The 72,089-nt window shown below is 40.1% G+C and overlaps 1 protein-coding gene across 1 annotated transcript; it reads right to left on the bottom strand.

Annotated features, from left to right (window-relative positions):
• Positions 1–35,512: 35,512 nt before the first annotated feature.
• On the bottom strand, positions 35,513–70,998 carry Lepr (leptin receptor). Its single transcript, XM_051171685.1, is given in 15 exon segments — positions 35,513–35,778; positions 35,781–36,336; positions 51,695–51,770; positions 52,630–52,735; positions 54,289–54,384; positions 55,723–55,905; positions 58,289–58,357; positions 58,360–58,504; positions 63,969–64,051; positions 64,166–64,254; positions 64,256–64,323; positions 65,685–65,833; positions 67,788–67,987; positions 70,334–70,451; positions 70,605–70,998. Coding segments are annotated over 15 exon segments (2,583 nt in total). The 5' UTR covers positions 70,984–70,998.
• Between the last annotated feature and the right edge of the window lie 1,091 nt (positions 70,999–72,089).

The following is a 72,089-nucleotide window of genomic DNA, read 5'->3' as shown; positions in this document are numbered from 1 at the left end:
TCTTAGCACTGCTTTCAATGTATCCCACAAATTTGGGTATGTTGTTTCTTCATTTTCATTGAATTTCAGAAACTCCTTGATTTCTTTCTTTATTTCTTCTCTGACCCAGGTGTCATTTAGCAGAGAGTTGATTAGTTTCCACAAACGTGTAGGCTTTTTGTTATTTCTGTTGTTGTTGAATTGCAGCCTAAGAGCATGGTGATATGATAGGATACAAGGTATTATTTCAATCCTCTTGTATCTATTGAGGCTTGCTTTGTGACCTACGATGTGATCAATTTTGGAGAAGGTTCCATGGGGTGCAGAGAAGAAGGTGTATTCTTTCTTGTTTGGGTGAAAGGTTCTATAGATATCTGTTAGATCCATTTGACCCATGGCATTGGTTAATGATGTTATTTCTCGGCTTAGTTTCTGTTTCAATGACTTATCCTTCAGTGAGAGTGGGGTGTTGAAGTCTCCCACTATTATTGTGTGGGGATCGATGTGTGGTTTAAGCTTTTTTAGGAGATCTTTTACATATGTGGGTGCCCTTGTATTGGGAGCATAGATGTTCAGAATTGTGATGTCATCTTGGTTGACTTTACCTTTGATGAGTATGAAGTGTCCTTCCTCATCCCTTTTGATTAATTTTGGTTGAAAGTCTATTTTGTTCGATACTAAAATGGCTACACCTGCTTGCTTCTTGTGACCATTTGCTTGGAATATTTTTTTCCAACCTTTTACCCTGAGGTAATGCCTTTCATTATGGGTGAGATGTGTTTCTTGGATGCAGAAGAATGTTGGATCTTGTTTATGTACCCATTCAGTTAGTCTGTGTCTTTTTATTGGAGAATTGAGGCCATTGATGTTGAGAGATATTAATGACCAGTGACTGTTAAGAGTCTTAATTTTGATGTTGTTTCCAGTCGAGCGTTTGTGTAGTTGTGTTTTTGCCATGGGATAGTTATCTATTTCCTGGGTAGTTTTGGTGGTAGCTTGACCCTTTGGGATGGAGTTTTCCTTCTAGTACCTTCTGTAAAGCTGGATTTGTGGATAGGTACTGTTTGAATTTGTTTTTGTCATGGAATATTTTGTTTTCTTCATCAATGGTTATTGATAATTTTGCTGGGTAAAGTAGTCTGGCCTGGCATCTGTGTTCTCTTAGGGTTTGCAGGATCTCTGTCCAGGCCCTTCTGGCTTTTATGGTCTCTGCTGAGAAGTCAGGTGTAATTCTGATAGGTTTACCATTAAATGTTATTTGGCCCTTTTCCCTTGCAGCTTTTAATATTTTTTCTTTGTTCTGCATGTTTTGTGTTTTGATTATTATGTGGCGGGCAGTTTTTCTTTTCTGGTCAATTCTATTTGGTGTTCTGTAGGCCTCTTGTATGTTTATAGGCATCTCTTTCTTTAGATTGGGGAAATTTTCTTCTATGATTTTGTTGAGAATAGTTTCTGGGCCCTGGAGTCTGATGTCTTCTCTTTCTTCAATGCCTATTATCCGCAAATTTCTTCTTTTCATGGTGTCCTTAATTTCTTGGATGTTTTGTGTCAGGAGTTTTCCAGATTTGGCATTTTCTTTAATGGTTGATTCAATATCTGTGATTGTATCTTCTGGCCCTCAGATTCGTTCTTCCATCTCTTGGATTCTGTTAGAAAAGCTCACCTCTGTGTTGCTCGCCTTCTTCTCTGAGGTCTCACGTTCTCGTTTTTCTTCTGTCTGTGTGTTTATCATTGAATCCATTTTCATTTTCAGATCTTGAACTGATTTTTTGATTTCTTTCATCTGATTTTTTGTATATTCCTGAGTTTCTTCCATTGCCTCTTTATAGGTCTTCAGAGCTTGAACCGTTTTAGTTATTTCTTTCATCTGGTTGTTTGCATTTTCCTGCAATTTTTCCAGTTCCACTCTATGTGCTTCTTTTATGTCTCTCACCTGTTTGTCTGCGTCTTCCTGCATTTGATTACGAATTTTATTTGTTTCCTCCATTATCATCCTCATTACTAAGGATTTGAGGTCATTTCTTGTATTTCCGTTGTATTGAGTTCTCTGGGTTGTTTTCTTTGGGATAGCTGGAAACTGGGGACGCCATGTTGTTTTGGGGTTTTTTGCGTATGCTTTTTCGCTGTTCCTTTAGACATCTTGCCGTCTTTGTTTTTGTGGGTAGCTTCCAGAGTTGAATGGAGGGTGTCTGACGATAGATTCACTTGTTTTCTTACGATTTCCCTAGGCGGAGCTCAAGCTTCACTGGTGTGGATGTTAGGAGGTTAGCCCTGTTGTTCTGGTCTCTCACAGCCAGTGATCCTCAGTCCCCCTCTGCTGTGGATCCTGCAATTGTTCTGGTCTCTGAATGAGCGTTGGGTCAGGCCAAGGTATCCACAGCCTTCTGTGTTCCCTGCCAAGTCCAGCCAGGAGCACTGGGACCGAACCACGGGCAGAACTCAGCTAGATTCTCAGAGCCTGAACCATCTGCCAAGCTCAGCTAGGGATTTTGGGCCCAAAATGCACACAGGGTCCAGCCAGAATTTTTGGGCTGGGACTACGCACCAAGCTCCACTAGGGGTCTTTTGGCCCAAAGTGCGTGCTGTGGTCAGTTATTGACTCAGGGCCCGAACTGACCACCAATCTCAGCCAGGAATTCTGGATTCAAACTGCACACTGTGTCCACCAGAGTCTTAGAGCTGGTGGAACCGAGCGCTCTGTCCCAGCCTGTGCCACAGCAGGAGAACTGCGGCTGCTCTGAGTTAGCACCAGTGGTGGAACAAGTGCTCCGCCCGGACTGTGTCACCGCAGGGGAGCTGCCGCTGAGCTGAGGTGGTGCCTAGGATGGAACCGAGCACGTCACCAAGCCTGCGCCACAGCAGGAGAACTGCAGCTGCTCTGAGTTAGCACCTGTGGTGAAACCAAGTGCTCCGCCCAGACTGGTGTCACCACAGGGGAGCTGCGCTGAGCTGAGGTGGTGCCTAGGATGGAACTGAGCACGTCACCAAGCCTGCGCCACAGCAGGAGAACTGCGGCTGCCTCTGAGTTAGCGCCAGTGGTGGAACAAGTGCTCTGCCCGGACTGTGTCACCGCAGGGGAGCTGCCGCTGAGCTGAGGTGGTGCCTAGGATGGAACCGAGCACGTCACCAAGCCTGCGCCACAGCAGGAGAACTGCGGCTGCTCTGAGTGAGCGCCAGTGGTGGAACAAGTGCTCCACCCAGACTGTGTCACCGCAGGGGAGCTGCCGCTGAGCTGAGGTGGTGCCTAGTGTGGAGCAGCATGCTCAACTAAGCCTGCGCCACAGCAGGGGAGCTATGGCCACGCTGAGTTAGTGCCTCAGTCAGAATTGTTTTGCTGGGCCGGGCCAATACCCGGGACTCTGGGGCCGAACTGTCCGCCGAGCCAGTCTGGGTCCAAAGGCTCCACGCGACCCAAAATCCTGCCCCGAGTCCCCTCTCCCGCAGCAATTCCCACCAGCCACCACACCAATCGCCTTCACCGGAAGGCTATGAGCTGCAAAACCTCAGCCGCCGCTGCTGGTGGCCGCTGGTGCTGCTGCCTCTGCCGCTGCCACTCCGATCAGAGAGAAAAACCACCACTCCTCCCGTGTGCAGGGGCACGCAGTCCTCCGCACCCTGGTCCCCTCCAAACCGTGGAGCACTCCTGCTGCCGTGATGTTCGGACCTCGGTGTTCCCTGGCTCAGAAATCTGTGCAATTCCCTGAATTGTTCACTGGAGCCTCCGAACGCGGTCCACACTGCTCGCCGCCATCTTGGATCCCTTGAAGTGTGGTGGTTTAAAAGAAAATGTCCCTATAGGATCATAGTGAATGGCACTATTAAGATGCGTAGGCTTATGTCAGGAAGTGTGTGTGTGTGTGTGTGTGTGTGTGTGTGTGTGTGTGTGTGTGTCCTCACCTGGGGGCAGGATAGGTTTCAGATGTTCAATCCTGGCCTAGTGTGGCATTAATTTCATGCTGCCTGCTGATTCAGGTGTAGACATTTTGGCTCTTTCTATAGCACCATGTCTGCCTGTGTACGTCTTGCTTCCTGCTGTAATGATAATGGACTAAAGCTTTAACCTGCAAGTAGCGTCAATGAAATGTTTTCCTTCATAAGAGCTGCTATGATCATGGTGTGTCTTCACAGAAATAGAAACCCTGTGGTAAGACAGATGAAAGAAAGAAAGAAAAAAAGAAAGAAAAGAAGAAAGAACATTACATGACTATAGCACTACTTCCTTCAATGCCATTTTGAATTTGGAAACAAGTATTTATTTGGATAAATTTTTTATAACATTTTATTATCTAACATTGACATTTATTTTCAAAGCCATGTTTGTAATGTCTTGTATTTGAATAATTTTAAGAATACATTTCAATTTTATATAAAACCATTTGGATTATTGCCCAAATAAGAATTAAAATGCTTTATGCTATCCTTATAATATGTGCCTTTAGTCCCAGCACTCAGGAGGAGAATCAGACACATTAATTTCTGTAAATCCAAGGCTTGGCTGGGCTATTTAGGAAGTTCTTGTGAAGCTAGGGATGAAGAGTGAGACCCTAGCACAATAAATAAATAAATAAATAAATAAATAAATAAATAAACAAATAAATAAAATAAAACAAACAAATACATTTTATGACATAACACACTTACCTTTCTTTATGGGAGGTATAGTTATTTATTGTTTTTGTTTGTTTTGTTTTGTTCTGGGTTTTACTTAAAAATTTGCTCTAACCCTATTAAATTGGCTTCTCAATAAATTTTATACAAAAGAGCATGATTTTATAGGCCTGTAATGTCATCACTCTGGAGGCAGAGGCAAGAGGGTCACAGCAAGTTCAAAGCCAATGCTGGCTATGTAGCAAGTCTCAAATCAGCCAGGGCTATGGGGAAAGGTTGTTTCCCAAAACAATCAATCAAAAATGTCAGTTTGAGAAGTCTCTAGTTTATATTGGTGTGCTTTTTTATATCATGTAAGAACCATCAAGTTGAATAAAAGATAATTAGAAAGTTTAGAGTTGACAGGAGCCCACTTACTCAAGATGTATATATAACCTTGTAACCAGAATAGTAAGAAAACGTAAGTGGTACTTGGGAGATTGTTGGATAGACCCAGAAGTAAGAGCTGTTTGCTGCTCTACCTGGAAAATCACAAAGAATAATTGGATAGGAATAGGGTCTCCTTGCTACCCTGAAGCATGCGTGTGCTCACTCACACACACACACACACACACACACACACACACAGTGGTGCTCTCTAAGCACCTTAGTGCAAACTGAGTGGGGAACACTGAAATGTTAGGATGTACAAACGCTTTGACCCACTGAGTATATTCAGATGGTTTTTGCCCAGTATGACTTCTTGCATACCTACGAAGATAGTTGCTATATATTAAAACTTTACCACATTCATTACACTGTTGAATCTTTTTATCTGTACAGCTTAATCTCACAAATTGTTCTAAGTGTAAAGATGAATCAGATCTTAAAGGTTTTATCCCTTAGTTTATACTCATGGTATCCCCTAAATTATAGGTTGTTCTTTTTTCTTTAAAAATACCTATGAACATTTATTACATGGCTCATATTTATAGCATGCTTTTCTTTTTATGAAGTTTTTCATATTTTTGAAGAGAACTGTAAGAACTCAGACTTTAGCTACACTGATTACATCCATAAATTTCCCTTTAGTGTGAGTCATACTACATTTGCAAAGTCAAATAGAACAAACAGAAGAATTTCCCCATTCTTAGTACTCATAGGGATTTTCTCCAGTTTGAATTTGTTGATGAATTCCCAATGAAGTTGGAAAACCAATTAACTTGTAATCTTGTATCCCACCCAACAAATCTACACTAACTGGGAAGCACTTTGCTTCTGTCAGTATCCCTTCTGCACACATGGCTTGTATACAATGTGACAAGGCATATCTTGTGAAAGGGAGAATGATGAATTAAGTGTTTCCACATTTTATTCACACAATTTGACTTTTTGTTCATCCTAAACATGTGGACTGGTGACTGAGGATTCTGCACAACAACCATGGAGCTGCTTTTGCTATTTTGTGGGTTCTTTCTTCCACCTTTCTCCACCCTTACTCCACCCTTTTCAATCTCCTGACACTAGAGAGGAGAGAAAAGGCGATAGAAAAGAAAGGGGGCAATGTTATTGTTGGACTATTTACTGCTGATTAGGGGCATCCAGTTCTTTGAGGCAGATTTGATATTTGCACTCAGGATTCTATTACTTCTTGTTGTTATTTCTTTTTGGGGCACAATAACTTAACAGACCATAACCAACAGCAAACAACTACCAACAAAGACCAACCCTGAGTCTTGGGCCTTTAGCATTTAAATGATACCCTCAGAAAACTCCCCAGAATTCCAAATGTCACCGAGTTGCAGAAACTGTCTCCCAAGGCAAAATCATATCCCTTGTAGAGCATAAGGCAAATCACAGTCAGACCCTGTTCATAATCTGAAGTAGTCCACACTCCACACCTGAGGTTTAAATGGAAACACATTCTTATATTTCTGTGCCTTTTAAAGAAACCAAAATTCCAAAATTGCCATTATGTAACCATCTTACCTCATCAAGCTTAGCAGCATTACTGCAACTATATAAGTAACATAAACTTTACTGAGCTTATTATTCATGTGCTCATTAGAAGGTTTTGGAGATGCACTTATCCCTTATTCAATGTTTGTATCTTTCGCAGTATGAGGGCTATAAGACTAAACTGATTGGTAGTTCTGCAAGGTAGCTCTAATGAGATTATGATTAAAATGGTGGTAACTATTAAGGCATTGTTTCCATGTCTTCTTTCTTCAATGAATTCCTTGCAACACAAATCAGATTCCTGACATTGGGGTACATGGTTTTGTGAGAATTTAATTAATTATAAATACACATAATGTTATGGTTATTTACACTGGTGCTTTTCTTTAAAATTTCCAGGCCATAACAGAATTTCCTTAGAGGCACAGTTGTTTCAGCTTATACATGACAATTACCTTGCTTGTCTTCTAGAACCTTGGCATTGTTCTCCAATATTGTGGTCTTCCCAATTATAGCCTAAAATATAATACCAGAACATCCTCTGTTCCTCAACCTCTCATCAACAACGAGTTCCTTTAGCTTGTTTAACCAATTGTTGGTTTCCTTTAGCCAGCAGTTCACTGTCTGCTTTATTCTCCCTACCTCCCAGCCACCAAGACTTTCTTTTCTCTCCTCCACTGATTCTGGAGCTGGTCTCCATGAAATAAACACTATGTACTAATATATAAACAATAAAACCTACTACGCACAAATATATGAACAAGAAAACCTACTATGCACAAATATATGAACATGAAATCCTACTATGCACAAATATACGAAGAATAAAACCTAGCATGTTCAAATATATAAAGAGGAAAACCTACTATGCACAAAAATATAGAGAATAAAACCTGCTAAGTCCAATACTCTTGGCTGTGTGTATATGGTTTCAGGTTAAATATTTGGTATTGGATATGCAAGTATGGAGCTCATTCCTGCCTGAGACTAATTCTCCCACTCGACGGGGAGTTCCACATTTTAATGACTTGAAGTGGGAAGAATAAGGATGTCAGCCTGAGACAATCAGTCTCCCTTGCTTCTGTGGGCCTCCCATTACATCCCATTGACTAGTCTCACAGTGGATGATTTTTGAAATCCTAAAACACCTGTCTCTATGTTCTAAGCACCGTGATTACAGGCCTCTGCCATCATGCCTTTCTTAGGTGGCTGCGACTTTATTTAGTGAGTCACTAGAATTACAAGATGAATAAGAGGAGCACTTCCACTTAAGTATATTCAGAAATTACTTATCTTTGTGAGCCTGGGTTCCACCATCTACAGATGAAGAGAAAAGAGTGTGAGCCACCATGTGGTTGCTGGCATTTGATGGAAGCCTTCTTCTATTACTAGAGTGAGACCCAGAGCCTGTGTCCTGGATGCCCTGATCAGCCAGGCTCACCCACTCATCCTTATTAAGCCAACTTACCAAACTGAGTTATCTAGCTGTGACATGCCCACCTATACAGCAGGTACCCTAGAGGCAAAGTGAGAAGATTTCTCTGATGTCCTAGGATAGTCTAGTCTTTATAGTGAGTTCCAGGCCAGCCAGAGACTTATAGTGAGTCTAAATAACAATAATAAAAACACTAGAAAAGAAGAAAATTATTAATGAAAAGTTAAAACATGCTAAACATGTTTACTCAGTGTGGTTAATGTGGAACAGTGATGAAAGTATAAAATAACTAATCCGTCTTTGAGTCCTAAAAGGAGAAATATAAATGTCTCTTTCAGATATCCTATTCTTACCAGGGAGGCAGGTTACAGGACTGACAGAATAGGGACTGGGGAGCTTTGAGGTACAGGTAGAGACTACCATGTAGGGATTGCAGGCCATGAACACTGAGATCTACATCTAGTTGCCAAAAAATAAGAGAGTGCAGGACCTGGGTAGGGCTAACCAACCATAGCTGAATGGATACAGAAAGTGCAGTAGGAGCCAGCTGGTTCTTGGTCACACCTCAACCATTGCACTCTAGCTATTCCATCCTTTGTCTGTCACACCCAAATCTCCTTAACTAATAGTTCATCCACACCCTTTGGATCTTTGTAAATGCCTGATTTCCTCAGCCATGTTTTTGATGTGTTTGAGGATCAGGATCCCGTGAGGACAACCTCGATGCCATCTAAAGTCACCGGCACTCAGGGCTCCTAACTGAATGATTTGTAGGGGTTGGGGAAGCAAAACATGATTCCATTCAGACATGTCAGTCTTAAGGCCTGCAAATTCATTTTCTCTCCTTATAGGAGACATAAATCACAGCAGGAGTACATGTGACATGTGTCCTTGTTAGCTCCGATTGTTGCATTTTAACACAATTGAGGTGAACCTGGTAGCCCTAGTCATGTGGTCAAGATTTGTATTGTCATTTTCTCTCTTATTTTTTACTCTCTCTAATTTTATGAAGACTTGTGTTTGAAAACTTCTCTAAGCACAATTCCAAGGTAGTTTTTTATGTTATCAATATTATTTTTCTCCTGGGTCATCATAGTTTGCATAAAGATGAACTTAGAATCAACAATTCACACTAGTGTGGCCTCTAAGAGTTCAGGCTACTCATCCATAGGACCTGGCTGTGATTGCTAGCACCCATGATACAGCTCACACATGTCTGTAACTTCAATCGGGGGTAAGCAGGCACTGTCTCCTGGCCTCCACTGGTACCTGATATGTGTGTGGTATGCACAGTGGCAAAGCATGTGTACCTAGATAATTATTTTTTTATCTTTTGTCAAGACAGAGTCTCTCTGTGTTAGGCTTGGCTGTCCTGGATTCACTTTGTAGGCCAGGCTGGCCTTGGACTCACAACAATCCACCTGCCTCTGCCTCCATAGTGCTGGGATTAAAGGTATACACCACCACACCCCGCCACATGTGTCTTTTAATGCACACGCGAAGAAACTTCATTTTTCCAAATGTCTCCTATCACTCGAAACTGAATAAATCCCTGGTTGACAGTTGATGAAGGATTCAATGGATTTCTATTATTCTGTGAATGGACTCTCCACATTACTTATTTTCATTGTTTTATTTTCCCCCCAACATGTGAGTTCTTTTTTTTTTAACATATTTGTTTTCATTGTCAACACAGATCATATTAGGACATTTTCCATAATTTGACATGTGCTCTTTCTTTTTGGAATTTTTTTTAACAGAATACCTCTTAAGAGCCATGGATGTCTTAGAAGTCGTTCTGTGGACCAAGCTGGCCTCCAACACAGAGAGAATGGCCTGACACTGTCTACAATGTGCTGTGATTAAAGGTATACACATCTAAGCCCAGATGAGGTGTTTTTAAAAATGGCTTATCCCAGAATCTTAGAATTAAAAAAATTAAAAAAGATTTTTCAAAGAAGGCAGTATGGTTTTGGCGAACAATGATACTGTAGAAATGAGAAAAATGTAGCAGTAAGATGGGTCTACCAGAGATCGAGCTCAGGTCATGAAGATTAGAAGTCACCAACTATACAATGATACAACTCTGACATCAATTTGTGGTTCTGAGAAAAGTGTCACGAGCAAGTGTTTTCTCCTAAGAATAAACTAACACAATAAAAGAGAAAGAGAACAGTATAGTGTTTTCATTTGTGAATAGAATTTATTATTCAAATTGTCCTGTGTTTCCTCTATGCTTGGATGAAAATGTGTTTAAAATCTGAAAAGAAGACAGTACTTTACAGAGGTTATGTTTCACTCATCTTATTTCTTACGTCTACACTCTTTACAAATAATTAAAATTATAGCGTATGAGTTCTTTCTTGATTCCTAATATCCAGATCTTATAAAAAGACTTCAAAATATTTACAGGGCTAGAGAAATGGCCAAGGAGTTAATACAAATTCACTCCTAGGACCAACATCAAGGTTTTGACAACTTCCTGAAATTCCTGCTACAAGAAGATCCAATGTTCTAATCTTCTGGGATACCAGCATTCACATGCATGTACCCACACAGAGACAACACACTTATTTCACATGATTAAAATGAAAAGAAATTGTTAAAGAAATAGATGTGTACTCATGAATGTTTTTCTCATTTCTCATTCATTCCTGTAATGAGGGTGTTGAAGCTTGTAGCAGAAAGCAGCCATGTAGGGCGAAGTCAGATAAATCAATCTTTCTCAGCTAGTGATTTCACTTGGGAAGATTTAGAAAAATCTGCCCTGCTTGAGGCAATATGTCACTTGGGGTGAGCTTGAAAGTTTAAATATCCTCAACGTTTCTAGTTTCTACTCTCATTACTGCTGTGTGTTGAGGCTGTGAACTCCGAGATTCCTCCTTTTACTGCCGTGTGTGACTCGAGTTGCCATGACACTTTCATGGTGACCCCATAAGCCTCTGGAACCACAATCCAAATTAAACACCTTTATAAGTTTCCTTAAGACAGAAAAAGCACCAATATACACACATGAAGCTTTACATCTGGATGAGTTGTTTCATGTAACTGAAGAGAATTATGAAGTCTAAATGTATTACATTATCATATAAATTGATAGTTTTTGTCAGCATGCATTTGTAGGTCCAAACAAAATGAAGAGGATATCATTGTACTTGAACAGACTGTTGACATTCGTTGTATTTTTTTCTCCACAAGAGATATTATTTTTGTTTTGTTTTCAAGACAAGGTTTCTCTGTGTAGCCTTGGCTATCCTGGACTCAGTTTGTAGACCAGGCTGGCCTCAAACTCATAACGATCTTCCTGACTTTGTCTCCGAGTGCTGGGATTAAAGGCCTCTGGTACCACACCAGGCCACAATAAATAATCTTGTGTAACTTAATGTGTGTTGGCTGAAGATTTTCCAAATCCTTTACAGTCATAGTATGCTTTCAGTATGAGTCCTTTCAGGGCCTCAAAGACTACTCTGATATGCAAAGATTTTAACAGACTGATCACACACTAAAAGCTTTATTCTTGTATGAAGATAGCATGAAGTGTGGAAATTTACCACACTGACTACATTTATAGGTTTCCTCTGTAGTATGGCTTTTTCTCATGATTTTTGAAGACTACTGCTACATGCACAGGCTTTCCCCTATTGCTCATATTTATTCACTATGTTTTATGTTTGAGGAGATCACTGTAATGTGCAAAGGCTTTATTTACTATATGGACCACATTCATAGGATTTCTCTTCAGTATGAATTCTCTCATGCATTTGAAGATGACTGGGACTTGCAAAGGCTTTACTGCATTGATCACATTCATAGGGTTTCTCTCCAGTATGTGTTCTTTTATGTATTTGTAAATAACTGAGACATGTGAAGGCTTTTCCACATTGTGTATATTCATAAGACTTCTCTCCAGTATGTGTTCTTTTATGTATTTGGAGATACTTGTGATATGCAATGGCTTTACCATATTGTGTACATTCATAGGGTTTCTCTCCACTGTGTGTTCTTTTATGTATTTGGAGACAACTGCAACTTGTAAAGGCTTTACTACATTCATTACATTCATAGGGTTTCTCTCCAGTATGAATTTCTTCATGTCTTCGAAGATGACTATAATGTACACAGGACTTCCAATGCTGATTACATTCATAGAGTTTCTTTCTAATGTGTCTTCTTTTATGTATTTGGAGAGTACACTGCTGTGAAAAGGCTTTATCACAATGATTACATTTGTAAGGTTTCTCTACAGTATGACTTCTTTCATACCTTTGATGATGACTGGGATGTGCAAATACTTTAACCCATTGAGTATATTCAGAGGGTTTCTCTCCAGTATGACTTCTTTCATGCCTGTGAAGATAGTTGGCATATATTAAAACTTTACCACATTCATTACACTGAGGAATCTTTTTATATGTGTGGATTAATCTCACAAATTGGTCTAAGTATATAGATCAATCAGATCGTCAAGGTTTTATCACTTCGTATACATCCATGGTGTTCCCCTAAGTTAGAGGTTGTTTTCACCTTTAAAAATACCTATAGGCATTTATTACATGGCTCACATTTATAGCATGCTTTTTCAAAATTTTTTATTATTAATTTATTCTTGTTACATCTCAATGGTTATCCCATCCCTTGTGTCCTCCCATTCTTGCCCCCTCCCCTTTTCCCGTTATTCCTCTCCCCTATGACTGTTCCTGAGGGGGACTACCTCCCCCTGTATATGCTCATAGGGTATCAAGTCTCTTCTCGGTAACCCTGCTGTCCTTCCTCTGAGTGCCACCAGGTCTCACCCTCCAGGGGACATGGTCAAATGTGAGGCACCAGAGTACGTGAGAAAGTCATATCCCACTCTCCACTCAAGTGTGCTTTTCTTATATGAGATTTTTCATATTTTTAAGAGAACTGGAAGAACTAAGTCCTTATCTACACTATTATGTTCACACATTTTCTATAGTGCGAGTCACACTACATTAGGAAAATGAACCAGGACAAACAAAGAATTTCTTTACTCTTAATACTCACAGGAATGTTCTGCAGTGTGAGTTTATTGATGCATTCCCAATGAAGTTGGTATACCAATTTATTGTAAATTGTATCACATCCAACTAATCTACACTAACCGGGGACTACTACATAACTTCCAATTGTCCTGCGAGAAAGAGAGAGGGTTACTTTGCTCCTTTCAATATCCCTTCTGCACACATGGCTTGTATCCATTATCACAAGGGATATATATATATATATATATATATGGAAAAATAATGAATAAAAGGTTTCCACATTTTATTCACACAATGTGACTTTTTGTTCATCATAAATGTGTAGCAACAACGATGGAGCTGGCATTTGCTATTTTGTGGGTTCATATTTCTTCCACCCTTCTCCACCCTTTTCAACCTCCTAACACTAGAGAGAAGAGAAATAGGGATAGAAAAGAAAGGCCACAACGTTATTGTTGGACGATTTACTGCTGATTAGGGTATCCAGTTCACTGTGGTAGGTTTGATATTCGCAAGCAGGATACTAATTTCTTCTTGTTGTTGTTTCTTCCTTGTGCATGACAATTTAACAAACCACAACCAACAGCAAACAACCACCAACAAAGACCCATCCTCACTCTTGGGCCATTAGCACTTAAATAATACCCTCAGAAAACTCCCCAGAATTCCAAACATGGCACAATTGCAGAAACTGTCTCCCAAGGCAAAATCATACCCCTTGTAGAACATAAGGCAAATCACAGTCAGACCCTGTGCACAATCTGAAGTAGTCCATACCTCACACCTGCGGTTTAAATGATAACACATTCTTATATTTCTGTGCCTTTTAAAGAAATCAAAATTCCAATATTGCCATTGTATACCCTTCTTTCCTCCCCAAACTGCCCCACTCACTAAGATTAGCAGCATTACTGCAACTATATGAGCAACAAAAGCTTTACTGTGCCTATTATTCATTTGTTCATTGGAAGTTTTTGGAAATGCACTTATCACTTATTTGATATTTATACCTTTTGCAGTATAGGTGGTATAAGACTAAACTGACTGGTAGTTCTACGTGTGGCTCGAATGAGGTTATCATTCAAATAGTGATAAGTATTAAGGCATTGTTTCCATGTCTTTTTTCGTCAATGAATACCTTGCAAACACAAATCAGATTCCTGACATTGAGTCACATGATTTTGTAAGAAGTTAATAATCGTCAATACACATAAGGTTGTGCTTATTTACACTATTGTTTTCCAGGATGTATTGGAATTTCCTCAGAGGCATAATTGTGTCAGTTTACACATGACAATTACCTTCCTAATCTTCTAGAATTTTGGCATTGTTCTCCAATATTGTGGTCTTCCCAATTACAGCCTAAAATACAGTACCAGAAAACGTATGGTATTCTTTAGAAATTATGGAAAATTTAAATTACTATATCCAACGAACCTCAGAACCATGCCGGGTTTATCCATCCATTATCAATTAAAATTCTATAAGAGCACCAACCACAAAGAAATTGTTGTCCTCTTATTTTAAAAGGGGAGAGAAAAGCCATACTCTTACCTACAGCAGTGAGGTTCCTCTAGGTCTCCAGCATCACATCTTTGTAGAGACTCTTCTTGGAAGGATCCAGCAAAGCCTACACTTCCTGAGTGAAGGTCACATGCACATCATCATAGGTCACTGCGTCCTAAAATATCCCATGCATGTGTAAACAGAAATCATGGTACTGATAATATTGGACATGTATGTTTTATGAAAAATATATTCATAAAGCTGGCACATTCCCTACTTATTTCCTGACACAAAAGTCCTACTGTAAACACCAAGTCATTTTAGAAGGAAAGTATTGCACTCTCTAAGTAGAATGTAGCCTTGCAAGGCAAATACCAATGAACACATAGAAAGAAACAAACAAACAAGCAGGTCAACAGTACTGAGTAAACATCAGAAAAATGGTATGAACAATTACTAAGTACAAAAAAAATGAGCAAGCTGAGTGTACTGTGTCACACTTTTAATCCCTAAATTCAGGAGACAGAAGCAGATGTATCTCACTGAGTAGAATGTGAGCCTGGTCTATGCACTGAGCACTAGGACAGACAGAGTTACATTTGAATACCCTGCCTTCATTTCAAATTTCTTTTTTTAAATATATTTTATTAATTTATTCATATTACATCTCAATTCTTATCCCATCCCTTGTGTCCTCCCATTGCTCCCTCCCTCTCATTTTCCCCTTAATCCCCACCCCTATGACTATGTATGAGAGGGACCTTTTCCCTCTGTATATGTTCATAGGGTATCATGTCTCTTCTTGGTAGCCTGCTATCCTTCCTCTGAGTGCCACCAGGCTTCCCCATCCAGGGGACATGGTCAAGTATGGGGCACCAGAGTTCTTGTGAACATCAGTCCCCACTCTCCACTCAACTGTGAAGAATGTTCTGTCCATTAGTTAGATCGTTTTAAATTTCAACCAAACAAACCATAAAGATAGAAGTTCCTCAAAAGAATTATACATTCACTCACATTCACTATTCATCTTCCAGAATCTGAGGTGCCCCAGTTTAAACTGTAACATTAATACAATGTTAGTAAAATGGAATGCAGATTTAAACAGTTACAGATGGACAGATAAAAATATCAGCCTTGCAAATGTTGATCATAAATAAAGAGTCCATGGCAGAAAAAGTGGCTCAACAGTGAAGAGCTCTTGCTGGTCCTAAAAATAAGTGGGCTCAACTGCCAGTACTTACATGGGAGATCACAAGGAACCATTACTTGATGTTCAGGGGCTCTGAGGCCATCTTCTAATTACTGTGAGGACCAGGTACACAGGAGTACACACACTTTCATGCATACAGACAAATTACTCATACTCATCCCAACATGAATTCAAAATAAACACAATAGGTAGAAAGAATGCTCAGGAGGTATTAATGTCATGAATATGTGCTTTCCCATGAAAAAACGTTAACACTTAGCAAAATTTCAAAATTCACGGTGTGGTGGAAGTTCATCACAACAGCATATGCTTGACACGTACAAAAAAATACATTGCAGCTCCATCAGCCAATGTATAGAAAGGAGGGCAGGTTGCCCCAGCATGTGAGAGCCAGAGCCAGGTGAATCTCTAACTGTGAGGCCTGCATAGTCTAAATACCTATGCTGAAGACAGCCGGAGATATACAGAGAAATTTTGTCTTCAAAAACCAAAGCAAAAATAAATATATAAAAAGCATTAGGCTATCAAAATAGCTTAGCATTGAACAACAATTGCTTCTACTGTATCTTCTATGATTTAGGGATAGAGTCTATAATGGTGAAGGCATGATAGCAGGAGAAGGAAGGTGACTGATCAGTTTCAACCACAACTCAGTAGACACAAAGAACAAGAAATGAGTTGACTCTATAAACCCTCAAATTCCATCCCCAATAGGAATTTGATCTAAAAAGGCTTTTTATGAAAAAGCTTCCATAAGCTCCCCAGAGAAAGCAACCAAGGAGAGGCAGGTGTTCAAAGACACCATGCTATATGGGAGCTTTTTTATTAAACCAACTGCATTCTGTCCCTGGTCACTATAGGCTCATGGTCATCCCCTGATGCAAATGCAGTTTGACTAACTTCAATGATCCTCAAAGTCTGCAAGAGCCCTTACAGTATTCAAATGTCCAGAGGGTTTTCTTGTTGTTTCTGCTGGGTTTTTTTTCTTTCTTTCTTTCTTTCTTTTCTTTCTTTTCTTTCTTTCTTTCTTTCTTTCTTGTTGTTGTTTGTTCGTTTTCATTTTGAGAGTCTCTTTTGTTTTGTTTTTCATTCAAGGGAGTCTCTTGTTTCCCACAACTTGTAAAATCAGAAATTAAGTTCTATCTTTCCAGCATCCAATGGCACAGAATACCCCCTTCCAATTCCAATTGAGAGGAATAAGAACATAGTGAGGGAAGATTGGATGAAAGCAAGAAACTCAGGAAGGCAAACACCAATTACTTTAGCTCCGTCTCAAATTCTGGGAACTTAATTTCCAAGGGCTTAGATGGTCCTATCCACGTAGCCTCTGATATATCCCTCAGTTTTGTTACTACCACTAACTCTATGCAGCTCTCTCTGGCAGATGTCTCATAGCTTGGTTATCTCAACATCTTGCAAACCAGGCTTCATCCTCATAGCTTCATGCCATGAACTCTCACAGTCTCCTCTTTGAGGCTCTGACTCTGTGAAAGAGATGGCTGAGGCTGTGTGAAACCATAGGCTAAAAAAATCCATGACCTTATGTTTTGCATCTTTCCTGATTCCAAAACGAGCACAACACGAGTGTTCCTGCATGGTTGGGCTTGGCTAAATGTGTCTTACTTTTAGCATTTTGTGTTGTCAATGGAACCAAAAGAAATTGGAATTTGGATGGGCTGTTATTTGTGCTTTTTTAGCCCAGGATGCTTGTATTCCAAGCTAGGAAGTCAGGCTGCCTGTCTTTTAGGTGAAGGGTTCAGAATTCACAGTAGGGTTCAGATATCTGAGTGCAATGTCCTAATGTATCCAGGTTTTCCCTGGGCTGGCAAACTCTTCTCCACTATTGGTGGGAGTGCAAACTTGTTCAACCACTCTGGAAAGGAGTATGGCGTTTTTCTCAGAAAATTGGGAATAGCTCCACCCCAAGACCCAGTTATACCACTCCTGAGCATATACCTGAAAGATGCCCCACCATGCAACAAAGACATTTGTGCAACTATGTTCATAGCAGCCTTATTCGTAATAGCCAGGACCTGGAAGCAACTGAGATGTCCCTCAATTGAAGAATGGATAAAAAGAAACTGTGGTACATCTACACAATGGAATACTATTCAGCTATTAAGAACAAGGAAATCTTGAGTTTTGCTGGCAAATGGATGGAATTAGAAATAATCATCCTAAGCGAGATAACCCAGACCCAAAACGACACGCATGTTATATACTCACTCATATGTGGATTTTAAACCAACATAGACATCCTAGGAGACACTCCACCCAGCAGGATATAGGGACATTTACAGAGACTTAAAGCTGGACACTGGACAGTCTCAAGTGTGTAGAGTGGCCCAGTCAGGCCACACAGGAAGAGGTCATATATAGTACAGGGAATATTAGATAAACTATGATCAGATGGTAGGGGAGGAGAGCTCCCTTATCTAAGGACTAGGGGAGGGAGGAAAAGGGGTTGAGAGAGGGGATGGGATCATGGGTAGATGTGGGAGGGGGTGGGATCAGGAGGGGAAGAGAGAGGGGTCCACAATTGAGATGTAAAGAACTCAAACTACAGAACAAGCAGGTAATTTATATTCCTAATCCCACTACATGGGAATAGTTCTGAGCCTGGCAGAGATATAAATGTATAGGCATAGAGAGACCTCATGTGGACCACAGAATCTCTGTGACTTACTATTAGAGGCCATTACTAGTAAGGCAAGAAGGAAGATTTGTAAATGCTTTACGTCGACCCATACAATGACCAGAAAACTAGCATTAATTGTTCTGTACATCCCGCACACCTCATACAATTATAATGTTAGAACTGCATAATACTTGTAAGAGGTTGTGTTTTGAGAACAAAATAACCAGCTGGATCGGACCTGAGAGGAATCAATCCCACCAGCACAATGGACACTGACATCCTGCATCCTCCTAGATCCAGCCCTGGATGATTCTGTACCTTTTACTCATGAGAGTAGGACAGCTTCCTGAACATTGTAGAAAACTTCTGATCCAATTAGAACCACCAATGCAATCTCCTACTAAACCTGGAATCTCTCAACATTTAAAAACTGAACAACAAATACAATCACTAGGTTGCTTAACCATTCTCTCCAATTTTGGGGGGCCCACTCCAAAGTATTATGTTCCCCAATTGAACCTGAAGAAACCTTAAGAGAACGATGCTCCATTCCCTCAAGTGGGGGGGGGGGCACGGTTGTACAGGTTGCTGTATGTTTGCCCGATCTACAAATGCTTATTCTCATCGGGAGGTGGTCAAAGTCAATATTGGTCTTATACAGAGAAAAAATTAGGGGAAACACAGGAACGTCTCTCTTTGCCTTTATCTTGCATATGTAGGCAAGGAGATGGGAGCTGTAAAGAAAGAAAGGAAGATTTAGGAACATAGAGGGAGGATAGAACAAAAGCTAGATGATGGAACCTTCTCCTTAACTCAAGGCCTTAATTGCTACTTATAATGAAGGGTACATCTAAGTCCTTGCTATAGAATTCAATATCTTGATACAAAACATGGGCATGTCAAATAACTGGCAGATTTTAACACAAGAATATATATCCTAAGTCTAACAGATAGATATGACTATATCAATATATGAGGTAAAATAGTTGAATAAGGTCTTCAAACACCTCAGAGATGCACAGAATATGGCATTTAAAGGTGTTCTCACAATCCTAAATTTCTTTGGCAACAAGACAAGTTAACTCCTGACAACAACCAGCCGACCTCAAAGAAGATGAGGAGTATCAAAGAGCCTCCTTAAGAACATGGCTTCAAAGGTGGCAAAATAACGACTGGGCAAAATGTCCTCATTCCACCACTAACAGAATCTGCCTAAAAATGGGCAATTTAGATGAAGGCAGAGTCGACGGTCACACTTTGCCAAGTCAGGGTAAGCAAGTCCTCAATAGTTCCTGCCCTGCGAACAAGTCTGGCAGAAATATTAGGCCAGAAAGCTGAAGATGAGGCTCCAACGTTATACAGTGTATTGGGGGACTGGTCAGCAGGTAAACTGTCTTAAGTCAACTTGTACATTTTGGAAACTGCTAACCCACACTGCTGATTCACTCAGGAATTTAAGTTTTATTCCTTCTCAAGTCTCTGAGGGGCATTGAAGACAAGATAATATAGTTCTATAACCAAGTTTAGCTGGGTAGGGGACAAGATCCTTTTAGATCAAGATAAAGAAGTTAAGCTACTAGAGTTGACCTAAGATAGATATTGAATATCATTCGGAGATCTAGACCCAACAACACAGGAAAAACACTTACTTCAAAGGAGACGAATGCAGATGACCAAGGCACTATGAATGTAACATATAGTACTCAGTATTCTCATGATTGTCACATGGTCCTCCCTGCTGTATGTAGTTTGTTTTACACATGTGTAATAAAATAAAAGTATATACTTAAAAAAAGAAATTTGGGGGCACATATTTGACCACATCCCAGGAAGGGGAAGGTCTGATGGCACTCAGAGGAAGGATAGCAGGCTACCAAGAAGAGACTTGATAGCCTATGAGCATATACAAGGGGAGGGGGTCCCCCTCAGTCACAGTCATAGGGGAGGGAAGTAGAGAGAAACGGGAGGGAGGGAGGAATGGGAAGATACAAGGGACGGGATAGCAATTGAGACGTAATATAAATAAATTAATAAAATATTAAAAAAGAAATTTGGGGGCCATTTATGTATACTATCATGTTATCCAAAGACAAAAACTAACAAAAAAAGATTCCATCTTTTTTTCCCTTTGCATTTTATTTTAATTTTTTATTAATTTATTCTTGTTACATCTCAGTGGTTATCCCATCCCTTGTTTCCTCCCATTCTTCCCTCCCTCCCATTTTCCCCTTATTCCCCTCCTCTTTGACTTTTCCTGAGGGGATTACCTCCCCCTGTATATGCTCATAAGGTATCAAGTCTCTTCTTGGTAACCTGCTATCCTTCTGCTGAGTGCCACCAGGTCTCCCCCTCCAGGGGACATGGTCAAATATGAGGCACCAGAATACATGTGAAAGTCATACCCTACTCTCCACTCAACTGTGGAGAATGTTCTGCACATTGGCTAGATCTGGGTAGGGGTTTAAAGTTTACCGCCTGTATTGTCCTTGGCTGGTGCCTTAGTTTGAGCAGGACCCCTGGGCCCAAATCTGCCCATCATAATGTTCTACTTGTAGGTTTCTAGGACCCTCTGTATCCTTCTACTTTGCTATTCTCCCATGCTCCTCTCATCTAGAGTCCCAATAGGATGTCCTCCCCTCTGTCCCAGTTTCCTGGTAAATGAAGGCTTTGGTGGGACATGCCCCTTGGGCTAGTATGCAGATATAAGTGAGTATATACCATTTGAGTCTTTCTTCTTCTGGGTTAAGTCACTCATATGATAATTTTTAGCTCAATCCATTTATCCACAAATTTCGGGAATTCCTTGTTTTTAATAGCTGAGTAGTACTCCATAGTGTTTTTGTACCACAGTTTCTTTATCCATTCTTCTACTGAGGGACACATAGGCTGTTTCCATGTTCTGGCTATTATGAATAAGATTCCATCTTACACCTATCTGAATGGTGAAGATCAATAACTCAAGTGACAACACATGCTAATGAGGATGTGGAGAAAAGGGAACACTCTTCCACTGCTGTTGGGAGTAGAAACTTGTACAACCACTTTGGAAATCAATCTGGTGCTTTCTCAGAAAACTGGGATAAAGAAACTGTGGTACATCTCCACAATGGAATACTACTCAGACATTAAATACAAGGAAATCTTGAAGTTTTCAGGCAAAAGAATGGAACTAGAAATGATCATCCTAAGTTAGATAACCCAGACCCAAAAAGATATGCATGCTGTACACTCACTTACAAGTGAATTTTAGCCCAATATAGATGTCCTCTGAGAGACTCCACCTAATGGGAGATAGAAATAGTTACTGAGACTGGAAGCTGGACATTAGGCAAAGTGCTGAAAGTTGCAGGTATGAGTTCGGGAATGGAAGGTCCAGGATGGAGCAGGAGCTCCACAGGAAGACCACCAAAGCCTATGGATAGAGGTATCATGCGGGGGCATGGAGGAGGGGGTAGTCTCCACAAAATGATGCTCCAGTCAAGGACAAGGCACGCAAAGAACCAAGACCCCTTTTTCAGATGTAGCCAATAAACTGTGGATTCTCCACCTGGGGCGAGGTGGGACTGCTACTGAACCTCTGACATGCACTGGGGGACCTGACATGCACTGGGGGGCCTACTACTTGGCCACTGCTCCTTGGCAAGACAGCCTAGTGGGCATCCAGTGGAAGCGGATGCAGACTACCCTAATTATAGGCTGTTCCCAGAGGTCTAGAGGAGGAGAATAAGCAGAAGAGGAAGGGGGTGGCAATGGGACGATAAGAGGGAGGGGATAACAAATGATATGAATACATTACAATAAATAAAATATATATTTTAAAATCTGAATGGGGGAGAGGGTTGCTGCAGAGACTGATACACCAACAAGGACCATGCAAGGTGAGGATCTAGACACTCAGCTCAGTTGTAGTGCATAGGCAGTACAGTCTCCTTGTGGGTCCCTCAATATGGGGAGTAGGGACTACTTCTGACATTGACTCTGGTCCCCAAATATGGATCACTTCCCCTGGGCTGTGTGGACTTTCCAAATCACATACAGATAGTACAGATGATACTTGATGAGCTGGAATCAGATGTTAAGGGAGGAGACCCTCCCCCTTTTGAGGACTAGGGGAGGAAGAGAGGGAGGGAGGGAGGGAGAGAGAGGGTATGAGGGAAGGGACTACAATCTGGATGTAAATTTTAAAAATTAAAACTGCGTAACAAGCAGGTAATTTATATTCCTAATCCCACCACATGGGAATAGCTCTGAGACAGGCTAAGTCATGAATGTCTACACATAGTCAATGCTTCTTATTTATTGGTTACAGAGTACATGTGACCTAAGACTAGATGCCATTCTTCATATGGCATGAAGGAATACTTAATTGCTAAGTGCACCTGGCACATCCCATACCCTTATAATTTTAGGATGCTGTAATGCTTGTGAGAAATTTTTTTCAGAACAAAATAACAGGACCTAGAAGCTGGATCAGACCTGACAGGATTCATTCTTCTCAGCATGCTGGATGCCGACATTGTACATCCTTCATGTCCAGCACCAAGTCCTTCAGTTGCTGTTCTGCATCAGAACAGGACACCTCCAAAGACAGCTTCAAAGAAAGTTTCTGGTCCCAATTGGTACAGCATTTCAGACTGTCACACACAGGACTGTTATTAAGCCTGGACGTTCTCAACATTTAGGAAACTGGCCCACAAATTATATTCCTACCTGTTTAACTATTTTCCCCAATTTTATTTGGGCCTCTACAAAGGTATTATTTGTCCCCAATCAGCCAGAAGAAACACCTAATTTCCATTGAGGGTCGGTGGGTAGGTTTTTTTGGTTGCTTTCCTGAGATTCAGATGTTTATTTTCATTGGGAGTTGATTATAAGTTATTATTGGCCTTATCCAGAGAGAAAAACAAGATTGGACTCAGGGATGTCTCTCTTTTCTTCTATCTTTCTTTCTTGGGTTTGCAGATAGGAGCTTAAAAGAAAGAAGGGGTGATATAAAAATATATAAGGATGCTAGGACAAAAAGTAGATTATTGAGTTGATACCTCAACTTAAGGCCTTGGCTGTGCTCACAAAGTTATATTCAATTCACTGGTATAGAAATTTGTATATTGATGCAAAATAAGTTTAATTTTGATACACTGATATAAAATTCAAATTTAAGATTATTCTTCCCACACATTATATATATATTTCTACTCTAATATGAGGTATTGTACCCATATCACTCAAGTAGAATACAAGGTTTACCTCCAATTCTTTGAAAATCCTATTGCAGGCTGTTTAGGATAAGTAAGTTAGACAAGTTAATTGTCAACTCATCACATTGTGGTCATTTCAATTACTAGTCTATTTATATCACAAGAATATGCATCCTATATGTAACACATAGGTATGATTCTATTAACCAATAAGGTAAAATACTTAGAGAATGTCCTACAGAATATGGCATTTACAGATGTTTACATTGTTTTGATGATTCTTTGATAAGACAGGTTAACTCCCGGCAACACCCAGCCTACCTCAATGAACCTCCTTATGGAGATGGCTTCAAATATGGCAAATCAACCACTGGGCAAAATGGCCTCATTTTGACCACTGACAGAATTCTGCCTAAAACTTGGCAAGCTTGGATGCAGGCAGAGGCAACAGCTAAACTCTGCCTCAGAAATGTCAGTCAGATATACTAGACCAGAAGGCCGAAGATGATGCTCCAACATTTTAGAGAGTTATGGGTGACTCCCCAGGCAGCAAACTGTCTCTGTCATTTTTTTTCTTTAATTTGGAAGCTGCTAACCTGCACTTTCTATTTACTCAAGTAATTAATTTTACTCCTTCTCGAGTCTCTGATGGGGTTGAAGACCAAATAAGTTAGTTTCACAATTAAGCTTAGCTGTTTAGGGGTTAAGGTGTTTTTAGGTCTAGATAAATGCTTTAAGTTGACAGAGATGAGATATGGTAGATATTAAGTTACATTCAGAATTTTAGACTCACGGAAATAGGAAAATGTTTTCTTCAGTGTTGCCAAATACAAACAGCCAAAACACTATGAATGTAACATGAATATATTCCTGATTGTTCAGTGGCTCTTCTTGCTATATGTAGTTTATTTTATATATGTGTAATAATATAAGTGTATATGTAAGAAAGTAACTAATAAAATAATTTTTAAATTAAATAAATAAATGGATATTAGCTAAATAATACAGAATAACCACACTATAATACATGGACCTAAGAAACTAAATAAAAAGGAGGACCCTAGGGAGAATGCTTAACTCACATTAACAAGGGAAAATGAAGGAGACATCAGAATCAGTTGAAGAGAAGAAACAGGAAGGGAGTCTAGTATAAAGGTCTTCTGAAAGACTCCACCCAGCAGGAGATCCAAGCAGATGCTGAGACACACAGCAAAACTTTGTGGTAGATCACAGGAAGTTTTATGGAAGAGTTGGAGAATAGAGGGACCAGGAGGGGATCAGGAGTTCTGAAAGGAGATGAATGGAGCCAACAAATCTGAGCAGAGGAGGAGGGTGCTGCAGAGAATAATGTACCAACTAAGGACTGTACATGGTTGGACCTAGACCCTCTGCTCAGATGTACTTGATAGGCAGCACAGTTTCCTTGTGGGTTCAATAATATGGAGAGTAGGGACTATTTCTGACATAGACACTGACCCCAACACATTGATTATTTGCCTCTGGTAGGAAGGACTTGCCAGGCCACAAGGAAGAAGATACAGATAGACGAGATTAGACTTGATAGGTTGAGGTCAGATGTTTGGGGGAGGAGGGCTCATTTTCTGAGGACTAGGATAGGGAGGGAAACAGTATGAGGGAGGAGGGTATGATCGAGAGGTGATGAGGGAGGGGATAACAATAGAGATGAAAAGTGAACAAATTAAAAACAAAAAAAAATTTAATAAATAAACTTTCAACTAAAATTAATCAAAAGAGATGAGGAAGGACCCACATACTCATCAAAGGAAAACTCAACCAAGATGACATCACAGTTCTGAATATCCATGCCCCAAACACAAGGGCACCTACAACACCCCCCAATTCCCCAAATGATAGTCAATGAAACAGAATCTAAACTGAGAAATAATGACACTAACAGATGTCATGAATCAAATGGACCTAATAGATATCTACAGAACTTTTCATCCCAAAACAAAGGTTATACCTTCTTTTCAGCACTTCATGGAACCCTCTCCAAAATTGACCATATAGTAGGCCACAAAAAAAAAAGCCTCAACAGATACAAGAAGATTGAAATAATATCTTGTAGCCTATAAGATCACATGGATTAAAGCTGGACCTCAACAACAACAGAAAAATTTTAAAAGTCTACATACACATGGAAACTGAACAACTCTCTACTTAATATTAACTGGATCAGAGAAGAATTAAAGAAATAAATTAGGGACTTCCTAAATTCATAAAAACGAAGGTACAGCATACCAAAATTCATAAGACACGATGAAAGCAGTGCTAAGAAGAAAGTTCACAGCACTAAGTGCCTTCATAAAGAGATTGGAAACATGTCATTCAAGCAACTTAATGCCACATCTGGAAGCCCTAAAAAAAAAAAAAGAAGCAGATACACTCAAGAAAAGTAGACAGCTGAAAAGTAATCAAACTCAGGGCTGAAACCAATAAATTAGAAACAAAGAGCAATTCAAACAATCTATGGATCCAAGGGCTGGTTCTTTGAAGGAAAGAAACCCAAATTGCTGGGCACATCTGTGAGGCTCACCTATAAGGGATGCTTTGTTTTCTTTCATTTTCTTTTTTTTTCTTTCTGTATTTGTTTTATTTCTTCCTTTTGAGTCCAGGGTTTCACTGTATGTAGTCTTGGATGTCCTGGAACTCGCTCTGTAAACTAGATTGTCCAGGAACTCACAGAGATCTGCCCGCCTCTGTCTCCCAAGTGTTAAGCTTAAAGGTATGTGCCACCACTACTAGGCTGGGATTATTTCTTCTTAATTAAATCCTATTAATTGGAAACTCAGATCTAATCTTGATCTTAGAGATTTGAAAACACACCTTTAATCTGGCTACACCATCTTCTGGCACCCTATATAGATGACTTGAAAGAAGAAAGCTCACCATATCTTTGTTACTCTTACTCTCACTAACAGGTTCCTTCCTTCACTGGCATTAGAGCCTACTTCCTAGTGATTCCTGCATACAGAAGATCAGCTGAGACATGCAGTCTCATTGATTGAACAACTACTGGGTTCTCGAACCTTCCATTCATAGTCAGCCATTGTTGGATTATCTGGACCATAGCCTTAATCTATTCTAATAAATCACACTTTTATATATATTCATGGAATCTCTAAAAGAACTATATGAAGAGCTGCCCCCCCCCCAAAAATAAAAAACTTAAAAGAAAAAAGAAAAGAGGAAAAGAAAAGAAAAAAATATTTGTTACATAGAAGACACAAGTTGCTTCTGTGAGGCGAGCCTCAGAATGGCTCCAAATTTAGCTGCTGCAGTCCAAGGTTAGGTCTGGACTGGTGAAGATGCTATTTGTGCCCTCCTACACAAATCAGGCTGCTTCCACACCAACAACTCCTAACCAGTGTGAAGTGTTGGCTCTGCTTCTTAACAATGAAACTTTATTATACAACCCAACTATCTTACACAAGAGGGAAAAAAGGTTAAAGAGAAACAAGAATGAACCTTCTGGTATCTGTTCCACGGGATGGGTCCCTAGGTGTCTCTGGCCTGCGTGCTGGTCCAATTGGTACGCTGATCCTTTTCCCGATCCACGTGCACTCCAGCTCGGTCTGAACCTGCTGCCTCCTCTCATCCTCTGCCTGGGTCTGTCTCTAGCACGCAAGGGCCAGTCTCCTCCCACCATAATCCCACAATAATCTGGGTGGAGTCCCCCGGTCCACTTCCTGAATTCCAGGCCCAGGATGGTTCCACCTAGTCTATCTCAAGGTTAATCTCAGGGAGTTATCTATGGTGTTTCCAAGGACCAAAGCCCACCAAGACTGCTTTTACCTGGGACAGAGCCTACAAAGGGGCAAAGCCCGCCAAGATTGCTTTCACCTGGGGCAAAGCCTGCAGTCTCCGCACAGTGAGGTGGCACCTAAAGACAGAGACCAGATAATATTTAGCCACAAGCCTTCCCGTGCTTTCGGGCTCATCCCTTTGATCAGTACTTTCCTCCTTATCCCCCATACTTTTGTTTTTATTCTGTCTTTTAAATGATTTACTTACCAAACTTCCCCCTTTTTCAACAAAATGTATCATATAAGCTCTGATAAAGCCTCTGATAAAGCTGACAATAGCTCCAGTTTTCCTGATACAGCTGCAAAAAGACCTTTCAGATGCTGTGGGGAACGCTTTAACTCCAGGCCAGAGAGAATTCTTCATATTAGTCCTCTCTTTCCTCCTGTTCCCTTTCTATGATGCTCTATAGTTCCCTGTCTTCTGCTAGCTCATGTAGAAGCAGCACTCCTGGCAGTGGGATTAGACACCATTACCCCAAATCAACTCAATACCTACTTTCTCTCACTGGCCCTCCTGCTTCTACTCATCTCCCTTGCTCCGCCTTTATGAGTGGTCTCACAGATTTTCTCTGTAACAAAACCAGCTGTTTATTGCTCCCTAATGATTACTTTTCAAAAGTACCTTCAGGAATAAATGATGGCAATCTCATGACCCATTGCAGCTGATCCAGTTTAAATGTCCTTCTAGCTAAATGACCAGATGATTCTCTCTTCAACAGACCTGGAACCAAATCTCTGACAATGACCCTCCTCAGTTCAAAACAGGTAAGAAAGAGGTGATATCCATGTTCCCCACTTTTGTTGATGCCCCATTTCCCACTTCTTTTGAGACTCCTACTCCCCATCCATCTGTGTTTATTAGGATTTAGAATGATGCAGTGACTCAGTTGTAAAATGGTATTCTTATGAAATTACACAAGACTATACTCAGCAGTTATAGGTCAGCCCAGAAAGGAATGTCTGTTGGGGTAGCTTGTCTGCCAATATAGTCAGGCTTACCTTGGGCAAACAATTTCAGGAAGGAGAGGCTGCAGGAGAGAAACACAGGCTACAGCTGTAACAATGTTCTTATTCCCAAGATATTCCCTCTACCCCTCTAAAGTGTCACAGCCAGATTTTCCCTCTGGCAGACCCTCAGTAACAAAAATGGCAGGGCAGGAAAAAGTGTTATGCCTTTGAGAAACACAAATTAAAAGCATAAGCCACAATTTACAGTCACAAATATGGCAGCAAGAGCAAAGGCTGGTAATATCCATACTGGTGGGAAGTGGTCTGTGGAGCAACAGGAACTGGTATCAATTTGCTAATGCAGGCTGATGCAACCCATAGCTGTTTGGCAGGAGGCAGTAAAATTTAGAAATTTTTATTCCCAGGTATTCTCATGGGAGGAAATGCACATAAATTTATTAAGCTGTTGGGAGCAGGAAAAAAGGAACTTTTCTTAAGTACTGCCATTTTGACTTGAGACTCCATTTTACCTAAGCTGTTCCTTTCTAAACACCAATAGTTTCTTCAAAATATACCTGTTACCAACCTGATGTGTAAGCTTCTAAGCAATAATAGTTACGCAAAACACAGTGCCTGTTCCTAACACATAAGGAACAAAAATTTGTTTGGGTGAGCAAAAACACATTCAATGTCAGTTTACAACCATGCAACATTCGAGAAAGTCCTTAATCCCCAAATTCAGATTGGTGAAAATTATAGCGGTAACTTGGCTCAGATGCTTGTGGGCTTAATGATTATAACTCTGCTTCAGCCTTACTCAGGGATGCCAGAAATGACAAGGTTCCTGAGATTCTGTGTGGTAGTCTTGGTTAATCATTGACTCAACTTATGTGGTGGGAATAATTACAGAGTTTACTGTTTCACAATTCCACTAGTTGGTTCTCTCCCCTGTTTCATGGCTCACAATAGACACAGTGTAAGAGAGATATGTGCTGTGTATTCTTTACTCAACATGCTGTATCCAAGAAGAAATATGGTCACAAATATAAAAATTAATTACAACAAACTGTTAATAACTCCTTATAAATTAAGCAAGGAGTATAAAGAGAGAAAACAAAGGACTTAAACATGAAAATGAGCATGGATATATGCTGAGCTCAAAAGAGGGTGTAATATTCGCAGGAGCTGCAGTTACAGGTAGTTATGAGCCACAAAAGTGGATGCTGGGAACCGAAGTCTGGACTGGTTGCAAAAACATCCAGTGTTCTCAACCAGAGTCATCCCCTCCAGCCCTGTCATTGTACTTTGATTTTAATTACATTGTAAATAGTAAGCAAGTACTGGATAAATTATTGCAGTTACATAGTAATTCTAATTATATCCAACTTAAAAAAATATTTACTATCTATACAATGTTCTGCCTGTATGTATGCCTGTTCACCAGTAGAGGTCACCAGATCTCATTATAGATGGTTATGAGCCACCATGTGATTGCTGGGAATTGAATTTATGACCTCTGGAAGAGCAAGCAAAGCTCTTAACCTCTGAGCCATTTCTCTAAATCAAACTCTTAAGATACATAGTAGGGCTGAGAATAGATCAGTGGTAGAGCACTTGCCTAGCATGTGAAAGGCCCTAACCTTGATCCGCTCCCCACCATGGCATTTCCATAGCAGAGGCACTGTGGAGAATGTTAGCTGCTGCTGAGACTCAAAAGAAAGAAGCCATTGCTCTTTATTGTTTTTCCCTCTATGAAAGATCCAGTAGTCACCTTTCTAATAAAAAGAAAATCTCAGAACACAGTTCAAAGTAGTAACAAAATGCAGGTTACTAGGAACCTAAATAACAATGCCTGTGTCTGAGTCACTACAATAGAGGACTATAGAGTCAAACAAAGAACTCCAAGACGTTAAGGTGGGGAATCTGTCTTAAAGATTAGGTGTGTCATCTTTCAGGTGGCAATGCTGCTGGAGCTCCTTGTCTCTGTAGCATGAAAAGGTGTTGCACCTTGGAGTTTTATGCTTCTACCAAATGAAAGACACATGCTTATAGGAATTCTAAGGGCATTCAAAGGCTGACATTATATAGAAACGTTACAGTACCTATTTACATAAACTATAAAGTTATGGATCATATAACCAGACAATTTCAGTGCACACTAGTTCTCCTTTGACTTTCACCTCTCAGAATCCTAACACTGGTTACACATAGTAGAAACATGAAGATATCTGGCTTTGTGACTTTAAAATGCTAATTTTCAGACCTTTGACATCTAACAAGAGAAGCAAGTTAACTGTATAACACAATTAAAGATACATATCTCAATGCTTAGGTTTATAACACTTATTATCATACAAATTGTCATTAAATGGAAAGATTCTCTTGCCCAGCATTGAGACACATGTTTCAAGAGTTAAAGATGTACAATATAGGAATCTCACTACAAAACTAAACATCTTCCAAATTCATTCTCAGGTCCACATTCTGAGAATATGTGTAGTATTTAGAGGAAACCCACAGAGATCTTCATAACATTAAATTTAATGTCGTGCATTTTAGGCTCCACGTATATTGAAAAAACAGACATTTTCAAAAGCAGCTTTCCAAAAATAAATATCAATAAATTTTGTATAAAAATAATTCATTCACTATAAAACCCCAAGCATAGCATCTACTTCAGGCTGCTCATACAAAGGCATGTCACAGTATTTCTCTTGTAAAACAGTTGAATTTTTAAGTTACTCCCTCAACACTGATGAGTGTAGAAGCACTTTGCTGTTTCAAACTAGAGACTCAAGAGAGTAAACTTACTGGTGGCTCTTTACATGCTTTGTAACTGAACTGTAGTACACAGTGGGCTATTTTAATTTTGTCCTTTAAATTTTGAAAACGGTTTTCACAGATGTTACTCCAGAGGTTTCATTAAAATAACTATCAGGAGAAGTCTCAGAACATGAAGAAAGATTAAATCTCTTCTGAAGATCACCGAAAACTAGAGGTCTGGCCACATCCACTGGTAGGTGACAAAGCGCTGTACTTGTGGTAGGTCTTGATTCATCTATACACTGCCTATGGTCCCTATGTGCACACTGCACACGTCTTCCTGCCTAAGATCCATTTTCCTGGCGCTCTTGGTAGCTAATATCAAGACTACTGAAGGAATATCAACATGTTTGACATTGTCAGAAAGGGATTTATTTTACTAAAAAAGGGATAAGAAGAATTGCAGGACTGTGAAGGCAAAGAGTGGAATTCCTAGCTCCATTCCCAGACTCTTCTACTGGATTCAGAACTTTATCAAAGCCTTCCAGTGTCTAACACTAGATTTAGAATAAAAGGAATATCTCTTGTCCAATACAGACCATCTATAAATGGACTATGTGGCTGTCATGGGAGCCCTACTCTCAGAGAGAGGCAGCGTGGCTTTTGGTTTTTCATCTTGGCTCTTGGGAGTTTGGTTTCTAATCTACAAAACAAAATATTGCCAGCTCTAAGAGAGAACTTATCTTCCCACTGTTTTAAATAGAAACCATGGCTCACTGGTTCTTTTTCTGTAAAATTTGAACTTAAAGAGACTGGTTGTTTTCCAGTTTAAGGCCCTTAAAAGACATATTCAAAATTTCATATTAAGCACAGATTTTTAAGGGCCAAGGTTGAAAGTTATATCTTAGTGTGTTAGAGCTCTTGCCTGACATGTGTGAGGCTTGGGTTCAACTCCAAACACTAATAACACATAAATAAAGTTCAAAAGCTATGATAAAACAAAACTCCAAAATTCACAATGAACCCCAGAATCCCTTAAAAATCAAAATCCTTAGGCAGGAAAGTGAGGTTATCCTTGGTTATCAAACACCATACATTTCCCCTGAATGTTACAAAACTTGATTGAGTAACAAACTATTTTCACAAGGTCCCAGTGACTAAAGTTTAGCAATAGTAAAACAAAATTTCAACAGTGGAATTCAGACCCAAAGGTCACTGACAATAAATATGGCCTCACTCTGTGGGTGCCCATGATGCACACTCTGTAATTCACACCCTGTTCAGAACATGGTTGGAAATGTCACATTGTCTTGCTAATGATTTCTCTATTTTTATAACCTAGGTCATGCCAGTACACTATCACTGAGCTCAGATTAATATGCTGTCCGTGTCTTCCTCTCAATCAAACCTAAATTATTTCAATGGCCATCAGACCTGTGAATTCACTGAAGCTCACAAACCAGATGAACTCTTGGCTGACTAGAATATCCATTGGTTATCTTATAAATAGTTGTGGTCCCAGGAGCCGAAGCCAATGCTGTAACAGTGGGTGTGCTCAGTGGTTAATCTTCAATTACACACTGAGTACAACAACTTAAAATTTTCCATTTCTCCTATACCGAGAGACTAATAGACTTCAATTAATAGATTCTACACAATAGACAAGTATTAAAGGTGATAGATAATTCAATTTCAACATGTAATAATTCATTAATGAAGACAAAAATATTCCAGTATCTTTGCATAGGCCACCAACTAGTGTTCTTCTACCTTCTCGTGACAAAGCAGTTGTCAGCTGATGGAGGGACCCTGAGGTGTCTTACTAACTCAGGATATAGGACATCTTCTCTTCTGAATACCAAATGAACACAAGGCCTGAAAAACATATAAATAGGATCAGGGATCTTTCCTATCACTTAGAATTGCTCACCCATAAAGCTGTAATTGGAGCAGAGGTGGCAAGGCAGGATTTACTTAGGTTAATGGTATAGTCCGCATGCCAGTCTCAGATTAGGATAGAACACTGATGGTACTTGGAGTGCATAAGCATACTGTTAAGCACTTTGATGATATGGATACTCTTGGAATTCTTCTTGCCTTTGAGCATCTGAATGTGAGTTTTCGAGCTTCTTGTTCATTAAGCTGTTTTTTTAAATTAATTTATTCTTGTTACATCTCAATGTTTATCCCATCCCTTGTATCCTCCCATTCCTCCCCCCCCATTTTCCCATTATTCCCCTCCCCTATGACTGTTCCTGAGGGGGATTACCTCCCCCTGTATATTCTCATAGGGTATCAAGTCTCTTCTTGGCTACCTGCTGTCCTTCCTCTGAGTGCCACCAGGTCTCTCCCTCCAGGGGACATGGTCAAATGTGAGGCACCAGAGTACGTGAGAAATGTCATATCACACTCTCCACTCAACTGTGGAGAATATTCTGACCGTTGGCTAGATCTGGGAAGGGGTTTAAAGTTTACCTCCTATATTGTCCTTGGCTGGTGCCTTAGTTTGAGCAGGACCCCTGGGCCCAAATCTGCCTATCATAGTCTTCTACTTGTAGATTTCTAGGACCCTCTGTATCCTTTTATTTTGCTATTCTCCCATGCATCTCTCATTTAGAGTCCCAATAGGATGCCCTCCCCTCTGTCCCAGTTTCCTGGTAAGTGAAGGCTTTTGTGGGACATACCCCTTGGGCTAGTATGCAGATATAAGTGAGTATATACCATTTGATTCTTTCTGCTTCTGGGTTAACTCACTCATTATGATCATTTCTAGCTCAATCCATTTATCCACAAATTTCGGGAATTCCTTGTTTTTAATAGCTGAGTAGTATTCCATAGTGTATATGTACCACAGTTTCTTTATCCACTCTTCTATTGAGGGACACTTAGGCTGTTTCCATGTTCTGGCTATTATGAATAAGGCTGCTATGAACATGGTTGGGCAAATTTTCTTGTTGTGTGCTGGAGCATCTTCTGGGTATATTCCAAGGAGTGGAATAGCTGGGTCTTGAGGAAGCCCTATTCCCATTTTTCTGAGATAGCACCAGATAGATTTCCAAAGTGACTGTACTAGTTTGCATTCCCACCAGCAATGAAGGAGTGTTCCTCTCTCCCCACATCCTCGCCAGCATGTGGTGTCGCTTGAGTTTTTGATCTTAGCCATTCTGATGGGTGTAAAATGGAATCTCATAGTTGTTTTGATTTGCATTTCCGTGATGACTAAGAAATGCTCATTAAGCTGTTTTTGAATCATCTTGCCATATCAAACACTGACATGAATAGTACATCTATACATCAATCTTCAAGCCCAAGGCTTGGTCTCAGTTATTCACCCATCACTGTGTTTCCTCTTACTGGGTCTTCTTTAGTCACATCAGTTGTTTTGTTTTTAAAGGAAGGCAAGGTAAGATTTTCGCAAAAACTTTATCAGTAACATTAAAAAGATGTGAGTTAAATCTGAATTCTGATTTCATCAAGCACTAAGTCTGCGACTCTTGGCAAAGACATAATCTTATCATTTTTGACAGAGGAATGGTGAGAGAGCAGGAGTGTAGAGCAGGTGCCTCATGCAGTTATTGCAGAAAGCAAGTTAAAGTATGCATCTGGTAAAATGAAGTGGTTTAGATATCCAGTGAGGGGAGAAATAGTATCCCAGCAGAGATGAGGAATGTTGATAACTCTAGAGTGGTGTGAGTGATAATGTGGCAATCTATCAGAAAAAATATCATTTCAGTGTAGTTTAGAGAGTTAAAGCTGGCATCGAATTCTCAAAGTTGCTCATGTCATCTAAGTGCTGGTGATAGAATTGTCATTCTAAGAGTAGCTTTTATCCTGTATCATAAATCCTGGCTTTGTTGCAAAGGGATTAGGTGACCTGTTCCTCTTCAAACTCATAACCACTTAGATTATGGTTAAATTCTCTACTTATATTCAACATTTAATGGGGTGATACTTCAAATAACACAGTCAGGTGCCAGAAAAATACAAACATGTCACATACTTCCAAGACACAAAAGGACACCTGTTCAGTTTAAATTCACACATGCACATGTGTGAATTTTTACAACACAAGAAAACTCAAAGTAAGACAAATACACCCTTGAAACAATTATATCTCAGGTATGTTAGTTTGAAGCCTTTCAGGTGTCAACATCATGTTGAAATGTATTCTATCCACAGAGGACAGACATTTAGAGAGACTCTACCTGATGGATTTATTTTTAGCTAGGAACAAGAGACGCCCCAGGGTGTCTTGAGAGTATAGTCAGTAAGAGCCCATATGTATCACTAGACTCATGAAGGCTTCCTCACATGGTTTGTTTGTATATTGAGAAAAGATACACACAATTAGTTTGGAAACAATCATTTTCAAAGTAGACCCTGACACTTGTCTCCAACATCCACAACAAAGGAATATATGCTCTCCTGGAACACAAAACAGGAGTCTTCTTTAATGAGATTACACCGTTAAGTCACACATCTTAGTCTCCATTATCTTATGACTCTGAATGGAACATGTTTGAAATTGGGGAATGTATGGTACACAGATCATCTTACCAGAGGTCCCTAGTGTCAAATTATTTTCTACAAAGTGTTAGCAGCTGTCCTGGAGGATTCTGATGTCACTGAACAGACAGTGGGCTGGGAATGGGCACAATGCTCCTGACTCATCAGTCAAAAACATACCATCCTCTCTTTTTTTTAGTGACTTGACCCCTAGATAAAAACAGACTTTTCACTATGATTTTCTTCGGCAAAATTTCCCTGCAGTTCCAAAAGCTCATCCAAACCTGAGAATGAAAGTTGTGGGGAAATCATTCTGGGTTGCTGATGTGATAATAGGAAAAATGCTTGGGCCTCTATCTCCCAGGTGCTGCCAGAGAAAGATGCTCTCCATGGGGAGTGTTTGCTGGAGGAACCTTTGCTGACAGAACTATGTATCAGCCCTTGCTCATCATCAGTTTCAACTGGCTTGGAGTTGCTGACCAGTGTTGCATATTTAACTGAGGGTTGTCTCTGACACTCATCCTCACAGGTCACCTGGATGCTCTGAGCCCCAGAGAATTTAGCACTGTTACACTGGTAACCAAGGCAAATAGAACCCCTTTCAGGGTCTGGAGTGCTCAAAAGAAGGGAGGCCATAGTTTCTGGTACCATCTCATCTTTATTTTTCCAAGCTGTATCGACACTGATTTCTTCTGAAATGGGTTCAGGCTCCAGAAGAAGAGGACCAAATATCCCTGATTCTGCATGCTTGGTAAAAAGATGCTCAAATGTTACAGGCTAAAGAAAATACACATTTAAATGCTCAGTAAGTTACATATTCATTCTGTCATACTTGTAGAGAGGCAAGCATATAAGGTTAAAACCAACGTACAGCAGTTAACCACAAAGGACACAGTTAGGGCTGAAAATTTGAAATATCAAAAAGCAGAAAGGAGAGTCAATCTTAGTTTTTCAAAATCATACAAGAAAATCTGGGGCTTGAGTTCTTCAAATGCTATGAACATAAACACAGACTTTTTTTTCATGAGTAATAATGAATTTGATACTTAATCATGGTCATAGACTACACAAGTAACTGAGCCATGCCTGCACATGCTTAGCTCTTGGGGGAGCTTGGTTACTGTGACTGGAAAATACATGCTTCTGAAAAGTCACTCTATTTTCTAGTAAATTATGTTTCTACAAAATAAAACTTTAATCTCCAAGCATTAAAACAATGGTTGCAATGCACCAGAACAAGCAAAACAAGTTTTTCAAAGAAAGTGGTAACCACTCCTTTAAACCACATGATAAGGTGCGAAGGTAGAGTGACGGTGGCTGACTTGACACAAGATAAATGCGTTTGGTCATAGTGAGAACATGCTGGAAGCTATCTGAAATACGAAGTGATGGTCCCGACTTGCTGAATATAATGATGGTAAGAGCGGCATCAACAGACTTGGAAACACTTATTCTTATACATAATTTCATGTAAAGAAACACCCTACAGAACACATGGAATGAAGACAAAACATGCAAGACAAAATGTTCAACCTGTTGGTGTTTTTTTATATATAAGAACAAAGGTTACATCATAATGAAATTCTGCCAAACAGCTACAAATCAAAAATCTGTGTGCAAACTAGCTGAGTACAAACAGTGGACACACATCAAATTGTAAAATACTGTAAAAATACTGCAGATACATCACACCGGATAGTTAACACAACTAAATAGAAGATGTGTTCAGTTCATACACCATACATGGGAGTTAGCTTTTAAGTGATACAGTTTTTAAGCTAATAAAACGAATTCTGAGTTATTGCCTGAGATAATGGCATATTCAAATGTTCTTTACAATAACAAGTGTATCTCATATAAAAATACAGCAGTTGCAAACTCTTAACTGAAATATATTAGTGATCAAAACCATAAAGGAATAAATATACTGAACTCTAAATATAATAATAGCATAGACATATGTAAGGCTTAAAATACTGAATGATAAAAATACTGTAACTAAATGATATATGGTGAGAGAATTGATCCTTCTTCCACTGTTTCTGACAGAAACTACACATTTGTGATTTCCTTCAAACATTGTATTTTTCCCTTCATTCTTTTACTACTTATATACCTGAATTGTTCTAAACTTTTAAGAGAGCTCAGCATCTGATCTACTCATTTCATTATCTTCTTTCTATCAATATGGAAAAACAGACACAACAAGCAGCATGTGGTCATGCACATACATGTTCCCCAAAGTATCTGTCTCATATACTCCTGGTCCTTAAAGCTTCCTACTGAGTAATTAATTGTAGAACAGGCCAGGGCCATCTAAAAAAGCGTTCTGGTGAAAGGTTTTATTTTTAATTTTTTTAAACCACATATTACTGAACTGTTTCCTTATCAGTGTTCTGAAAACTTCTAAAAAGTTCACATGTTCAAAATACATTTCACTCTATTGATAGGATAATTGAAAAATAACTTTTATAAATTCAAAGTTAGGCATTCTATGATAATGATGTCTGTTAATAGGAAATGAAGAAGAAAAGGGGAGGCACAGCCTTTGTAGTGTCTTAATTTAACAATTTTTAAGATCCAAATAGAATTTCTAATTACATCTAAGTGATCCACAGACCTTAAATTTGAAATTATTTGTGTCCATCAGTTTGGTTTAGTTTGAGTGTAAGCCTTAAAGCCCACACTATGTTAATATCCCACACACCTGGTTGGTGATCTGTGTTTCAGTGAAAAAGACCCTGTCCTCACTATGATCCATTTATAAAACTCCAGAAAGGTCCCCTTCTCTGTACACTTCCCTGTCTTCCAGAAGTGTTGGCTAACTCAGTGGAAATAAACTAGACTTATGGAGGCTGGCACACTTTTCTGTTCTGAACAACCTGACCTGGGTGCATGGGTTATTCTGATATAAAGCACAGCACCCACTGCTCTTTAATCAGCACAAAATACAACTGCTGGCCTGCTTTAAACTAAAATCAAAGTCAGAACTTAAGCCATTTTCAAGACTATAGAAAACTGAAACTCCTAGATTATTCCAAGTTTGATACATGCAAGAGAATACTCAAATACATCAATTTATGTGTCTGTAAAGAAATCTAATGTGGAACTTTTCACACATAGAAAGCAAAAACTGAATACCTTCCCTGAAATCTGTATGTGGAGTTTTTGCAAAATTTTGTGTCAGAAATTGCCTATTAGAATTCACTTAGTTACAGCGTTATCTACCATATTTGGTGATATGCAACAAAATAGGTTCTGACAGCAATAGATACACCATTAACATTTTTATAGCATTTAAAAAATATTTTATTTATTTATTTATTATGTATACAGAGCTCTGCCTGCATGTACACCTCCCAGCAAGAAGAGAGCACCAGATCTCATTATAGATGGTTATGAGCCACAATGTGGTTGCTGGGAATTGAACTCAGGATCTCTGGAAAAGCAGTCAGTGCTCTTAATCTCTGAGCCATCTCTCCAGCCCACCACCATTAACATTTTATGACACTAAAAATAAAAAATAGAAAGCAGAGACCATGAATATTAATTTGAAACTTTAGATGCCCTGAAAATCAAGCTTATGTCCCAACTGAACTACATCAAACCTACATCGTGGCCACAAATGTTCTCTACCAAGCTCATCAAATGTTACTTCTTAGTAATTCAAACAATAGTTTAGGTTTGTTCCCTCCTTCAAAATGTAAACATCTTCTAATACTCTATGGACTGTTGGGAAGTTGGTAGATTGGGTTCATCTGTAGTGGTCATGAGAGACTTCAAAGAATGTCCGTTCTCTGTTTAAATAAAATAGAACAAAATAAGAAAGCAAAATAAAGAGGTTGTTCAGAAAGCCAAAGATAAAAGATTTCCAACCCCTTGTCTTTTTGTGATCACAGGCTTTAGGTTCTTGTGCTGTACTACAGTGATGCACTTAGAAAAGAGGGGAGCCAGTGTCCGGAGGGACCTTGCTCACTCTCTTTCTGGATGCCATAGATACCCTAAGGACAGACTGATCTCTCCAGCAGGGAACACTACAGTATCAATAGCAGAGTAGGTAAAGTAACAGGGGTTCAATAAATATGAATTAAAAAGGGAATAAAAGCAACAGTGATACTGAAGAGTTTGAGGGGTACAAGAGACTAAGGGCTGAGTGAGGAGAAAAACATAATAAAAGAAAATAGACTTTATTCAAAAGTGCCACAATGACCTTGGATGATGATGATGATGATTGTTATTATTGATATTTGAGGCAGGGTCTCTCTGTAGCTCTAGCTGGCCTGGAATGCACTCTGTAGACCATGCTGGCCTGGAGCTCAGAGATCCGCCTGTCCCTGTCTCCCAAGTGCTGGGATTGAAGCATACACCACCACTGCCCAGCTTGGATGCTGATTTTTAAGAAATAATAGTGATGTAATAGTCAAAAGTGGAATCACAGAGACATTATCATGAACTCTAAAACATCCATTTCTCAATAAATTTTCTGATCCAAGTCTCATCCTTTTCTTGTACCAGGGATTGATGCCTGCAAAACGATTAGGTTAAGATTATACCGATAACTAGAGCAAAGCAAAGATCCTGACTCAGCTCTTTTTACAATACAGTGAAAGATAAAAAACATTTCCAAGGCATGAACAGAAGAGGAAGAGTGACCTTCATCGTCCTTGGCCTGACTGCTGAGGTAGACGGCCATTGATGCATGCGACCACTGAGGTAGGTTTAACCTGACTACTTCATAATCTCTCCTGGCCCCTTACTACCTGGCACTATGAAGGAAAAAGAAAATAAAAGAGAGTGTGTAACACGCTACTAGGCCAGTGCTATGACTGACAGAGATTGGCTGTCGCTAAATAAAACTCTGATCAAGACTTAGGCTGTTCTTCTATACATTTCCAAGGAGAATCTAGCTGTTTCCAGATGCTTCTGACCCAGATGTGCCATTGTTAGGCTGTCTGTCTATAGCCCTACAGCACATCAAAAGTCTAGGAACCCTCTAGGTTCCAAGGAAAAGTTCCCCTGGACTCTTAGTTTTAGATTTAGCCTTCATAAAGTGAGTTGTTTAGTTCACTGTTGCAAAAAGATAATGGACGTACACAAAGGAATAGAGTTGCGGATGAAGGTGTGGTACCCAAAGGAATGGGGCTTAGAGGAGGAGGGAGGAGAGAAAAGCAGAAAAGGAGAGATAGGAAAGAAGGAAGGAAAGGAAAGAACACTTGAAATACTGTAAAACAAATAACTTAAAGTGAAGCTTCACAGCTTCCATTCCAATTGCCAGTTCTAACTGTGTTGTATTAATTTTTATAACTTATTTACATTACATCTCCATTATAATCCCCTTTGCTCTTATCTTCATGTTCCCACCCACCCTCCCTCTTCTGCTTTATTCCTCTCCCCAGACCTCTGACTGGTGGGGTCCTCCTCCCTCAGCATCTGAACACAGCCTATCAGGTCTCATCTGGGTAGCCTGCATCCCCTTCCTCTGTGTTCCCACAGGACCTCTCCACCAAGGGACAGAGATCAAATCACAGGCACCAGAGTCCATTTCAGAGGTAGTCCCCCCTTCTCCCCTCCATCACCTACATCTGGGCAGGAGGTCTAGGTTCTCTGCTAGCAATGTCCTTGGTTGGTGCATCAGTTTGTGCAGCCCGCCCCCCACCCCTGAGTGCAGATCCACCAGCCTTGATAGTCTCCTTATGGAGCTTCGGACACCCGATTGGTTTTGTATTAATTTAGTTGTTCATTTAATTGTATAGGTTTGCAGTCTGGTTAATTTTGGTGTGTGGTGTTTTATTTATTGCAAAGTGGTTTTTTTTTTAATAAGAACGTTTATTTGAAAATTTTTAAATGGGATGGCATGGAAAAATTAAAATTGAGATAAAACAGCTATAAACTACTTTCAGATTTAGCAGAAAAAATAATAGCCAAAAATACAAAATAAATTGGGGAAGGTTGGGGTTTTTTATGCTATGAAATTGGAATGACAGAAAAAGCAAGTGTTTTGAAGGTATACTGTAACATATTTTCCTACATCGAGGATTCAATCTCTAAGAATCTGACTCTTGGGCACACAGAGGATTCTGATTCCAGAGGGCAGAATGGATGCCCTTGCTGTTCTCATCTCTGGAGACTGCTAGCATGCCAGAATGAGAATAAATGAAATACACATGATCTGAGAAGGAAAATATACAACAAATGTCTCAAATTCGATTTTTAAAAAGAGAGAACAATCAGAGGAATACACATTAGAGAAAATGCGCAAAGAAAGCTTGAAGACCAGACCGTGGTTGCCATAGGTAGCCACTGCAGAGAGAGCTAGTCAGCCCTGCTGAACCCAGAAGGCATAGAAATGGCTGGCAAAAGGCCTTTGCATAAGAACTGGTCTGGGTTTCCAAAGTGACAGTTTGTTCTCAAACCTCTGGAGGGAGGAAGAGCATAGCAGCAAAACACTGCTATCTTAGAGTGTGGGGGTTTAGGACACTAGCTCTGTGCAAGGGGTAGCAATCCCATTCCTGCCTTTCTCCTTCATCTCACATGAGTGGAAAGCAAAGGACTGTAAGACATTTGGGGGAGATTCTGAGGTAATAAAAACAAGCTACACAAGAATTTTAAAACAAAACTCCTATAATTGGTATCTCTCCAAGACTGAGGCATGAAACCAGAACAGAAGGTTCTGACCCTGCCCTTGGCAGCGAAGATAAAGTCATGCTTTGTAACAATCCTACAACTGTACTGGAAAATGGAAGATAACAATGCCTCAGAATTTAAGAAGAACTCCAGTTATGCAAGAGGGTCTAAGAGCTAACAAATATGGAGACGGCAAAAAGAAAAAGACACAAGGAAAGAAATGATGAAAGAAATAGTGGAGTGTCTTAACGCTGAGAAGAGATAGAATGGAGACTCTTTACTCAAGTCAGATGGAAAACCCACATTAATCAGCAAATTTCAGAGTATCAAAACTAGAATGTTTTTCAAAAGGGAAAGCTACAAGGAACCAGCAAGGAGGGGAGGTGTGAGTACCATCTGACACCATAGAAGCAACATCAGCTTCCAGATAGGAAGGCAAGAAAGGCTGCTGAGTCCTATTGGCAAGAAATTCATATTCCACAAACTACCAGGAAGGACAGATGGAGAGAAGGGGAGAGTGTGGTGGTTTATATGAAAATAGCCCCCACAGGCCCATAGGGAGGGCACTATTAGGAGGCAAGGCCTTGTTGGAGGAAGTCTGTCACTGGGGCTGGGCTTTGAGGTTTCAAACACTCAAGCTAGGCCCAGTGTCACTTTCTCTTCCTGCTGCCTGATGGTCTGGAGGAAGAACTCATAGCTGTGTCTCCAGCACCATGACTTCCTGCACACTGCCATGCTTCCCACCATGACAATGGACTAAATGTCTGAACTGTAAGCCAGCCCCAATTAAATGCTTTTTTTCTATAAGAGTTGGGTGATCATGGTGTCTCTTCACAGTAGTAAAAACCCCAACTAAGACAAACCACATTGAGAGTGGTTTGCCACACAAGGAGGCTATCTAACCAAGGATGAGGAGGAAAAGAAATCTGAGAAACAGCTCTGGCTAGAATCCAGTGCCTGAATAATAACCTACATCCATTCTACTGAAGTCTAGTGGAGATGGGTGTGAGATGACAAGGGGATTTCTGCAGCAAAGTCTCCAATGAAGACAATAAATGGCCTGTATAAAACAATGTATATAATAGAAACACAAGTGGTTAGGATGGCAGACAGACTATAGATAGTAGATACGTACATAGGTAGATAAGACATTTTAGGAACAGAAACAAAGGGAGAAGCCCTAAAAGGGGAAAAATGAAGCCAATTAAAATTTGTTTTCATTGAATTGATTAAATGGAAGGCTTCTCATTCATACAAACAAACAAAACTTATTTGACACTGGAACCAGCAAGAAATGTGGCAATCAAGCCTGGAGAGATGCCTCCGTGGTTAAGAGGATTGACTGCTCTCCCATTGGTCATGAGTTCAATTCCTGGCAACCACGTGGTGGCTCATAACCATCTGTAGTGTGGTATGATGCCCTCTTCTGGCCTGCAGGTGTACATGCAAGAGAGATGTAACAATCATATTATAATACTTAGCTCTTCGTGGAACAAAAGTTACACTAAAAACAACATAAATGGGGTTTATTTGTTTTCTGGTTTAAAATAATCAACCCATATACAAAATAAGGTACAGTGTAGTGACAATTTATAAAGATTAAAAAACGGAGGGGAAAATGGAGAAAAGAAATTATATCTCTATGTATACTATGTGTATATTTGTATAATATGTGTATATATATATATATGGTAGTTCAAAGAGTTTCTCTATGAAGAAAAAAGATGAAGTTTTTCTAAAGTTGCAGAGAACTGGAAAAGTTACAGAGCAGTGAGCAGATGATTAAACCCCCAATGCCTGCGAATCTGTGGCGGCAACCACATGAAGTTCTAGGAGCAGGCAGCATTTAGGGACATAGAAGTGACACATCAAGAAGATTAAAAGCAAACAGTTGAAAGTATTGTTATTTGTGGGTGGGGTGAAGCAAGAGCTACACACTTATATTTTTTCAAATCCTTTAAAAAAGCAAATGGAAATGTCAAGGCATGCACCAGAACAAACACTGGCAGCCGTGCTTCCTGACAGCAGTGGTGGAGCATTGCTCAGATAACAGAAAGCTGGCAAATGATGAGCTCTCCCACGTGGTGGGAAGGATGGGGGTCATTAGGCTGTGTTCACAGGATGGAGAAACCACTGGGTGTCTGGGGGCCCGAGCAAAGCCCTGTCAATCCTGAGACAGCTCAGCAGAGTCTGAAATGACAGAGGTAGTATGCCAACCTTAAGGGCCGCTCAAAGTATTTCTGCTCATCAGAGACACATCTGAGTTCATGGAGGAAAGTCCAAAAGCACAAAGGAGATTATAACACACACACACACACACACACACACACACACACACACACACATACGCTCAGAAAAAATGATCCAGAGATAAAGGGGAGAGGGCAGTGAGGAGGACTGTATCTGTACTTCCTATTATGAGAAATGAAACAAATATAGAAACTTTAAAGATATAACATTATAGTTTTTGTTTGTATTTTTAAAGAATTGTTTATTATTATTATGTATACAGTGGCAAGAAGAGGGCACCATATCTCATTATAGATGGTTGTGAGCCATCGTTTGGTTGCTGGGACTTGAATTCAGGACCTTTGGAAGAGCCTGCAGTTCTCTTAACCTCGGAGCCATCTCTCCAGCTTTGTTTGTTTGATAGTTAGTTAGTTAGGTAGGTAGGTAGGTAGGTAGGTAGATAGTTAGGTAGTTAGTTAGTTAGTTAGTTAGTTAGTTAGTTAGTTAGTTAGTTAGCTTTAAGACACCATGTTAGTACACAGGGATTATTCCTTCCATGCTGAGGGCTGACCTCACAGCTTACACATGCTAGACAAGTGTCCTACCATGAAACACGACCCTCCCCCCAGATCCTTTATTCTACTTTGGTGTTGCCTTTACCATATGAAATTTTAAACAGAGAAGGAAGTATTGCATACAAAAGGGTCTTGGGAGAAATATCATTAACGGCATGGTACCACTGTACTGCTTATTACCAGGATCAGCGTGTAATTTAAAAACCGTTTTTGAGAGCGAGTATATGAGTGCAGGAGTTAGAGGGAGACCTCGGGCATCCACTCTTGGTGAACTATATGAAGACGATTAGAAGGATTAGGAGACGCCGCCTTTTTGAACTAGGCGTAACCTTGTTGGAGGAGGTCTGTGACCTTCTTGTAAAAAAATCAATAAATGAGGCTATTTTTTGCCCTTGTCCTAAGAGTCTGATGGGGGCTAGGAAGAGTTTTAGGTTAATAGCACTGGCGGAGAAGATTTCAGGACAACCTGGTATTGACTGGTCACGTGGCTATTAGTGCTCACTCTTTTGCAGGTCTACAATAAAAACCAAGCAAGTGAGGGAAAGAGACACTGAAAATGGGCAGTTTGAGGAGAAAAAGAGCAACCAGGTTAGAGCCAAGCCCTGTGCTCAAGGAGATAAGATGTTTAAAGGAACTATTTTATTTAGTTTGATGCTAAATAAAAGATATATCTCTTTTTTGCCTTGTTTGTTTGTTTGTTTGTTGCTTTGTTTTTCAAGACAGGGTTTCTCTGGGTAGCCTTGGCTGTCCTGGACTCACTTTGTAGACCAGGCTGGCCTAGTAATCTCAGAGCAAGATCCTACCCAGCTAAGCTTAATTAAAAAAGGGATCCATTAACAACTGAAATCTTCTGCAAATATAATACAAGAGGGGGCTAAATTTGCAGCCCCACAAGCAGAAGTTGGCAGCCTCAGCTTTAGCAGCAAGGATACAGGAAAGGAGTTACAGAATCTTCCTCCAAGATGAAGAAAGGCACTGAGACCAGGCATACGACGGTGCAGTCCCCTGCATGGAGGCCCAGAGAGGCCATTGTGTGAAGCTGTGAAGGTGAAGCCTAGACTGTATCAGAGAACACGGGATGTTGGAGATGCCAAAGTCATTGGAGACCTTCCAGGAAGAGCAGCTGACATGGTGTGTAGCCAGGCCAATAGAGAGAAGTGCGGTAGTGAATGGAACTAAAAGGAGTTGGAGATCTGAAGAGTCCTTTGACATCAGACATGGAGATGCAGAGTTTGGAACTTGCCCTGCTGGGTTTCAGTCTTGGCTTGGTCCAGTGTTTCCTCACTTCACTCCCTTTCCTCTCTTTTTGAATGTCAATATGTATTCTGTGCCATTGAGTGTTGGAAATACGTAATCTACGTTTTGACTTTGATTTTCCAGAGGGACTTTGACATGAGGTGAAGATTAAGAAAGACTATGGGGTCTTTTGAAGTTGGACTGAATGAACGCATTTTTAATTATGATACAGCTACGAGCTTATGGGGACCAGGGAGTGGCTTGAATGAAAATTGGCTCCACAGGCGCATATATTTGTATTCTCAGTTCATGAATGGCCTGAGAAGGATCAGGAGGTATGATCTCGTTAGTGTGGCCTTGTTAGAGAAGGTATGTCATTGGAAGTGAGCATTGAGGTTTTAAAAGCGCACACCAGGCCCAGTCTCTCTCTCTCTCTCTCCCTCTCTCTCTCTCTCTCTCTCTCTCTCTCTCTCTCTCTCTCTGTCTTTCTCTCTCTCTGTCTCTCTCTCTGTCTCTCTCTCTCTCTCTGTCTCTCTCTCTCTGTTTCTCTGTCTCTCCCTCTGTGTCTCTCTGTCTCTGTCTGTCTATCTATCTATCTATCTACCTATCTATCTCTCGCTGTCCCCCACCTGTTGTCTGTAGGTCAGAATATATAGCTCTCAGCTGCATCTCCAGCACCATGCTCAGTGTGACACCACATTCCTCAGCATGATGACAATGGACTAACTTTCTGAAACTGTAAGCATGCTTTCTTTTGGGGGTGACTGTTCAGGCAGCAAACTATCTCTGTCGGTTTTTTGTTTGTTTGCTTGTTTTTTCTTTTCCTTCTCATTTTGGAAGCTGCTCACCTGCACTTCCGGTTCACTCAAGTAATTAAGTTCCATTCCTTCTCAAGTCTCTGATGGGGTTGAAAACCAGATAGTTTAGTCTTATAATTAACCTTAGATGTTTAGGAGTTAAGATGTTTTTAGGTATAGATAGAGGTTTTGAGTTGACAGGGATGAGATGTGATAGATATTGATTATTATTCAGAATTTTAGACTCACCAAGATAGCAAAGATGTTTTTCACAAGGATGCCAAATGCAATTAGCCAAAACACCATGAGTGTAACATTCATGTGATCCCGGAAGGTTTTGTGGTTGTTCTTGCTGTATGTAATTTTTCTACTTACCTGTAATAATATAAATATATATGCCAATAAAATAAAATAAACTCTTAAATTAAAAAAAGAGTGTCTCTTGTAATGTCTCTTCACAGCAAAAAACAAACAAACAAACAAACAAAAAACAAAAACCAAAAAACAAACAAAAAAAAAGTGACCAAGGCAGTATAGCTTTTGATTTATTATAAACCAAAGGAAAGGAAAATGTTAAAAAAAAATGGAGAGAATTAATTTTATGGGTACTTTAGAGATGAGATTAGATGTTTAGGACTTACAGGTATAGAACACATTTGTAAAAAGTAGTGTTCTTTCAAATCAGGATTTGAAGAACAAATTAAAAAAAATTTGTATTAAGTATTATATTTAAGTATTTAAATATTGAAAATACACTTTAGAAACAATTTGAATTGTTCTAACTTTTGCAGTGTCTTTTTAGTTTTTGAATTAGATATATCTCTTTTTTTGCCTTTTTTGTTTGTTTGTTTGTTGTTTTGTTTTTCAAGACAGGTTTTGTCTGGGTAGCCTTGCCTGTCCTGCACTCACTTTGTAGACCAGGCTGGCCTAGAACTCACAGAGATCCACATGCCTCTGCCTCTGCAAGTGCTGGAATTACGGGCATGCGCCACCATGCCTGGCTGGATATATCATATTTTCTTTATTCATTTATCATTTGAAGGCCGTTTTGATTTTTTCAAATTCTGTATTATTGAAAATTCTTTCATGAATGTTAGGATAGTTTGCTGAGTCCAAATTTAAGCTAGAAAGAACTGCCAGACTCTTTAAAAGGCCTGTACTGTTTTTACATCCCCATGAGCTGTCTGAAAGCCTCAGTGTCCCTGCTGTGTAGTGCTTCTGTGCTTCCTGTGATGGGCATCCCACAAGCTGTGGAGGGCACCCTGTAGCCTTACATTCCCCTGATGACTAAAGATGCTGACCCCATGTTCACTTGTAAATACAAAGGTAATTTTGTCTTTCCCATATATTGCCCTTAGAAAATAGTCAGATCCTATACTTACAGTTTTTCATTGTGTAAAAATATGTGTGACATGCAGTTGACCATCTCTTCTATCTTTGAGTCACAAACTCAGTCACAAATTTAGTATTAACCACATTAGAGGATATAATGCCAATATGAAATGGATGGCAAATAGATCACTTTCTCAAAGGGACCTGGGTTTGAATCCAAGTTTTTATAAATACTTGTTGAGTATGTGGTCAGCCCTGACCGCTACTAACCCACCTTCCAGACTATTTGTCATTTTTAGTTCATTTTTTGTTGTTTGTTTTGTTTTGTTTTTTGAGAAAGGATTTCTCTGTGTCCTGGAACTTGCTCTGTAGACCAGGCTGGCCGCAAACTCAGAAAGATTCACCTGCCTCCGCCTCCTGAGTGCTGGGAATAAAGACGTGTGCCACCAGCTGGCATATTGATTCATTCTTAAGAGTGTATCTTTGTTATGCCCAAGAAATACATAAATACTGTGACAACGTATACTGGAAATGAGAAAGTAAATAGTATTTGCAAAGGTAACAAGGAATCTCTCACAAATGAGAAGATGGCTAAGCAATTAACAGGGCTTGCTCTTCCAGAGGACCTGGTGTGTTTCCCAGAACTCCTGTCAGGCAGCTCACAACTGTCAATTCCTGCTCTGGAGCCTATGGGGACCTTCCCTGGGCATCTGTGGGTACCTGCGCATGTGCACGCACACACACAAATATATATATAAAATCATTTAAGAATTACCAGACTGAAAATTTAGGGTGATATTTCAATGTACTTAAAATATCTTCCAGATACCCGCAGTGTGTGGCAGTGACACAGCCAGGTAAGCCAGAGCATTCGCTGATTCACCCACCCTCTCTCCTCTCATCTCTGCCATGCATTCTCTGGAAAGGAGGAAACATTTATCTGGTACAGGTTCAAACTATATTTGCTGAGGTCATTCTGGTTGTTTCTGTCTTTCGTGAAAACTAGATTCTTTCTTCTCAGTAGTATGAAGGTAAAAATGCCAACTGTGCCATGCCGCAGGGAGAGAGAGTTTCAGCTTCCTTTTAAGAGGCAGTATGAGAACTGCCCTGAATTGATCTGTGTACACATAGTGACGTTTTCGGGGTCTTATGTAGATGGACATTTAGTTATTTTTATTTTGAAAAATAAAAACTGATGTTTAAGATGTAAATGTGTCTAGTCTGCTCTATTTCCTGTTTGAGAATGCAGTAGTCATTGACCATGCCAGGTGTCTACACTTGCATCTCAGAGCCAGGTGAGGGCTAGTCATCCGCCAGATGAGGACTACTCATCAGCCAAGTGAGGACTACTCATCAGCCAGGTGAGGACTACTCATCAGCCAGGTCTGACTCAAATATCAATCTCACTTTCTTCCCTCTCTCTCCCTTCCTACTTTTATCTTTCTCCTCCCCGCCTCCCCTGCCTTTCCTTGTGTGTTGAAACAGTGTTCCTATATAGGCCACACTGGTCACAAAATCACTACGTAGCACTGGCTGGCCTGGAACTCACAATAATCCTCCTTTTTCAGCCTTCCAAAACCTGATACATATTCCAGGTGTGCACCACCACACCCAGGGCATATGTTACTCTCTTACCTGTAGCCACTCATACCCATCCATACTCTAAGTCAGCTTCCCACATCCTATCCTTCAGCACATCAGCTTAAGGCTGTGACGTTATGTCTAATAATAAACTGATCAGTGTTTACCTTCCCCACCAGATGATACGTTCCTGGGGCATACACAGTTCTTCTTATCAATATAGCCCCAAGGTATAGCAAAGTGATTGGTGGGAGACAGGTTTTCAGTACTATTATTAATTAATAAAATGAACACCTGAGTGAATGTGTAAGTAAAAAATTAACAATCATTACAGAAGAAAGAACTAAACAAAAAACAAGTTCTTATGCTTTCAACTTAGCCCTAGCCACTCTTCTCAGCCTGACTCTAATTTCTTAAACAGAAAGGATATCTTAAAAATCTGTTCACCTAGAGTTTAGCAGCGATCTCTCATTATCTATAGATACTCACTGTATGCCTACTGAACAAACACAGGAATGATGCATATGTGGAAATGTTATCGTGTGGACTCATCGTGGAAGAGAAAAGAATAATATTTTGTTAGTTGAAAAAAATCGGGAACACTACTGAAATAAAAGAAGTCCAGGGTTAGAGGGTGGCAGAGCCCAGCTGAGGCATCAGATGCTAGCATTAGGAAAAGCAAAGAGTCCACAGAACAAATGATTGAATGCAAAGCTGCACAGCTGTCCCTTTGAAAACAGGGTGTTGTTCCATCTGATCAAAGACTCTGATTCAACCAGTTGAGCTCTTTGTGGTGTGTACAAAGAGTGTGTGCTTGTTCATTAATGGACAAGCTGCAAGTCATATGCCACTTGAACATTGAGAGATTTGTTTAGTGAGTTGCAAACAGCATTTTAAACAAATGGAAGAGAGTTATTAAAAGCATTCTATTTTCTCTCTTCTCTTTCCAGCCAGATGTTTCCCACAATTTTTGTTTCATTTTTTTATATTTATATATCTTTGTCAGGCTAGAAGAGGAAATGTACTTCTCCTGAAGGGCCATGCCAGCATCTGTAATAGTTGCTATCAGGATAAGCTCCAAATGGGGAAGCTAATCCTGGTTCTAAAATGATGTACCTAACAAGTGTAAGCTTTGTTTGTTTTGTTTTGTTTTGTTGTTTAATTCTGCTTTTGGTGACAGAAGAGCCCAGGGTTAACACAAAGGCAGCAATAGCCTACAATGTATAAATATGTAAAGCTGCAACAGAAAGCAATAACTGAGACCTAAGACCTCTAAATGCCACAAGGGTCACTTTCTTTCACCTACAAATCAGCTTCACTGTGAGTTTTATTATTCTGTGTCCTGAAGGAAGATTATAGTGTCTAAAAATATCATTGTACTTGTAATTGTGGATATTAAATAGTAGAAATTTATATTATTCTAAGCCTTTTGGAAAAAAAGACAGCTCACTTATACTGACAGAAAAGAGTCAACTATCTATTCTCCATCTGTAATGTTACTTTCTGTTGTAGTATTTATTTTTCATGTATTGTGAGAAGAAAGAAAGATGTGCTGTCAACTCTCATGAGATAAGGGGCAGAACTTTGTCTCCTCTGATGAAATGCCTACAGCCAGCTATTGCTAAGGACAAATGAGGAACAGACTTCCTAAAAATGAGTTGAGCAAAATAAAGCCTTTTAAAGATATTTAAAAATCTAGAAGTCATAAGTTATCTAAAGTGCAGCCTTAGATATTCTGGGTTAAAATACTTAAAAAGTGACCTTTTGGAAATTAAGTCCTTGTGCCCAGGAACAATTCTTGGGGTTTGGAACATCTTCCCAAAATAACTTTTTCATTCTGCAAAGGAGAAATACAGCACTGTGGTTACAGAAATATTCAGACTGAAGAAACATTGACAGCTAACATACAGAATCAGCACTGGTCCACTGGCTCAGCTCAGTAGGGCCACATCCATATTTACATTTGATTCCATAAAGTGTTCACTAAATGCCCATGAACAGCAATGAACAGCCAACCTCCTCTTACTGAAAGCTGTATGCTTCAGTAACTAACTCCCTTGTATAAGTTTTCCTTAGAAAACATTTTAAATGGCCATCATATGGGACATGAGAAACAAGCCCACTTGACATGGTTCTGACTCCCACCCCTGCCCACCCATTCAACTAAAGCACCAGCTCATGATCTCACTAAAAGTTCCAGTCCAGACAGAAGAGCTCTAAAAGCCACTGTTACCAAACCTTAGAACACATTGTGCGGGATTCTCTGTTACGAGTCAGCTGAGTCCTGAATGCATACACAGAATTGTTGTTGTTGTCTTTTGTTTTTTGAGACGGGGTTGCTTTATGTATCCCTGGCTGTCCTGTAAACCAAGCTGGCCTTGAACTCACAAAGATCTACCTGCTTCTGCCTCCCAAGTGTTGGGATTAAAAGTGTGCACCACCAGCACCCAGCTACGGGGGGGAAATGTAAAGCTGAATTCTGCTGTCACACGTACGTTGTTATATCAAGATGAAAGTCATTTCCTGAAAACAACCTTTCCTTTTGTGTCATGCTAATTGCATATGGAACACATATAAGAGCACTTTTAACGCAATTATGTTAGTTAATATTATGAGTTGGGCTTTATATCATATCTGACTTTGAATACACTTAAGTTACACTCTTTATGGCACAGGCCCTTAACCAAGTGCAATACCTCTGGTGTGAGATTAGCAGTGTTCCAAGCAGGAGGACACAGGAGGAAATAATTATGGGTACGATCACATACAGCCCTGCATCATTCCGCTGCTTGTCCTTATCCCCTGAAAGAGAGACGCGAGTCAAATGACCAGCCACTTACAGAGACCATTCTGTAAAATCACGGACAGAACACACATTCTAATTTGACCATGTTTATATTACTTTTAAAACACACAGAAACATACACATATGCTAATGTCACTATGTCTATATTACCTTCAAACACAGAGAAACTTTAAAAAGAAGAAAATAGGAACTGCCGAGATTGTGGCTCAGAGGCTCAGAGCACCAGCTGTGGTTCACTTCCCAGCACCCACATGGCAGCTCACAACCACCTCCAGGTCCAGGATACCCTGGCTCTGGCTCTGGTCTTTGGGGGGTGTCAGGAATGCATTTGCTGCACAGACATATGTTTAGGCAAGCGGTCATATATGTAAAACCTAAAATAAGTATTTTAAAAGGAGAAATAAAAATACATTATGTCCACATTAATAGTTGTTTTGACTAATATTATACTTGAAATCTAGCAAAACATTGATTTAGAATTATGTACTTGCAAGACCTCTCCATTTAATCGTTTTTTAACTCTGTGAGTCTGAGCACCAGTTAAAGGTGCCATGATGAACTCACTTTCTGCTCCTGCGGACCCTGTTGACAGCATCTGCCAATATTCATCTTTTCAGATGCAGACACACTGGTGTCCTTGCTGCTTAAGGCCTCAGGGTGTGGCACCATATCTCGCAATATTTTTCCTTTCCATACTCAAAGCTTTGATCAAGCACAAGAGCCCACAGAAGGACCACCTCCATCCTTTCCTCACCACGTTATAACTTCGTCTTCATCTCCTGTGTCTGCCCTCAAGGCCTTGCCCTTCTCCTGGTGCTGTATCTAAGTAACACATTCCCTGATCATCACTTCCTTTATAGCAGTGGGACGTAAATCCCACAAAGACAGACTTATGTTCACCATTTGGTCTGCAGTCCTTAGAACAATGTTCAACAAATACTTGTTGAGTAATATATATTATTCAGAAGCAACTACAATGTTTCTCTTTTGAAAATCCTTTATTTAAGTTACTTGGATTTAATAACTTTAAAAGTAATAAAAAATTAAAACATGGGTAAGTACAGTAATCCAAACAGAGCATGCTCGGTGAATTTAATGATCAATTTTCAGACAAAAGAAAGAAAGGGAGAGAAAGAGTGAGAAAGGGAAAGAAAGAAAAAAAGAAAGAAAGAAAGAAAGAAAGAAAGAAAGAAAGAAAGAAAGAAAGAAATACCTTGAACAACCCAATGACACCTCTAGGTAAAAATCTCAGCTCTTCCATGATCCGATAAGGAAGAAATTAATCCAGTGATAGCATAACTGCCAACAAACCAGAAAGCACATAGAGAAAAACAAGTAAAGTAAGGCTGGCAGACACCTCATCAGGGAAAGCATTTGCAATGCAAGCCCAACAACCCATGTTCAATCCCGGGAACCTACAGTAGAAGGAGTGGGGTACCAAGGGTTGTCCCCTGGTCTGTACTTGAGTGTAAGGCACATGTGCAGAACATCAGTATCACACACACCACACACAAATACTTTTTAAAAAGGAAAATACATTTATTTTTACCTTCAGTGAAACCATTAATTATCTTTGGTTTTCCAACTCCTTCCATAAATACTGGGTAAAGGCTAAATTGATATTTCTCAATAGGAATAAAATTATCTGAAAAGAAAGTATAGCTCATGTTAAGTAAGAATGAAATCTATATAGAAAACTGCAGCCTATGCTATTGAAACACTAGTCACTATTTCAGGATTGACTTGATGACTAAAGGAATTTCAAAAATAACCTAAACACTCCAAGTTTGCTAGAAATGATATTGGTTTTCAAATAAGTTTTCAAACCTCTTAGAAACAAATAACTGTTTTCCAAGAGCATGTGCCAGGATGAGCCAGTTTGTTCAAATTCAAGGCATGTTTCCCTTTTTCCTGAGTTTCCTACTCCAGGACATCGGAGTAGGGACAGGCTCTCCCTTCTCCTGTCATCCTCAGAGTAGGGAGGATTCTCTTCCTAAGTGAGTTCAGCTTTCTTCGTTTTCCCCATTGAAAATAGCCTGCAAAGCCAGATGCAGTGGCACACACCTGTAATCCCAGAACTCAGGGAGGCAGAGGCAGGAGGATCTCTGTGAGTTCCAGGCCAGCCTGGTCTACAACGTGAGTCCAGGGCAGTCCAAAGCTACACAGAGGAACCCGTCTCGGACAAAAACCGAAAAAGAAAGTAGCCTGCAGATATCACTCAAAAAGACGTTCTCTGGTGTTATCTGAGCATCTCAATACATGGAGAAAGACGATCTGCGCAATGTTCAAGACAGATCTGGCAATGATTCCTGCAGATGATAATGATATAAGACCTGCGGCCCATAAGAGAAAAGGCTCTGAGAAGCCTGCATCTGTCATCCCTCTGGCTTACAGTATAGAGTAACCAGCTATAGCGGTGACAGTGACCTTGGTTCCTTGCTTGTACTGTGCAAATAAATTCACCTTGAGGCCAAATTCTAGATGCCTGCAGCTGTTACTGCTCTTGGCTTTACCTCTCAGAGTAACTGGCTGCTCTTGCAATGATAACACTGACCTAGGTCAGCAGGTCCAGAGTCCTCAGACTTCTAACCTAGCCAGCCCCTCACTGCTTAATGGCATTATAATTGAGGTACTGAGGTGGAGGGAAATCTGGCATTAGACCTTAGAAGACATTAAAAAGCAAGACAGAATCAATATGAGCTCAACTAAGTAAATACCTCACATACACTTATAAAAGGTTACACGATCATCACATATTCTGACAGAAAGGGTTGGGGAGAAGATATAAGGCATCTGATTGCATCTGCATAAAACATAAAAGAAACGCTCACAGAAATTCAGCAAATGTTCTGATGGGGCAATCAGATTATAATTCAGTTGGTAGCTCTTGGCACCCTCATTTTGAGGTTGTCATTAACCAATTTCTTATCTGAATTGCCATCTATAGTGCCATACTAAGCCAGGAAAAGTACTGGACACATACCATGGATATAATACTTCTTGACGTTCAAAGGGATTCTAAGCCATTTCATTCCATCATCTTCATTAAGATTCCTCCACTCGATAACCAGGTATAATAGATTGTAATCAGCAGGGGACAGTGTCCAGGACAGGATCACACAACTGCTGCTCAGCGGGTAAGCACTGAGTGACTGCACAACACTCACTGAGGGGAAGAAAAGGAGGTTATTTTCAATTCAAGATAAATGAAAATCTGCTAACGGTCTTGAGAAATGGCAGGTGAACGGAGAAGGAAGAGGAGGCAGAGGATTTATACAAACAGCATGGAAATCACACAAGCAGAACGCAAGGGGTCTGTGACATGGAGAAGAAGAGGGATTCTGCCTCAGATCTAAACGTGGAGTTTTGATAGGGTCAAAATTGTTCTCAGCTGCAATCCCACACAAGTCTATTAATCATGCTCTCCAATTCTCCCCTGCTCTTCTCTCCCACTGGTGAGTGACTCTTTCAAAGAATCCCCTTGGCAGAGCCCCTTCTGAAGGTCTCAGTGCATTTCCACCTATGAAGAGGCCATTCCTATGATGCCAACACGACCCTCGCATGGGCCATATCTCAACCCACTCTTGGCTGAGTGTGTTTCTCCATGCAGAAGCCACCCTTGTTTTACTTTACCTCTTCCCCTGAGCAATGAAAACATGACCAGCTGTGCATCTGCTGGAAGCTGAGACTTCCCCCACCCCAAACCTATGGGAGGAAATTTAGTTTGCAATCGACATTATTTTCCTAAGATGGCTTCTCTACCCTCCATCCAAGATCAAGCGCCTGTTCACTTTGTTTCCAAAAATCATACTCCTCTCCAGGCACGGTGGCAAATGCCTTCTGTCCCAGGACTGACAGAACAGAGAGACAAGTAGAGCTCCGTGAGCTTGGTCTACACAGTGGGTTCCAGGCCAGCCAGTGCTACACAATGAGACCCTGCCTCAATCCCCAGGACCCACATAAAGGTGGAAGATGAAATCAACTCTATTAAGTTGTCCTCTGACCTCCACACACTCACTGTAGTATGCATGCCCAGAAACATGCACACATTGACAAAGACATACGGTGATAATTTTAATTGAAAAGTATAAATGATTCTGAAAGTTTTAGAATGTGGCCTGAACTTTAAAGAAGGAATATGACATATTTAAGCAATTAGAAACTTCATGAAAGAAGTGACTCTTGGAAAGGTTAGCAGGTTGGTAAAGTTGCCAGAAGGTGAGTGTTTTCTATTTAAAATGGTATTCTTGATACACAATCCAGATTAGAAGCTCCTTTTCTGTGTGACTCTTGGGCCAGCAAGATGTCCCAGCAGGTAAAGGCACCAGCACCAAGTCTGACAACCTGCATTATGTTTCCTAGAACACGCATGTGGGAAGGAGAAATCTAACTCTCACAAGTTGTACTCTGAATTCTACATACATACTCTGACATTTAAATGGAAAGTATCAATGCTCAGAACAATCAAATATATCAACATTAATGAAGGTGAGGTGTTCACTACTCACAAAGTTCACAACAGTTTCAATGTCTCAGCAATTAATTTGAGTCCATATAGCTTATCATGCTACTGCTAAAATACACAGTATTTCATATATAAGTATTAAAAATATACCTCATGAAAATGTATACCATAATATGTAGTGAGTAGTTATAGAATATTTATATAACAAAATACTTATATTTAAATATAAAATGTTCTATATTCTAATTTTTAGAGAGTGACCCACCTTTTATTCCAAATGGTTTAAGTATTAGATTCACTAGAACATTCTATTGCTAATACTGCTGTTTCAGATATGTTCTACCAGATGAACATAATTGGTTTTGGTTGGCAATCTATTTCTCACTGGAGAAGAGAGAAGTATGAATGGTGCATCTTAGACTGTTCAGAGGATAATTTACACAAGAAGGGTTGTGCAGAGGTTACATACTAAAAGGGGTATCCAAGCCCAACTAATACATTAGCAGGGCATCCTGCACATCTAAGGCTCCGGGGAAAACCATGGAATAGAAGAAGGAAGTACTGTAGGAGCTGAGGACATACTGTCAATAGTGTCCCCTGGACATAAACTCTAAACAATATGGTTGCCTGAATAAGAACAATATAAATGACAATGCTAGTTGACATGCCAGTGTTGACAGGGGAAATTCCACATGGACGCACCCTAGATGAAGAGCTATAGGTGATCAGGGTCTGCTGAGAGAGGAAGAGGCAGTCTTCTTCAGGGTCGAGTTTCCTCACAGACTGACTAATCCCAATTGGTCAGCCCTGGGCACATGTACAAAAGAGCAAAGCTGAACAGGATCAGTAAGTTATGTTTATGTGCATAATAAAGAATAAATATGAGATTATGAATTTTGGAGGGGGTTCATGGGAGGAGTTGGAGGGGAGGGGGGCAAGAATGATGTGGATGCAGGGCTATAGGACAAGATGTGGCAAGCAGGCCACATCACTGTCTAATAGTGGGGCTGAAATAAAAAAGGAACAAGACATGACAACATAAAAAAAATGACTGGGTGGTCAGCCGCCCCTCGGCATCTCTTACCTTTGCTCATGGGCCATGAGAAGGTTAGGTTGAAATTGGCAAGGGAAGCACCAATGGAATTAATGGCAGAACTGTGACCGTGTGTGCTTGCTCTGCCCACAGGAAAGTGAGATTGGTCTGCTTTCCTGCGTCTTCTGACCACATCCCATTGTGGGCATTATGGTGCTGCACCACATACCTCCTCACGCTGCACAGTGAGGCATTGCTCATCAGGGGCTGCAGCAAACACAAAACTTAATTAGCACCCGGACCACTGTGGTCATATGAACTGAGCTTATGGATGTCTTACACACACATTCCCACCAGGAAACAGGAGTTAGACCGGGGCAGGCACTGCTCAATCTAGTAATGAGAGCTTGGGGAGCGAGAGAGTGGGAACTGAGAAACAGTAGGTATGTATAAGGCATGCAGACAAGGAAAAATTTTCCTCTTGTTTTCTTCAGACCTAGTGACTAAATCCCTTCAAGATAATGAAGTGAGAACACAAGTAAGACATTTGAAATACTAAGAACACACAGGAAATGCTAAGCGTTTCCACTGTAGTCACAGAGAAAAACTGACATAGGAAGGTTCCTCGTCTAACAAGCAGGGGAAGGTTCTGCTCAGAAGAAAGAAACCAGGAAGTTCGGGTGTTTATTGCCATTTCGAGAACCCAAACAAATTAAATCTGCCACTGTTCCTCCCAGGATGTGCTCAGAAGACAGTCCAGAGCAAGAAGAGTTTTTGAAAAAAAACAAACAAACAAAATGGGGCTGGAGAGTTGACTCAGTCTTTTCTTCCAACAGTCCTGAGTTCAACTCCCAGCAGCCATATGGTGGCTCAAAACCATCTACAGTGAGATCTGGTGCCCTCTTCTGGTGTGTGGGCAGAATCCTGTATAAATAATAAATAAAAAAAATATCTTTTATAACAAAAAACAAATGAAACCTTGAAGGTTAACAAATAACAGAAGTTTTTCTGGGCAGCATATGTGACCTGCGTATTTCGGTCCCATAGTTTTATTATATATTATGTATGTATGTATGTATGTATGTATGTATGTATGTATGTATGTATAAATCATACCATGTTATGGACGACTCCTGTATAAAACACATAGCAGCTCCAATGCTGCACATCCACTGTGGAGAGTCCAGCATGGCTTCATTTCTCAGTAACCACCTATATTGCAGGTAAAACTGAATGCTGCCCAGTCCCTTAGAAAACTACAACAAGCTGAGTTTTATTAAAAAAAAAAAAAAAAAAAGACTAGAATAGGTGTCTCCAAGTCACAAGTGACAGAGACACACTCACACAGATGCATGTATCCTGCAGTGGCAGACCCTCATGGGTGGCAGGGTGGAGGCATGATGTGAGGAACCACCATAAGAAAAAAAAAAAAAAGCTGTACAGAAGCACTAGTCTTATTTTATCTGAAAAACATCCATGCCATTTTATGTGTTGATATTTATTTTTGTAATCATAAGTAAAAAAAAATCAAAGCTATCATAAGATGTTCATGGCTCACCTCTACATTTCCCACCCCAAGCCTAAAATAAACTTTTCTCTCAATTCCTGATTTCCTTGACTGGATAATAGTGTTAGAAACATTCCCCTTTCCAAGACTGTCTTACCTTTCAGGCCATCTTAGCTTACAAACTCAGGAGTATATGCATGTATACAAGCCCCTGGACATACACATATCTCTAAATGTTTCTTTAAGCTTAGCATGAGCTGATCTGTAATTCAAATCTATGAGTACACGAATCATTCTGGCTGACTCCCTTGCTGGTTTGGAGCCTTCCAGGAGAGCAGTGAAAAATGGGCTCACCTCCATTCACCTTCCTAACTTTTCCATTCCACAATAAACATATACTGCATCCCTAGAAGAAATGTACAAATCCGAAGTATCTATGTAGTGTCTCACATCTTTCGCCCTCCAGATTCATTTCCAAGACTAATTAGGCCTTTTTCTTTGCTACCCTGAGTGAGGTAATTTCATACACTTGTGACAGAGATACCCTAGTCATAGTCTGTATTTCACCCTGGAATCTTCCAGTCTATGATAATTTTTTTTAATCTGTGTGCTTTAAGGTTTAACCTTTGTCCTACGAAGTTTTGAGTTTGGGTAAATATGCCTACCACCTCAGCATTCTATAGAAGAGTCTCTTTGGAATAATAATTATGAAGGCAGTGGTCTGAATAACGTATATGCAAGTTTTCATATAGGGAAAGTTTTCGAGTCACCCAGGGAAGCATCTTTGAGCAAGATGCTCCATCAAGGCTACATTTAACTTGCACAGTGGCTGCACACATTTGCATTTCCACTAGCAACAAACCAAGTTTCTTGCTGTCCTGTATTCTCAACCAGTAATTTGGAATATCTTTAAGAATAATTAACCATTCTAATCTATACGGAATCATATTTCATTGTTGTTTTACTTTATATGCTGTGTCCATATTTTTGTTGGGCTATTTGTTTTCTTACTGTTGAAACTGAAGCATCCTCGCCACAATGAACCTTTCATTCTCTTGACAGTATTTCATGGGGCCAGAATTTATTTTAATAAAGTTCAACTTATCAACACTTAAAAAACTAAGAATAGGGTTGGCAAGACTGCTAGTATAAACGCCTTTGCCACCAAACTTGATGGCTTGTGTTTGATCATCAGAACTCAACTCTGAGAGAGAGAGAGAGAGAGAGAGAGAGAGAGAGAGAGAGAGAGAGAGAGAGAACCAATGTCTGTAAATTGTCCTCTGACTCCATACCTGTGTCAGGGGTACTCAAGTGTTTACACAGCACACACTAAGCAAACAACAAATACATGAATGTTAAAAATGTTTGTTTGCTTGTTTGTTTGTTTTAATTAACACCTCCAATGATGGAGGTGTGCCAGAGACATGGCTCAATTCAAAGAGGCTCTGATGACCGGGGCAGGAAAACCGGGAAAACAAGTGGGCATCTCTAACCCTGGCATCCAATCTTGCTGCAACCCATGACTCCTGAAGAGCTAACATGATGCCTGAGAAGTTTCAGATCTGGAAGCAGTTTGAATTCCAGGTGTTTGATTAGAAATGTATTACTGTAAAGAATGTACAAGTATCCCAAAATCCAAAACCTCTAAAAGTATTTTCATTAAAAAAAAAAAAATACTCAGTCCATATTAGAGTATAACCCAATGCATAACTAAATACTCACATTCCTCACTGACACAAATAATTGGATAAATGAATGTGATGCAAGATAGAATCTGCCATGAGAAAGAATTCTAAATCATTTTTTCTAGATTCTCTACTCACAACCAGCTTGTCATGGTGACTTCATTCCAAAAAGTACAACACAAAAAGGGAGTCACCATACAGCAAGAGGCTACACCATTCTCAAAGCTACCTGAGCAAGATTCACGTCAGCTCTGCTGTCCTAGGGTAGTATGTAGCCTTAATATAGCATGACAAAATGTTGCTTTAAAAATGTGTGCTTTCTACCCCAAACCCATAGGACAATCTAATCATGAGCAAACATCAGAACATTTGGGAAAAATTATACAAAATTCTAACTTGGCTGGAATCAGTTATGAACTTTAATTACAATGACATCAGAATTTTTAAATTAACTGTAACAAATGCATCATATTAATGCAAGATGTTATTTGTAAAGAAAATAGGATATGGGGATTTGAGGAAATTCTCTATGTTCTTTGGTATTTTTATATTAGTCTAAACCTATCTTAAAATTTTTATATGTAAAAATGTCAGAGATTGTTACTTTTAAAAGCAACATTTATTGTGTGTGTGAGTGTGTGTATATGTGTGTGTGTGTGTGTGTGTGTGTGTGTGTGTGTGTGTGTGTTAATACCATGGCACACATGTGGAGGCCAAAGCACACCTTTTGGAAGTCACTTCTGCTCTTCCACCATGTAGATTCCAGGGACCAATCTCAGGTTATGATGTTTGGTGACAAGTGTCTTTATCCACTGAGCCATCTTGCCAGAAGTTCAGAACTTGTTTTTCAATGCACGTATTCTTACCCTGTGACTCTGTGAGATGTTGACTGCATAGCCTGCACACCCTTAGAAAACTTCACTCCAGTGTTAGAACCTAGATTAGGGAACTGATATGATTTGGTTTTGACTATCTCTCCCAAAGCCATTTGGTAAATGTTTACCACCAACCTGCCATGCTGTCGGGAAGACCTTAGGCCCTAGTGAAAAGGAGTAAGGTCTTTAGAGGAACTCCTCGAAGGGCTGTTGGACCCTTCTCTTTCTCTTTTCTCTTTTTCATGTCCCTGACATTAGGAGGGGTATGTGTCAGTTTCTTTAGCCATGTGCTCCCACCATAATGGCCCCAAAGTAAAGGCACCAATAAAACACAGAGCTTTGGAACCCTGAGCCAAGGTAAGCCTTTCTTCCTTATAAGCTGTTTATCACAGAGGCTTTGCTAGTGATGCAACCTTGACTGACACAGGGACCATAATCACTAAAATACTACTCAGCTTAGGAAACCAAAGCAACACAAAGGAGAAACCAAGCTAATAAAAGAGCATGCGTCCAAGGAAAGGAATTCAAGTACTTTGAGAGACAGCAGGCTAATAAAGACACTCTCAGATCAACCCTGAGGAATATACATTGTTCTACTGTCCAATATGACTACTATCAGCCACTTGTGGCCATTTAAGTATAAGTTAATTCAACTAAGTAAAAAGTGAAAATTTAGGTTTTGTATCACTCGAGACACAAGTAAAGCCATAAAGTGACAGGTGGCCGCCATGTTGGACGATGCACATACAAACTGTTCTTGTCATTACAGAAAGTCCCACCAGGCACCATCACTGAGGAAACATAAGGACCGAGGCATAAGGAAAGCATGGGAACTGCCTGGATAAAAGAGCCACTGCTCTGTTCAAGGGCACAATGGAGTGTGAGGAAGGAGAGGAGGTCAGCTGTAGCCTGGGCCAGGGGCAGTCATTACAGCTATGAGGAGATAAAGATAAGGTTTCTCAGATTCTGTTCCTGGCTGACCCTACCAAACTCTGAGCCATATCACTGCTCATCCCTCTCTGCAGAAACCCTCAATATCTAACAAATATCAGCATCAACTCTTAATGTTACTTTCAAGTAAAAAGGTCAAAATGAAAGCCAATTTAGAAGTTGTACTACCATGTAAACAAAGTTATAGTAACTGGAATTACAAAATTAAGTGGACGCAAGCTCTTATATACCCCAATTTTTATATAGATCAATAAAGCATTTTAAAACTTGCACTAACTTCCTTCCTCGTGGGGACTGAGATTGATTTCACATTTATATAATAAACACAACATTGCCTACCTTGTGTATTTTACTCCCAAATCAGACTTTGAGGGCCAAGGCCATGTTTACATTGTTCAGGATTCAATCGAAACCAGATTGTGAACTTAAAGTAACACTAATTTTCATTTAGTAATCTTATCCTAATACAGTTGAAAATATGAAGCTCAAAGAGTTCAAGACTTTGCCAGAACTGGAATGACACAATTATAATTGAACTGAGAAAGTGATAAAGGCACCCGGTGATGCCAATATTCTGGACACTCAGCCCTGAACAACCCCACCTCCCCATGCTTTAAATAAAGGGTCATCTGTGAGATAAATAATAGCAGGGTTCTAAGGAAAGCATAGACAAACATAACTTTCGAATACACTAAAACAGAAATAGGAAATACCTTCCAGAGCAAGGTGACATTTCTCTCCTTCTTAGTGACATCGCCATCCATTATTCTCCAAAACTCAGGTCCTCGCAAAGGAACTGCGGAATGACAAGGGACCCAAGTTGGAGCGCGGCCTTGGACGGGATGCGTTCAGTCACTTGTGAAGCACCCATTCCCGTGCTTTCAAGAAACAGTAAGAAATGTCCACAGACCTTTTACGTCCATGATAAGCGTATAGCCCGGGCTGCTCCAGTTACTCCAATACCCGAGGCCATCCAAGCGCCTGCAGCGCACCTGCGCCATACACTGCACACAGGTCTGGCACTGGCAGGCTGGCCGACTTTGATTTTGCATCAAATACATCATGTATCTGTAAAGGCAGTCACACTGTTAACACATGTGCCTCCCATGGGTCCTGATGCACTTTTACTTTAGAACTTAACACTATTCCAAACTTAAGATAGAGCAATATTGTATTTTCCCACTTCAGAAACACATGAAGTTTGGCCAGTCAAAGGAATGCTGCTTCCCACATCTGCTCACTCCTGTGGTCAACTTGCTGTATTGACAAGGTCAATTCCAAACACACTCTTGCTGCACTGCTAATCCTTGTCCTCTGATCCTCTCTCTACCACAAAGACAAGAATTCTAACATGGTGATCAGATGGGACCTTCTCCAGAGAACCAAACGGATAAGACTCACATACACTGCAACTGAGGTGACCGTGCTAATGAGGTAGTCACAGTTTCTCGTATTTCCAGTCTTAGCAAGCCGCTGGTGCAAAAGTGACATAAGCTTTCCCATATGCACACTCGACGTTGTGATTTAAAAGAAAAAAAATCTGCCCCATGCTACTGAAAGATATCAGAAGACCTTAGAAAAAATGTGAGTCCCTGGAAAAATGAGTGTGGAAAATTGGATGAAATACGGCAAACGTTTCTCCAACGAAGGCCTTTCTGTAAACCTTTAAAGTCATAAACTACATCACTACACTAAAAAGGTAAAACAAAGCAGGGTTTCTTGAGCCTGTTTAACCACGCAATCTCTTTTTCACAGGACAGTTCATTGGGGAAATGTCCCATGAAGAATCCTTTGGGAAATGCTAGGATCAAGCCATTTTTGTTCCTTATAAGGATTAAATTTTGACACAGTACAGGAGAGTATACTTCTTGTATATATATTCTATGAATAATGTAATGCATTGAGACTCCAAAACACTGTAAGATGCCACGTCTAACTCTCAGCAGTTGTGATCATCTACACGAGATATGCGTGAGGTTAATCACAGAAGAAAAAGGGTTCAAGACCCCTCTTCTCCATGGGGATTTTACTGCTGCTGAGGGACAATGAGACAGTCTCCTTACTGGCATAGCCACTGATGTTTACCAAAGATGCAGAAGAGCAACTGGGTAGGGAGAGGAGGGGAGTCAGTGGTAAGGGGATAAGAGGTGGTAAGAAAGGGTAAATATGATCAAATATACCGTAATGAAACCCAGTATTAACTATGACTAGCATATGCTCATAAAACACTACTAAATAGCATTTAGTAGTCCCAGCACTTGGGAGGCTAAAGCAGCAGGGTTCACAAGTTCAAGGCCAGTCTTAGCTACGGAGCGATTTTTGAGGCTAGCCTGAGCTATACAGAGAAAATTCAATTGAGGTGGAGAGAGGGGCAGGGAGGGAGAGAGAGAGATTAGATGAGAAGAAAACATTTTGAAGTAAAAAAGTACCTTCCATTGCATTTCTTTTCCACTTAAGCCATATCGAATCTGGAACTGAAGGTTATTCTCTGGAAAGACTGGCTTTTCCCAAGATATTTTCAGTAAGCCAATGTTTACGGTAATTTCTGCTTTCACACTAGAAGGAGGTAGTGGTTTTACTAGAAATTAAAAAATATAGATATTATGTAACAGTAACTTAAACAGCAATGTTAACCATCTTTCTACTTCATGTTTCTAAAGCAGCATCCTTTCTAAACTCTTGTCTCTACTGTGGGGAGTACCCCATGAACGGAGCAATGGGTTCAGTTGCTATAGCAACGTGTCAAATGTTTAAGTACTACACTTTCACACCAGCTGGCAAGAAACTTTTCTCCTAAGGGCATCCCTTCCTATCTCGGATCCCATCAGCTCCCCTCCACAGCTGCCATGAGCCAGCATCTAACAGGTTAACACCAGGTAGAGCCCAAGGTCTCCAGGATGATGGCCCAGGATGCTCCTCTTCTTTCCTGTTTTGATGGGTACCTCTGCCACTCAACTATCCAAAGAGCGATGGATGGCCCTTGACTGGAATAAGAGGTACACAACTCTAGTGGCTGAGAGGAATAAAGCCCATAAATTGAGAAACCACAGTTAGGGCCATGTACAGGCATTGTATAGGGGAAATTAGGACAAACCTCTGTAGATATTCCCGGTCTACCCCCTCAACCTGTTGATTCCATTAAGTGCTGTAAATCAGGGCACTGTTGATTCATAGGGAACAAGGATTGCACAATGTAAGTGCTTAGCATCACTCTCTTCTTCCAAGTGCCACTTCTAACAACAACCACTGTGTAAAAAGTGTAGTCTCTTGTTTGGCCAGTGCTCGTTGTTCACTTAAGACACCAAAACTAGTACTGTAGAACATTCCGGACAAAACACCTCAAGCACGCCCAGCAGGAGTGTACGCTCTGACCACAGTGACGCACACATGGGCAGTATGGAGAGCTACACACAGCTAATGGGTGATATAAAATGTTTTTGTGCCTAATCCAAGTTTTAAAAGCCTGGAATACATGAGATTTACCCCACCCCACCCCACCCCCGAAGCCTAATTTCCACATTCCTCTCTTCCTAAGGCAAGATGAGCCTGACTTAAACTCTTTGCTTTAGTCCTGGGAAGCAGAACACTCAGTGTTATCCAGATAGCATGTTGTCGACTCCATGTTGTGTGTGAATGTGTTCATGGACCTTTATTATGCTGAAATACTGAGTTATAGGAAATGCACCAATTGCGGTAAAAAAAAAAAAACCACAGTGGAATTGTGCAAAGGAAAAGATAATCAATTCATTGGACATGTATATCAAAAACAGATCTAATAGTTAAAGTAAATTTATCCTATATTTAACACAATATGGATTCTACTTCGAATGTGTACTGGTTAATTGAAAAAAATATACTGTTTTGGGCATAATTTCCTAACAAAACAATGTATAGCAACAAAAAAAGTGATCAGAAAAGGTTTATTTCTCGAACATTCCACATTGACTTTGGAAGAATACATCCAATGTCTCAAAGGCTCTTTGAATACTTTAATCTCAATGTACTTTTTGAAAATTTGTCAATATCACTATAGATCTCACTATCTTTTGCCAAGTTTCTTCACTTCCTTTGGATCTTTTTAAATGTCTCTACCTAGCCTGGCCAATTAAAGGCCTTAAAGTATGGCTACTCAGATTACAAAGCCTTCAGACTATCCAAACAAAACTTTCAGATTAAAAATAGCAAATGCTTTCAGAACTTCGCTGCAGGGATATTTGACATTTTATATTTAAAAAAAACTCATAAAATTGCAGTCACACAACTCATCAAGTGCTATATGGAAATGTCCAACTATTATGAATCTATTATCCACATTTATAAACAAACATGCTGCAAATAATATAAAAATAAGCTCAAAATGGTAAAAAAAAAAAAAAAACAAAACAAAACAAAACCCTCAAAACTAGGAAGCTTCTAAGGCCAATCATCTTGTAAATTTCTTTATAAACAGAAACATTTTTTTCTCCAAAATCTAGTGTGGTTAGAAAATGACATCCAAATCTAAGGAAAATACACAATGCAGTCTGACATACCTACGGAGTCAGGAAGGACGCATGTCGGTGGAGAGTCAAGCAAACCTAAAGAGTGGTTGATCCTGATCCACATTGTATAGCCAGATAATAGGAAGATCGGCTGGAAAACACACTCATAGAAGCCATCCCTCTGCAAGATGCAGTGTTTGGGCTCAGACGTAGGATGAATAGAGGGACTATCAGAACAGTACAGGCTGCTCCTTAAAGATATTTTTTTAAAAAAATAGCCAGTTAACATACAGTATTGATAAGAGGAAGAAGACATTTTAGAAGTATTATTTATTTGTTTTCATGATCATTTTCTCTGTGTACAGATTGATGTCGGGACTAGGAAGGCACCCGTGCTCTCCCAGCTTTATCTGGGTCTTAGTCTTTCCACAAACTGTAACTCCACAAAAGCACCACAGGAGCAATGCGTAGTGCGGGAAGTCAGAAGAGTGAGCAAGAACTAAGTTATGAACAGACCTGCAGGACTGTGTGGTTACGCTAGGCCAACGGCTCTCAACTCTCCTAATGCCGCAGCCTTTTAATACAGTTCCCCATGTTGTGGTGACCCCAACCACATAATTATTTTCATTGCTACTTTATAACTTTAATTTTGCTACTGTAAAGAATCACAACGTCAATATTTTTGGAACTAGAGGTTAGTCAAAGGGTTGGGAACTCCTATGCTAGAGGCCGGAATTGGTGACATGATTGTTGAAATAAGGATCAAAATTAGAATTGAGGGGGACTCCTGGGGTGGATGGAGAGCAGGTTCTTGCTTTACCCAGTGAGTTAACTTCCAACAGAAATCAGGAATGCAACTGATGGTGATGTTTGGCCTGACGGGCAGTTCTCTAAGACTTCCCAGTCCAAACTGATGTGATGAAAATAATACCAAACCCTGCTCCATACATGAATGGTGGGAAATACATTATTCATTTTTCTCAGAAATGATTTTTTCATACATTCGGAGTCTTAATCAACCTACATCCTCACAGCACACCATACATTTCTTGAAGACACAGTCCTTCTGTCGCTATTTGCTCTGAAATGGTGTTTAAGTGACTAAAGCTCTGACTACACTCCACAGAGACGAAACTGAGAAGGAAACAGAAAATGGAAACACTAAAGTCTTTTCTCATTTACCATCTTTGCAATATTTTCCCCTCAAGATTATCAGTGCGTGTGTGTAGATAATAATGCTGAGAGAAAGCAACAACTGAGGGAAGTGTAATCACTAGTGGGTAGCAAAACAGTAGTGCAGAAACACAGTGGCGAAGGTCTGACTTGGGAAGATGAGCGTCATCGTCATCACAGCAGTTACCGTTTATTGACTGCCCCAAGATAAGGCTTCCTAGAGGAGTTGTACTCTTCAATTACAATGAAATGACATGTCATTAGTTTCACCTGAAAACCATGTGAGTCCTACCATTTACAGGCAAGAAAATTAACACTTGGGAGGCTCAAAATCTCATTACACATTTATAGTTGGTTACATGGCCACCCTGCGGATCCAGACGCTAAGGGAGCTGTGCGGCTTAGAAATGGGTTTCTGCAGACATTTGTTTGCATGTGAAAATGCATGGGAAGACATATATACTAAAACCGCCTATCATGAACTTTCAGTCGGCTTAAAGATATTCATAGCATACAGGATAAAGGCAACAATTTTTCACATTTAAGAGATGTAGAAATTGCCAGTTTCCTTCGAATACTGCAGAGGGGTTTGACTCAGAACAAGAGGCACAGAGTTCAGATAACAAGGTTTGAGAGAAGGGAGATATTTTCTGAGTTATTTTAGATTTTGAGAACAATGGACACCTTGTACAAACTGAACATTTTCAATACAGATTTAAATATCAGAGCACAGAGTATAGTGCAGTAAGCACACTGGACAACTACCATGGGAGGCTTTACAAACAAGGATGTTTGTACCTTCCCACCAGCGAGACATGGTTAAGACATTCGTGTAGGAAAAGGGGAATACAATATGGAGATGGCTTAAATTCTTTTTAAACAAAGAGGGGTGAAAATAAATAAGCACAAAATTCTCTTAAAAGAACCAATTACCTCTATTAACTACTGCATGCTTTCTAATGTAGTTCACTTCATTCTAAAAAAAAAAAAAAAGCAATCGCATCTTGTGGAATCTTCTCCTCTGACTCCTTCTTCTAAATCACTGACCTTTAGTTGAGTGATATGAAACCTAAAATTCTGCTCAGCCAACGTGAACCCGTTCTCTGAGTCAAACTACACTGTGTATGAAATAACACCCTTGCCTCTCCTTCATGTCACTCAAGAGTCAAAAGGTAATTCCAGGAAATTGCCTGGCAGACATGATAATATGACTTTAAAACAAAATACATTTTTTTAAAAAGCCTTCGGTGTGAATGTTTTTGAAAGATTACAATTATGTAACCCCTCACAATTTTCTAACGAATTATATTCAAACTGCTGCACAGAGAGAAAAATGTGCCAGATTTCTGCCGTAGTAATCTATTAACAGAAAATGTAACTGTGCCATGGGCCGAGAAAAACAAAGAAACCAATATAACACATACCTGTGATACCGCAACTGCACAGTACTTCCCACGAGTGATTGGATTGTGCTGGGTGACCATCTGCAAGTCATTTTAGTTAAGTACCCATCAGTTTCACATGATATATTGATATTGACATCTATTTAAAACACATTAAAATATTAATATAAAGTAAAAACACCAAAGATCATGAAAAAAAACATTTTCCTTACATCTTTAATAGGACTCTAGCACAGTCCATGGTGACAAGTGACCTTATGGGACAGAATGAACGAGGCCCTGGGATTCTTACCGATCACATACAGTTCGGCGTAGCGGTGGTGGCACTCCTGCTCACTGCAGCAGTACACTGCGTCATAGGCAAACTTCCCGCGAGGTCGGGTGGCTTTCAAGTTGGAGAACGTAACTTTGCTAACGTGGTCACCCACAACGCTATACTGCGTTTCAGGGATTTTCTCAGCCAGATTCATCCACCAAACTATCTGCTTTGAGGAAATAATTTGGTTTTGATCTTTGTAGATGCAATGAAAGGAAGCATTCGAGCCAACGCTTGTCAGGATTTTGGGTGGAAAGTACATGACATCTGTAACAAAGAGAGAAAGGCGGGTATTCAGATGGAAACAGAAACCATCATGTGAGCTGTCCATATGACAGGAAAGAGGTTCCCACATCCCCGGTTACCCTGCCAAAACCAAATAAGTCCACTGCGAAGCTGGCTGATGCTATGGAGAGCCCTCTGAGCCTTGGGAACCCTGCTCTCAGCTGCATAGCTTCTCAACGTGGAGTTTATTCATTCGAACTAGTTTTACAAATGGTCTTTCCAAGTGACAGGCAACAGGACTAAGTGAAGTTATCACATGCTTGCACAATAATTCATTTCCTCCAGGATATTAAAATTGAATGTGCATGTATGGGCACGCACGCACTTGCGTGCACACACAGAGAGAGAGAGAGAGAGAGAGAGAGAGAGAGAGAGAGAGAGAGAGTAAATAAATAAGTGTTAAAGAAAAAGGAGGGGACAAGTGAGATGGCTCAGCAGGTAAAGGTGCTTGCCAACAAGCCTGATGACCTGAGTTCAATCCCTGACTGACATGATGGAATGAAAACTGACAGCTGGGCATGGTGGCGCGTGCCGTTAATCCCAGCCACTCAGGAGGCAGAGACAGGTGGATCTCTGAGTTCGAAACCAGCCTGGTCTACAGGGTGAGTCTAGGACAGCCAGGGCTGTTACACAGACAAACCCTGTATCAAAAAACAAACAAAAAAAAAGGAAGGAATGAGAGAACTGACTCCCACAAGTTGTCCTATAACCTGAACATGGGCATCACGCTCAACATGCAAAATGTAACTTTAAAATTTCAAGAGAATCAATGAAACATAGTATATGTTCTTAGCACAAACAAATAACTATGGCACAAATATTGAAGAAAGGGGGGTAGGTATTGCTTTCTTCAGAGTTATGAAAGACTCTAATAAACATGTAAAGAAATAGGTACACATTTTCTCTGTAATATCATGCTGAATTTACAGCAATGGTTTTATTCGTACTGTTCACACTGGATACCTGCAATAACCATAGCTATGGTAACAGGAACAGCATAGACTGAACACCACATCACGGGCAGCAGCTGGGGCACTAGACTATGGGCGTAAGTGAGTGTGATCCCAGCCTAAAGAACATGTAGGGTCCATGTGAACGGAGCTCACTGCTGACCCGCACCTGTCACACACCTGAGAGATGCCAGCTCCATGGCCTCACCACTCACTGTCTCAAGCC

Source organism: Acomys russatus, chromosome 29 (assembly GCF_903995435.1).
Source record: "Acomys russatus chromosome 29, mAcoRus1.1, whole genome shotgun sequence".
Lineage (NCBI taxonomy): Eukaryota > Metazoa > Chordata > Mammalia > Rodentia > Muridae > Acomys > Acomys russatus.
The sequence above is the reverse complement of the archived record's forward strand: the minus strand, read 5'-3'. Positions and strand labels throughout refer to the sequence as shown.